Genomic DNA, 72,089 nt, shown 5'->3' on the forward strand with positions numbered 1-72,089 from the left:
GCCGCCTCACCACCGCCAGAGCTGCTGCACCTCCGACGATCTGTCTCTTCCCCATTATCCCATAGAATGTAAGTCTGCAAGGACAGAGTCCTCTCCCCTCTGTACTAGTCTGTCACTGTAAACTTGTTTACTGTAAACGATATTGATAACCCTGTATGTAACCCCTTTCTCATGTACAGCACCATGGAATTAATGGTGCTATATAAATAATAATAATAATAATAATAATAATAATAATAAAAATAATGATGATAATAATAATATCAGCATTAATTGTTTTGGTTATTTAATCTTATCCTTTGATGAATCAGACTTTTAAAGACATGGCAGTACCAAATATGCTTATTTTAATTTTTTTTATTATTAATGGATGAAAAGAAGAGTAATATGAATTTTTTTTCATATTTGTAAGAACTTTCTTTTTTACTTTAAGGCCTCCAGCAAGCCCTCGTTTACAATGACAAACCATCGTCAATAGGAGCTGGTGCACTTTTGCACTTGTGATCCTGCTATTTAAATGCAATGTCAGTGATTTACAGCAGCATTGAAATGGTTAAACAGCAGCAATCGGAAAATAGCTCAGGTTGCTGCTGATATAGCAAGATTCTGTCCATATCACAGCTTGTATCTCTTCTTTATGGAATGGGCTTAGCTCCTGAGCCCGCTCTTTAACCCCTTCATGACTAAAGGTATTTTCGTTTTTTCGTTTTTGTTTTTCGCTCCCCTCCTTCCCAGAGCCATAACTTTTTTTATTTTATTTTTTATTTTTTCATCCGTAATGCCATGTGAGGGCTTATATTTTGCGGGACAAGCTGTACATTTAAACAACATCATTGGTTTTAGCATGTCATGTACTAGAAAACGGGGAAAAAAATTCCAAGTGCGGTGAAAATGCAAAAAAAAGTGCAATCCCACACTGTTTTTTTGTTTGGCCTTTTTGCTAAGTTCACTAAATGCTAAAACTAACCTGCCATTATGATTCTCCAGGTCATTACGAGTTCATAGACACCAAACATGTCTAGGGTATTTTTTATCTAAGTGGTGAAAAAAATTCCAAACTCTGCTAAAAAAAAAAAAAAAATTGTGCCATTTTCCGATACCTGTAGCGTCTCCATTTTTCGTGATCTTGAGCCGGGTAAGGGCTTATTTTTTGCGCGCCGAGCTGTCGTTTTTAATGATACCCATTTTGTGCAGATACGTTCTTTTGATCGCCCGTTATTGCATTTTAATTCAATGTCATGGTGACCAAAAAAATGTAATTCTGGTGTTTCGAATTTTTTTCTTGCTTCGCCATTTAGTGATCAGGTTAAGGCCAGCGTCACACTCAGCGTAAGACAATACGGACCGTTTTTTACGGAAAAAAATTGGCTGCTGAAAGGAAAGCTGGGTGATCTGTACTTACATTGAGTTGCGGTGAGGCGCCCTCTGCTGGATGAACTCATATGAACTCGAGCGTGGGAACTTTTCCAAGGCTGCAGTTTATGAGGACATCCAGCAGAGGGCGCCTCACCGCAACTCAATGTAAGTACAGATCACCCCGCTTTCCTTTCAGCACCCGGGGATTACAGGCACGAGCGAGTGCTTTAGCGCAGCTCCTGCCTGTAAATTGATTTAACCCCTTCAGAAGGATTTACATCGTGGGACCTGACAGATCCTCAGATGGTATGTATATTGTGGGTTTATTATTTTGCCAAGCGAGGGTCTTCAGGTGGATTGAGAGAGCAATAAAATATTAAAACAACCGGTGTGTTTATTTCATTAAAATAATTTTTAATAATGTGTGTGTTTTTTAACCCTTTCATACAATTGGATTAATAATGGATAGGTGTCATAATTGACGCCTCTCCATTATTAACCTGGCTTAATGTCACCTTACAATAGCAAGGTGGCATTAACCCTTCATTACCCCATATCCCACCGCTACACGGGAGTGGGAAGAGAGTGGCCAAGTGCCACAATAAGCGCATCTTCCAGATGTGCCTTTTCTGGGGTGGCTGGGGGCAGATGTTTGTAGCCAGGGGGGGGGCAATAACCATGGACCCTCTCCTGGCTATTAATATCTGCCCTCAGTCACTGGCTTTACCATTCTGGCGGAGAAAATTGCACGGGAGCCCACGCCAATTTTTTCCGCCATTTAGCCCTTTATTTTAGCAGCTACAGCAACCAAATTTTGCACATACACACTACTAACATTAGTAGTGTGGAATATGCAAAAAAAAGGGGGATATGAGATGGTTTACTGTATGTAAACCATGTCTCATATCATGTCGGGTTTGGGAAGGAGAAATGAAAAGCCGGCAATTGAATTACCGGCTTTTCACTAACACTGCTACGTATTTCTCGCAAGTCACACTGCTGGTCCGTGTGGAATCCGTATTTTTCTCGCCCCCATAGACTTTCATTGGCGTATTATTTGCGCAATACGCTGACAAACGCAGCATGCTGCGATTTTGTACGGCCGTAGAAAGCCGTATAATACGGATCCGTAATATACAGCTGATAGGACCAGACCCATTGAGAATCATTGTGCCGTTTGTTTGGCGACTTTTACGGACGTAGTTTCTGCGCTCTTACGTCCATAAAACTCGCTAGTGTGACTCCAGCCTAATCCTTTTTTTATTGATAGATCGGACGATTCTGAACGTGGCGATACCAAATATGTGTAGATTTTTTTTTATTGTTTTATTTTGAATGGGGCGAAAGGGGGGTGATTTAAACTTTTATTTTTTTTTATTTTTTTCACATTTTTTAAAACATTTTATTTTACTTTTTCCATGCTTCAATAGCCTCCATGGGAGGCTAGAAGCTGGCACAACTCGATCGGCTCAGCTACATAGGAGCGAAGCTCAGATCGCTCCTATGTAGTCGAATTGTTGCATTGCTATGAGCGCCGACCACAGGGTGGTGCTCACAGCAATCCGGCATCAAAAATGATAGAGGTCTTCAATAGACCTTTGGCTGTCATGACGACGCATCACGTGACGGGGGTCAGCGATACGCACATTTCCAGCCGGATGGCCGGAAGCGCTAGGTAAATGCCGTTGTTAGCGTTTGACAAAACAGCTGACATGTCCCGGCTTTGATGCGGGCTCACCGCCGGAGCCCACATCAAAGCAGGGGATCTGACCTCGGACGTACTATCCTGTCCGAGGTCAGAAAGGCGTTACTTGGGGACGCAACATGTGACGTACCAGTACATTACATGTTGGGAAGGGGTTTGTAGCAAAGATGGGTGAATAGATTTGATACAAATCAAATTCAACTAAGTAAATTCTAAAAATTTGTGATTCAATTTGTTCAAATTACCAAAAATGCCTGCTGCTATTTTATGTAATGCAGAAGATTGCATCAGCAAGAGAAGACTCACATGAACTTGAGCACAACCGGATTTGCTTCCCAATAATGTCTTGCAGCTATCATATAGCATAACACTGCATATCTTAGGCTACTTTCACACTAGCATTAACTGCAATCCGCCACAATGCGTCGTTTTGCCGAAAAAACGCTGCCTGCAAAAGTGTTTGCAGTATGCGTTTTTTCCCCATAGACTTACATTAAGCGACGTATTGCGACGGATTGACACACGTCGCAACTGTCGTGCGACGGTTGCGCCGTGTTGTGGCAGACCGTCGGGACCAAAAAACGCTACATGTAACGTTTTTTGCTCACGACGGTCCGCTTTTTCCGACCGCGCATGCGCGGCCGGAACTCCGCCCCCACCTCCCCGCACTTTCCCACACCTCACAATGGGGCAGCGGATGCGCTGGAAAAATGCATCCGCTGCCCCCGTTGTGCGGCGGAGACAACGCTAGCGTCGGGAACCTCGGACCGACGCACCGCGACGGGCCGAGCCCGACGCTAGTATGAAAGTAGCCTTAGACTGTATAAAAGCAGAGGCAGGGAATGCAGGGCAGCAGACGTTTTGGAGTTAATCTGTTTTTTGAGAGAATGTCTCTGCTCATGGTAAAGCAATATAATTAGGGAGAAAAAGCCAGAAAAAAGCCTCTGAAAATACTGTATAGATAGAGTGTATGACAAAACAGCAGTGAAGAACGGTTACCATCCGTTTACCAATAGCCATATACACACGTGGTCACAGAAATATCTTGAATCTGACAAAAGTAACAATAAATAAAAGATCTATGAAAATGAACAAATAAAAGTCAGACATTGCTCTTCAACCATGCATCCACAGAATTAAAAAGAAAAAAATTAAAACTCATGAAATAGGCCTGGACAGAAATGATGGTACCCCTGAAAACACATCACAGGTGTCTACAATCTTGGAATCAGTGAGTGGGCCTGTATATAGGGCTACAGATACTCACTGAGCTGTTTGGTGACATGATGTGTATCACACTCAACATGGACCAGAGGGAGCGAAGGAAAGAGTTGTCTCTGGAGATTAGAAAGAAAATTATAGACAAACATGTTTAAGGTAAAAGTTATAAGACCATCTCCAAGCAACTTGATGTTCCTGTGACTACAGTTGCACATATTATACAGAAATGTAAGATTCATGGGACTGTAATCAACCTCCCTGGACATGGCCGCAGTAGGAAGATGATGACAAATCAAAGAGACGGATAAAACGAATGGTAACAAAAGAGCCCAGAAAAATTTCTAAACAGATTAAAGGTGAACTTCAAGCTCAAGGAACATCAGTGTCAGATCGCACCCTCTATTGTTGTATGAGCCAAAGTGGATTTCATGGGACACAACCAAGGAGGACACCATTGTTGAAAAAAAATCATAAAAAAGCCAGACTACAATTTGCCAAACTACATGTTGACAAGCCACAAAGCTTCTGGGAGAATGTCCTATGGACAGATGAGACAAAAATAGAACTTTTTGGCAAGGCTCTATGTTCACATATGGAAAAATGAAGCATATCAAGAAAAGAACACTGTCCTTACTGCGAAACACGGAGGAGACTCTGGTATGTTCTGAGGCTGCTTTGCTGCATCTGGGTGTCTAGGATCTGTGCAGGGTACAATGAAATCTCAAGACTATCAAGGGATTCTAGAGAGAAATGTGCTGCCCAGTGTCAGAAAGCTTGGTCTCAGTCATAGGTCATGGGTCTTGCAACAGGATAATGACCCAAAACATACAGCGAAAAACACCCAAGAATGGCTAAGAGGAAACCATTGGACTATTTTGAAGTGGCCTTCTATGAGCCCGGACCTAAATCCTATTGAGCACCCTTGGAAAGAGCTGAAACATGCCGTCTGGAAAAGGCAACCTTCAAACACTAGACAACTGGAGCAGTCTGCTCTTGAGGAGTGGGCCAAGATACCTGTCGAGAGGTGCAAAAGTCTCATTGACAGTTACAGGAATCGTTTGATTGCAGTGATTGCCTCAAAAGGTTGTGCAACAAAATATTAAGTTAAGGGTACCATCATTTCTGTCGAGGCCTATTTCATGAGTTTTATTTTTTTTTTAATTCTGTGGACACATGGTTGAAAAGCAATGTCTGACTTTCATTTGTTCATTTTCATAGTTTTTTTTATTTATTATTACTTTTGTCAGATTCAAGTTATTTCTGTGACCATTGTGGGTTTTTCTGTCATTAAATGAGGGGTACCAACAATTTTGACCACGTGTACAAGTGAAGATCACTCTGACAGTACTAAGGCTGTGTTTCAGTTAAAGTAGATAGACATAGTCCTCGGAGACCTCAAAGTATTATACACCTCTATTCAGGGAATTATAATACCTATTTGTCTTTTAAATTTCCCTGGAGCTGGCAAATTTCCATTTCAAAAGGTTCAATCATCTCTTCACATTAACATAGCAACATAGTTTTTAAGGTTGAAGGAAGACTTTAAAGGCAGCCTGTCACCTGAATTTGGCGGGACCGGTTTTGGGTCATATGGGTGGGGTTTTCGGGTGTTTGATTCACCCTTTCATTACCCGCTGGCTGCATGCTTGCCGCAATATTGGATTGAAGTTCATTTTCTGTCCTCCGTAGTACACGCCTGCGCAAGGCAATCTTAAGTCCATCTAGTTCAACCCATATCTTAACCTATCATGCCCTAACATGTTGATCCAGAGGAAAGTAAAAAACCCATGTGGCAAACAGAAAGCTCCACATTGGGGAAAAAAAATTCCTTCCTGACTCCACATACGGCAATCAGACTAGTTCCCTGGATCAATGCCCTATCAAGGAATCTAGTGCATATACCCTGTAACATTATACTTTTCCAGAAAGGTATCCAGTCCCCTCTTAAATTTTAGTAATGAATCACTCATTACAACATCATACGGCAGAGAGTTCCATAGTCTCACTGCTCTTACAGTAAAGAATCCGCGTCTGTTATTATGCTTAAACCTTCTTTCCTCCAGACGTAGAGGATGCCCCCTTGTCCCTGTCTCAGGTCTAAAAGATCACCAGAAAGGTCTCTGTACTGTCCCCTCATATATTTATACATTAACATAAGATCACCCCTTAGCCTTCATTTTTCCAAACTAAATAGCCCCAAGTGTAATAACCTATCTTGGTATTGCAGACCCCCCAGTCCTCTAATAACCTTGGTCTCTCTGCTCTGCACCCGTTCCAGTTCAGCTAGGTCTCTCTTATACACCGGAGACCAGAACTGTGCACAGTATTCTAAGTGTGGTCAAACTATTGACTTGTATACAGGTAAAATTATGTTCTCCTCATGAGCATCTATGCCTCTTTTAATGCATCCCATTATTTCTAGCTGCAGCCCAGACTTTCTTTTCATGTTCGATTTGTCTGAAGATGGAGACAGTGACGCCAACACTGAATGGCCACCGGCATCACTTTGTCACAACACCGCACTACAGCCACAGGGAGAGCGAGTGCCGACACCGTGGAAACTGCACGCCGGCACAGGAGGTGATTATAGGCTTTATTATTTTATTGGGGCCAAACATTTTGATCAACCCCCCAACAAGAAAAACTTCATCTTTTTTGTTTGTCCATTATGTCATTATATAAAAATCATCTAATATTACCATAACATTCATTCTATGCTTCTCTTTAGTTAGGTCATGTGATCTGATCACATGGTGTCTCCACCTACCCTCCCCACCCCCTTAAGAAGTTGAATGGCCTCATGTTCTCTTAAGGGAGTCACAATTTTGCTTACCAGTACTTCTTGAATGATGACATTTCATGGAATGTACCACGCAATTCCTCCAAAGGATAGATAGAAACTCATATTACGGTTAATAAATATGATTAAACAACTACTGTCACATGGATATAATGCAGAAGATCACACTTCAGCCTTCTGACTGACAGAGAACATGATAATAGCAACAGTTAGCACAGCAAATAGAGATGCCATTGGCTCTTGCTGGTCATGTGATGCTGATGATAGTAGATCATTGACGAGAGAAGCAGAGTGAAATCTAACATTCTAGGAGGAGTCTGAAGATTAGAAAACACTAGGCTAAACTACTTTGAAGTAAAAACATTATACATAAGAGAAGTGTAGATATGGAAAAATAAAAAATGCTTCTTTAAGAAACATAGTTATATTTGAAGTGGCTGTTATTTTATTAAATGCGTTGCAATCAAAGAAAAATGACACAATTCATTCAGAAATATAACACACATTACAAGCATGCACTTGTATTATGGACTATGACACATTGCTACTAACTGATGAAGCTATCCACTGATAATACAAGATTCAGGGCTTAATCCTTTAAAGGGGGTATCTGGGACTTTTTGAAAAACAAAAAATGTGCCTAAGCACTAACAGGCAGGAATTTGTTACCTACCTGCCTGTTGTGCCATTCATCTCTGGCACAGCAGTTCAGCTATCTGTGCTGACGTCACATTGACAGAGCGGAGGCTTCTTTTCCGCTCCTCTTTGTTGAAGTGGGTGGGACTTTGATGTCATTCTAATTGACTACCTGATCCCCACTGCCTAACTGAGAGAAACAACTGTCAATCAGAAGCCATACTCTGTCGGCAGATCAGGGCAGAAAAGGAGCCTCTCCTGAATCCCCAGCAGGAGCCGACTGTGTCCTCCAGCAATGAATGGTGCTGGGCACAACAGGCAGGTAAACAAAACCTACAAGAAACAAAATGAGCAAAAACCCTGCTGTAACTAAATAAGTAAAAAGCAAAAGTGCATGTAAATAACACAGGGTTCTTAGTAATAATTTTTTTGATCAAAAATAGCATAAAAGCCATCCCACTCTTGGCAAGGTGACCCAGATTGGGACAGGTCCTACGCTGTCTAATATTAAAAATCTTACCATGTGTCAGAGTTGACCTCAGTGTGTGAATAAGGGCAGACAAAATGACTGGGTCCAGATCTATGGACACCAGTCTGGGGAAACCTTTAAATGTAATTTCCAGCTCAAGAGAGGGAGGCCACTCCCCGGTTTTCACAGAATGCAAAAATACAGAGAAAAAAACCCACAAAAGTTGAGCTTGATTTAAGTTCGTATACATGCAGCACATAAACACATATTAACATTGGCCATAAAGCATACAAAACCTACAAGAAACAAAATGTGCAAAAACACTGCTGTAACGAAATAAGTGGGACGCCCGCTAGGGATGTGGGGTACTCGGTACCGGGTCCGGTACTTAAAGGGGATGTGTCACGGTGGCAGCGACCCGGTCCATGGCCCTGAGTGCCCAAGTAAAAGGGGAAGGTCTTTAAAGGGGTTTTGGGAATAAAGTATGTTTGTGACGCCACCTGTGGTTCTCGGTCAGGGATGACCAATGCTGCATAAAGGGGTCCACTGGGGTGATGTTATGGCAGCTAAGATGGTATTGCTTCTCACAGATGAAGCTGGGTCCCCAGGGCTCCTGGTGTATAGATGAAGATGGTGGGTGATTTAGCAAGAAACAGAGGACACAGGTTTGCAGTCTCTTTACCTTATTTACTGATGAATTCAGGCAGCCACAATCCAGGGCACCAGATTACGGGTACAAGTAGGGTCCGGCCGGCTTGGAAGCGAGTTGGGAGTCCTCTTTACCAGGTGGAGTTAGAAGACTTCCCTCTAGCGCTGTGGTGTAGTTCCTTGCTGTCCTAGGCCGCTCAAGGTCCTCACGTGTTCTCTCTGTCCTCCTTGTAGGTAGGACACTAACCTATATGACAGGTGGCTCGAGCCTTTTTACAGGGTGTCTATCACGACTCAGGCTCTATGCGCCACTGTGTCTCCAGGTGTCAGGGCGGACAGGTGACTTGTAATCCAGCTGTCCTGCAGGTTTCTGCTGTGAGCCATGGAGTCCCTCACAACCTCGGTCTTCTGGCTACCGGTGTCTGCGCTCTATAGGAAGGCAGACCAGTCGCAGCTATTCTCCCCAGTTCTCACTCTCCTGCGCTTCACATCTCCTACACGCTCACTACAATCCGTTCGGCTTTCTCTCTTTCTAGGAGCTGCTGCACTTCGCATGGCTGCATGGCCCATCTACTCCCTTCTCCTTTGTCTCTCTGACAGGAACACACTGAACTAACTTTCCCTCCAGACCAGAATATATATAGGGGAGCCGCCCACAAGCTGGATCAGAGCTCCCCCTTCTGGCCTGGAGTGTGAACATGTTGCATGCTTGTGTTTACCTGATAAAGAAGATCCTTCCTCACTTCCAAGTGTGACATCGCTCTCCCCGTGAGGAAAGCAATGCCACTGTGACAACCAGGCAGGGCCAGGCTGACCATCTGGCAATTCTGGCAAATGCCAGAAGGGCCTGTCAGGTCACGGGCTGCCTTGTCTGCTATATTGTTAACAGAAATGGTGTTCTCAAGACACTCACACTGTTAAGAGTTGTGATGAAGCACAAAGTTGCTGGCTCCGTCACTGACCCCAGCAGGCCACGGGTATCATTAGAAATATTGGTCTTGTAGAAAATCTTCCATTTCTCCATCCAGGGTGATATTAGTAACATATATCCCCATCTGGTTTATGGGGACGAGTACAACATGGGCCTGTGTGAATTCAAATTCCAGGACTGAATTTCAGCCCCAGTCCATACCTGCAACCAGGAACCTGGGGAGTCACATAAATAAAAAGCAAAAGTGCATTTAAATAACACGGGTCTTTTAGTAATATTGTTTTTGATAAAAAATTGCATAAAAGCCATCCCACCATCGACAAGGTGACCCAGATCGGGACAGGTCCTATGCTGCCTGTCAACAGGTAGGTAGGTAGCAACTAACTGCCTGGTAGTGCTTAGGCACAGTTTTTCACAAAGTCCTGGATATCCCCTTTATTGTACATTTAGTTGATGGGACAAGCTTTGTTGATCTATACATAGGAAATAGAAATTACAATTTAATTAAATTATACAGGTGAAAAGATAGGAGTGCCAAAAAATACCTGATTGTTCTTCTTTTCATGGTGCCAGGATTTACTACCCTGGACTAAAGGGCTAGGTATTTTTTTCTCCATTTGACCCCTTGTTTCATAACAATGCTATTTGCACAGGTTTTTGCCAATTGATAGCAAAGGCAAAAAAAATAACCACAACTGTACACTCCTTAGAAGTTACATGATCTGCCTCTATAGCTATATGTCTTTTTTGTAACAAGAAAGAGATTCAAGCGTAGATATGGTTTTTTATGGAAACCCCAGAGCAAAACTAATACGTGAATTAAGTCTAGTAAAAGGCCAGAAAGGACATTGCATGACATAAGAAATCAAAGAAAGGATTTCTGCATCCTGAAAACCCCTCAGGGCCATAAGAAGACAAATGAGTTATTGACAGATATTGATCTTAAAATTGTTAGATATTATGTACAAAATTCAACTTTAGGAACTATGCGTTAAAAGATTGATTGCATACATTTGAAAAGAGACTGTAGGACAACATATGATCTGACAGCATTAAATGGAGTTTACTTATCATAGTAAGTGACAATATGTAGCATAATTATATGGCATAATTCAGGACTTCAGTGGAAAATAATTGACCCAGTGACGTACCGCCAATGGCGCAGGCCACAGGACTGTTATGGGGTCCATGAGCCGGGGGGGTGGGTGTCAGCGACCACACCTGGCCTCCCTCCATCCATCAGCATCCACACTCTGCCTATCAGGGCCTACACTGGGACTCCCCTCCGGCTGTGCAAGCACTGATGATGGAGGTGGAAGCATCGGCTGACGCTTCTACCCCCATCATTGTGCCTTGGTGTCTGATGTGTCAAAGCAGTGGTCGCAATGACGTGATTATAGCGCGCGATGTTCTGAGATGTGCGTCGCGTCATACCACATGCTCAGGAGATTGGAGCATTTGGTAAAACAAGGAGAGGTGAGTATTGTATTTATTTGTTTTTTAACCCCTTAACGACCGCCGATACACCTTTTAATGGCGGCCGCTAAGGGTACTTAAACCACAGCGCCGTTAATTAACGGCGCTGTGGAAAAAGTGAATAGCGCCCCCCAGAGTCGGATTTTCTCTGGGGTCTCGGTTGCCGAGGGTAGCCGAGACCCCAGAGAACATGATTCAGGGGGTTTTTACTGACCCCCGAGTTGCGATCGCCGGTAATTAACCGTTTACCGGCGGTCGCAACAAAAAAAAAAACGCGATTTGCCATTTAATTTCTCTGTCCTCCGATGTGATCGCACATCAGAGGACAGAGAAATAGGGTCCCCGATGGCCCCCGATAGCCCCCCAATACTCACCTATCTCCCCCGGTGCTCCTCATGGCTCCCGATGGGCGCTGCCATCTTTTTCCGGGGAAAAAATGGCGGGCGCATGCGCAGTGCGCCCACCGCCCGGCACCCGGAAGATCTTTGGGGTCTCGGCTGCCAGGGGTAGAGACCCCAAAGAATATGATCGGGGTCGGTTTTCACCGACCCCTGTTTTGCGATCGCCGGTAATTAACTGTTTACCGGCGACCGCAAAAAAAAAAAAAAACCGATCTGTAATTCTCTGTCCTCTGATGTGATCGCACATCAGAGGACAGAGAAATAGGGGGATTCGGGGACCCTATCATACTTACCAGTGTCCCTGGGTCCTCCTGCGTCCTCTCCTGCCGGCCGGCTTCTTCCTATCGAAAGAAAATGGCGGGCGCATGCGCAGTGCGCCCGCCATCTGCTGCCATCTGCCGGCCGGCAGGAAAGACGAGTTGGGGCTAAAATTAGGGTTAGGGTTAGGGTTAGGGTTGGGGCTAAATTTAGGGTTAGGGCTAGGGTTAGGCTACTTTCACACTAGCGTTTTTTGGCTTCCGTCGCAATGCGTCGTTTTGGAGAAAAAATGCATCCTGCAAAAGTGCTTGCAGGATGCGTTTTTTCTCCATTGACTTGCATTAGCGACGGATTGCCACACGTCGCATCCGTCGTGCGACGGATGCGTCGTGCTTTGGCGGACCGTCAGCGCACAAAAAAAACGCTACATGTAACTTTTTTGTGCAACGTGTCCGCCATTTCCGACCGCGCATGCGCGGCTGGAACTCCGCCCCCACCTCCCCGCACCTCACAATGGGGCAGCGGATGCGTTGAAAAACAGCGGCGCTTACAACGATAGCGTCGGTATGTCGGCCCGACACACTGCGACGGGCCGAGTACGACGCTAGTGTGAAAGTAGCCTTTAGGTTTCATTCACACTTGCGTCGGTACAAGGCGGTCGCAATGCGTCGGCCCGACGTACCGACGCACGTTGTGAAAATTGTGCACAACGTGGGCAGCGGATGCAGTTTTTCAACGCATCTGCTGCACAGTCTATGTCCTGGGGAGGAGGGGGCAGAGTTACGGCCACGCATGCGCGGAAATGGCGGATGCGACGTACAAAAAAAAGGTTACATTGAACTTTTTTTGTGACGACGGTCCGCCAAAACACAACGGATCCAGTGCACGATGGACGCGACGTGTGGCCATCCGTCGGCAATACAAGTCTATGGGCAAAAAAGGCATCCTGTGGGCACATTTGCAGGATCCGTTTTTTGTCCAAAACGACGGATTGCGACGGATGCCACACGACGCAAGTGTGAAAGTAGCCTTAGGGCTAGGGTTAGGGTTGGGGCTAAAGTTAGGGCTAGGGTTAGGGTTAAATTTAGGGTTAGGGTTAGGGCTAAAGTTAGGGTTAGGGTTGGGGCTAAAATTAGGGTTAGGGTTAGGGTTGGGGCTTAAGTTAGGGTTAGGGTTAGGGTTGGGGCTAAAGTTAGGGTTGGGGCTAAAGTTAGGGTTAGAGTTGGGATTAGGGTTAGGGTTTGGATTAGGGTTGGTATTAGGGTTACGTTTGGGATTAGGGTTGGGATTAGGGTTACGTTTGGGATTAGGGTTGGAATTAGGGTTACGTTTGGGATTAGGGTTGGGATTAGGGTTAGGGTTGGGATTAGGGTTGGGATTAGGGTTAGGGTTGGGATTAGGGTTAAGGTTAGGGTTGGGATTAGGGTTAGGGGTGTATTGGGATTAGGGCTAGGTTTGAGGTTAGGGTTGAGATTAGGATTAGGGGTGTGTTAGATTTAGGGTTTTGATTAGGGTTATGGTTAGGGTTGAGACTAGGGTTGTTTTGGGGTTAGGGTTGTGATTATCATTACGGTTGTGATTAGGATTATGGATCGGGTTGAGATTAGGGTTAGGGGTGTGTTGGGGTTAGGGTTGGAGTTAGAATTGGGGGGTTTCCACTGTTTAGGTACATCAGGGGGTCTCCAAACACGACAGCCAATTTTGCGCTAAAAAAGTCAAATGGTGCTCCCTCCCTTCTGAGCTCTGCCGTGCGCCCAAACAGTGGTTTACCCCCACATATGGGGCATCAGCGTACTCGGGATAAATTGAACAACAACTTTTGGGGTCCAATTTCTCCTGTTACCCTTGTGAAAATAAAAACTTGGGGGCTAAAAATCTTTTTTTGTGGAAAAAAAATATATTTTTTATTTTCACTACTCTGCATTATAAACTTCTGTGAAGCACTTGCGCATTCAAAGTTCTCACGACATATCTAGATAAGTTCCTTAGGGGGTCTAGTTTCCAAAATTTGGTCACTTGTGGGGGGTTTCTACTGTTTAGGTACATCAGGGGCTCTGCAAACGCAACATAACACCCACAGACAATTCTATCAAAGTCTGCATTCCAAAATGGCACTCCTTCTCTTCCGAGCTCTGCTGTGCACCCAAACAGTGGTTTACCCCCACATATGGGGTACCAGCATACTCAGGACAAATTGGAAAACAAATATTGGCATCCAATTTCTCTTGTTACCCTTGTGAAAATAAAAACTTGGGAACTAAAAAATCTTTTTTGTGGAAAAAAAAATATTTTTTATTTTCACTACTCTGCATTATAAACTTCTGTGAAGCACTTGCGCATTCAAAGTTCTCACCACATATCTAGATAAGTTCCTTGGGGGGTCTAGTTTCCAAAACAGGGTCACTTGTGGGGGGTTTCTACTGTTTAGGTACATCAGTGGCTCTGCAAACGCAACATAACGCCCGCAGACCATTCTATCAAAGCCTGCATTCCAACATGGCACTCCTTCCCTTCCGAGCTCTGCCGTGCGCCCAAACAGTGGTTTAACCCCACATATGGGGTACCAGCATACTCAGGACAAATTGGACAACAACTTTTGGGGTCCAATTTCTGTTGTTACCCTTGTGAAAATAAAAATTTAGGGGCTAAAAATCTTTTTTGTGGGAAAAAAATATATTTTTTATTTTCACTACTCTGCATTATAAACTTCTGTGAAGCACTTGGGTATTCAAAGTTCTCACCACATATCTAGATAAGTTCTTTGGGGGGTCTATTTTCCAAAATGGGGTCACTTGTGTGGGTTTCTCCTGTTTAGGTACATTAGGGGTCTGCAAACGCAACATAACGCCCGCAGACAATTCTATCAAAGTCTGCATTCCAAAACGGCGCTCCTTCCCTTCCCAGCTCAGCCATGCGCCCAAACAGTGGTTTACCCCCACATATGGGGTACCAGCATACTCAGGACAAATTGGACAACAACTTTTGGGGTCCAATTTCTCTTGTTACCCTTGTAAAAATAAAAACTTGGGGGCTAAAAAATCTTTTTTGTGGAAAAAAAAATATTTTTTATTTTCACGACTCTGCACTATAAACTTCTGTGAAGCACTTGGGCATTCAAAGTTCTTACCACACATCTAGATATGTTCCATGGGGGTATAGTTTCCAAAATGGGGTCACTTGTGGGGGGTTTCTACTGTTTAGGCACATCAGGGGCTCTCCAAACGCAACATGGCGTCCGATCTCAATTCCAGTCAATTTTGCATTGAAAAGTCAAATGGCGCTCCTTTGCTTCCGAGCTCAGCCATGCGCCCAAACAGTGGTTTACACCCACATATGGGGTGTCGGTGTACTCAGGACAAATTGTACAACAACTTCTCGGGTCCATTTTCTCCTGTTACCCTTGGTAAAATAAAAATTTGGAGGCAAAAAGATAATTTTTGTAGAAAAAATGCGATTTTTTTATTTTCACGGCTCTACGTTATAAATTTCTGTGAAGCACCTTGGGGTTTAAAGTGCTCACCACACATCTAGATAAGTTCCTTAAGGGGTCTAGTTTCCAAAATGATGTCACTTGTGGGGGGGTCCACTGTTTAGGCACATCAGGGGCTCTCCAAACGTGACATGGCGTCCGATCTCAATTCCAGCCAATTCTGCATTGAAAAAGTCAACCGGTGCTCCTTCACTTCCAAGCTCTGCGGTGCGCCCAAACAGTGGTTTACCTCCACATATGGGGTATCGACGTACTCAGGAGAAATTGCACAACAACTTTTGTGGTCTAATTTCTCCTGTTACCCTTGTGAAAATAAGAATTTGTGGGCGAAAATATCATTTTTGTGTAAACAAATGCGATTTTTTATTTTCACGGCTCTTCGTTATAAACTTCTGTGAAGCACTTGGTGGTTCACAGTGCTCACCACACATCTAGATAAGTTCCTTAAGGGGTCTAGTTTCCAAAATGGTGTCACTTGTGGGGGGGTTCCACTGTTTAGGCACATCAGGGGCTCTCCAAATGCGACATGGCGTCCGATCTCAATTCCAGCCAATTCTGCATTGAAAAAGTCAACCGGTGCTCCTTCACTTCCAAGCTCTGCGGTGCGTCCAAACAGTGGTTTACCTCCACATATGGGGTATCAGCGTACTCAGGAGAAATTGCTCAACAATATTTGTGGTTAAATTTCTGTTATTACACTTGTGAAAATTAAAAAAAATGGTTCTGAAGTAAAATGTTTGCAAAAAAAAGTTAAATGTTCATTTTTTCTTCCACATTGTTTTAGTTCCTGTGAAGCACGTAAAGGGTTAATAAACTTCTTGAATGTGGTTTTGAGCAGCTTGAGGGGTGAAGTTTTTAGAATGGTGTCACACTTGGTTATTTTCTGTCATATAGACCCCTCAAAATGACTTCAAAGGTGATGTGGTCCCTAAAAAGAACATGGTGTTGTAAAAATGAGAAATTGCTGGTCAAATTTTAACCCTTATAACTCCCTAAAAAAAAAAAATTTTGTTTCCTAAATTGTGCTGATGTAAAGTAGACATGTGGGAAATGTTATTTATTAACTATTTTTCGTGATATATCTCTCTGATTTAAGGGCATAAAAATACAAATTTTGAAAATTGCAAAATTTTAAAAATTTTCGCCATATTTCTGTTTTTTTCATAAATAATTGCAAGTAATATCGAAGAAATGTTACCACTAACTTGAAGTACAATATGTCACGAAAAAACAATCTCAGAATCAGCAGGATCCGATAAAGCGTTCCAGAGTTATAACCTCTTAAATTGACAGTGGTCAGAATTGTAAAAATTGGCTCGGTCATTAAGTACCAAATTGGCTCTGTCACTAAGGGGTTAATCAGTAACTGGTAAGAGTATAGAAGACCATGGGGGTGCATTAGCATTATATTGTATGGAGGACCATGAGGGTGCATTGTATTGTATGGAGGACCATGGAGAGTGCATTACATTGTATGGAGGACCATGGGGGTGCATTGTATTGTATGGAGGAACATGGGTGGTGCATTATATTGTAAGGAGGACATGGGTGGTGCATTATATTGTAAGGAGGACCATGTGGAGTGCATTATATTGTATGGAAGACCATGGGGAGTACATTATATTGAATGGAGTACCATGGAGAGTGAATTATCTAATATATAATTGCCTAGAATACTACTTCCTGCAATTTGTGCCAAATTCCGTGGCTTTGTCCGGAGCTATTGTCCGGAGCTATTGTCCGGAGCTATTGTCCGGAGCTAATGTCCGGAGCTAATGTCCGGAGCTAATGTCTGGAGATAAGTGACGTCACCAGTGTCCTACACCCAGGCAGAGCACAGTGGCCCCAGGCAGAGCACAGGGGCCCCAGGCAGAACATGGGGCCCCAGGCAGAGCACAGGGGCCCCAGGCAGAGCACAGGGGCCCCAGGCAACATATGGGGCCCCAGGCAGAGCACAGGGGCCCCAGGCAGCATATGGGGCCCCAGGCAGAGCACAGTGGCCCCAGGCAGAGCACACACCAAATCGGAGGCCGAGGGGCCCCGCCAACCAAATCGGAGGCCGAGGAGCCCCGCCCACCAAAGCGGAGGCCGAGGGGCCCCGACCACCACATCGGAGGCCGAGGGTCCCCGCCCACCAAATCGGAGGCCGAGGGTCCCCGCCCACCAAATCGGAGGCCGAGGGTCCCCGCCCACCAAATCGGAGGCCAAGGGTCCCCGCCCACCAAATCGGAGGCCGAGGGGCCCCGCCCACCAAATCGGAGGCCGAGGGTCCCCGCCCACCAAATCGGAGGCCGAGGGTCCCCGCCCACCAAATCAGAGGCCGAGGGTCCCCGCCCACCAAATCGGAGGCCGAGGGGCCCCGCCCACCACATCGGAGGCCGAGGGGCCCCGCCCACCAAATCGGAGGCCGAGGGTCCCCGCCCACCAAATCGGAGCCCGAGGGTCCCCGCCCACCAAATCGGAGGCCGAGGGTCCACACCATCCAAATCGGAGGCCGAGGGGCCCCGTCCACCAAATCGGAGGCCGAGAGGCCCCGTCCACCAAATCGGAGGCCGACGGGCCCCACCCACCAAAGCGGAGGCCGAGGGTCCCCACCCACCAAATCGGAGGCCGAGGGTCCCCGCCCACCAAATCGGAGGCCGAGGGGCCCCACCAACCAAATCAGAGGCCAAGGAGCCCCGCCCACCAAATCGAAGGTCGAGGGGCCCCGCCCACGAAAGCGGAGGCCGAGGGTCCCCGCACACCAAATCGGAGGCAGAGGGACCCCGCCCACCAAATCGGAGGCCGAGGGGCCCTGCCCACCAAAGCGGAGGCCGAGGGTCCCCGACCACCAAATCGGAGGCCGAGGGTCCCTGCCCACCAAATCGGAGGCCGAGGGTCCCCGCCCACCAAATCGGAGGCCGAGGGTACCCGCCCGCCAAATCGGAGGCCGAGAGTCCCCGCCCACCAAATCGGAGGCCGAGGGGCCCCGCCAACCAAATCGGAGGCCGAGGGGCTTCGCCAACCAAATCGGAGGCCGAGGAGCCCCGCTCACCAAATCGAAGGCCGAGCGGCCCCGCCCACCAAAGCGGAGGCCGAGGGGCCTGGCCCCGCCCACCAAAGCGGAGGCCGAGGGGCCCCGCCCACCACATCGGAGGCCGAGGGGCCCCGCCCACCAAATCAGAGCCCGAGGGTCCCCGCCCACCAAATCGGAGGCCGAGGGTCCACACCATCCAAATCGGAGGCCGAGGGGCCCCATCCACCAAATCGGAGGCCGACGGGCCCCACCCACCAAAGCGGAGGCCGAGGGTCTCCGCCCACCAAATCGGAGGCCGAGGGTCCCCACCCACCAAATCGGAGGCCGAGGGTCCCCGCCCACCAAATCGGAGGCCGAGGGGCCCCACCAACCAAATCGGAGGCCAAGGAGCCCCGCCCACCAAATCGAAGGTCGAGGGGCCCCGCCCACGAAAGCGGAGGCCGAGGGTCCCCGCACACCAAATCGGAGGCAGAGGGACCCCGCCCACCAAATCGGAGGCCGAGGGGCCCCGCCCACCAAAGCGGAGGCCGAGGGTCCCCAACCACCAAATCGGAGGCCGAGGGTCCCTGCCCACCAAATCGGAGGCCGAGGGTCCCTGCCCACCAAATCGGAGGCCGAGGGTACCCGCCCACCAAATCGGAGGCCGAGAGTCCCCGCCCACCAAATCGGAGGCCGAGGGGCCCCGCCAACCAAATCGGAGGCCGAGGGGCTTCGCCAACCAAATCGGAGGCCGAGGAGCCCCGCCCACCAAATCGAAGGCCGAGCGGCCCCGCCCGCCAAAGCGGAGGCCGAGGGGCCTGGCCCCGCCCACCAAAGCGGAGGCCGAGGGGCCCCGCCCACCACATCGGAGGCCGAGGGGCCCCGACCACCAAATCGGAGGCCGAGGGGCCCGGCCCCGCCCACCAAAGCGGAGGCCGAGGGGCCCCGACCACCACATCGGAGGCCGAGGGGCCCCGCCCACCAAATCGGAGGCCGAGGGGCCCCGCCCACCAAATCGGAGGCCGAGGGTCCCCGCCCACCAAATCGGAGGCCGATGGTCCCCGCCCACCAAATTGGAGGCCGAGGGTCCCCGCCCACCAAATCGGAGGCCAAGGGTCCACACCAACCAAATCGGAGGCCGAGGGGCCCCGCCCACCAAATCGAAGGCCGAGGGGCCCCGCCCACCAAAGCGGAGGCCGAGGGTCCCCGCACACCAAATCGGAGGCAGAGGGTCCCCGCCCACCAAATCGGAGGCCAAGGGTCCACACCAACCAAATCGGAGGCCGAGGGGCCCCGCCCACCAAATCGAAGGCCGAGGGGCCCCGCCCACCAAAGCGGAGGCCGAGGGTCCCCGCACACCAAATCGGAGGCAGAGGGACCCCGCCCACCAAATCGGATGCCGAGGGGCCCCGCCCACCAAAGCGGAGGCTGAGGGTCCCCGACCACCAAATCGGAGGCCGAGGGTCCCTGCCCACCAAATCGGAGGCCGAGGGTCCCCGCCCACCAAATCGGAGGCCGAGGGTCCCCGCCCACCAAATCGGAGGCCGAGGGGCCCCGCCCACCAAATCGGAGGCCGAGGGTCCCCGCCCACCAAATCGAAGGCCGAGCGGCCCCGCCCACCAAAGCGGAGGCGGAGCGGCCCCGCCCACCAAAGCGGAGGCCGAGGGTCCCCGCCCACCAAATTGGAGGCCGAGGGTCCCCGCCCACCAAATCGGAGGCCGAGGGGCCCCACCAACCAAATCGGAGGCCGAGGAGCCCCGCCCACCAAATCGAAGGCCGAGCGGCCCCGCCCACCAAAGCGGAGGCCGAGGGGCCCGGCCCCGCCCACCAAAGCGGAGGCCGAGGGGCCCCGCCCACCACATCGGAGGCCGAGGGGCCCCACCCACCAAATCGGAGGCTGAGGGGCCCCACCCACCAAATCGGAGGCCGAGGGTCCCCGCCCACCAAATCGGAGGCCGAGGGTCCCCGCCCACCAAATCGGAGGCCGAGGGGCCCCGCCCACCAAATCGGAGGCCGAGGGGCCCCGCCAACCAAATCGGAGGCCGAGGGGCCCCGCCCACCAAATCGGAGGCCGAGGGGCCCCGCCCACCAAATTGGAGGCCGAGGGTCCCCGCCCACCAAATCGGAGGCCGAGGGGCCCCACCAACGAAATCGGAGACCGAGGGGCCCCGCCCACCAAATCAGAGGCCGAGGGTCCCCGCCCACCAAATCGGAGGCCGAGGGGCCCCACCAACCAAATCGGAGGCCGAGGGGCCCCGCCCACCAAATCGGAGGCCGAGGGGCCCCGCCAACCAAATCGGAGGCCGAGGGGCCCTGCCCACCAAATCGGAGGCCGAGGGGCCCCGCCCACCAAATTGGAGGCCGAGGGTCCCCGCCCACCAAATCGGAGGCCGAGGGGCCCCGCCAACCAAATCGGAGGCCGAGGGGCCCCGCCCACCAAATCGGAGGCCGAGGGTCCCCGCCCACCAAATCGGAGGCCAAGAGTCCCCGCCCACCAAATCGGAGGATAAGGGGCCCCGCCAACCAAATCGGAGGCCGAGGGGCCCCGCCAACCAAATCGAAGGCCGAGAGCCCCGTCCAACAAATCGAAGGCCGAGCGGCCCCGCCCACCAAAGCGGAGGCCGAGGGGCCCGGCCCCGCCCACCAAAGCGGAGGCCGAGGGGCCCCGACCACCACATCGGAGGCCGAGGGGCCCCGCCCACCAAATCGGAGGCCGAGGGGCCCCACCCACCAAATCGGAGGCCGAGGGTCCCCACCAACCAAATCGGAGGCCGAGGGTCCCCGCCCACCAAATCGGAGGCCGAGGGTCCCCGCCCACCAAATCGGAGGCCGAGGGTCCCCGCCCACCAAATTGGAGGCCGAGGGGCCCCGCCTACCAAATCGGAGGCCGAGGGTCCCCGCCCACCAAATCGGAGGCCGAGGGGCCCCGCCCACCAAATCGGAGGCTAGGGGTCCCCGCCCACCAAATCGGAGGCCGAGGGGCCCCGCCCACCACATCTGAGGCCGATGGGCCCCGCCCACCAAATCGGAGGCCGAGGGTCCCCGCCCACCAAATCGGAGGCCGAGGGTCCCCGCCCACCAAATCGGAGGCTGAGGGTTCCCGCCCACCAAATCGGAGGCCGAGGGTCCACACCAACCAAATCGGAGGCCGAGGGGCCACGCCCACCAAATCGAAGGCCGAGGGGCCCCGCCCACCAAAGCGGAGGCCGAGGGTCCCCGCACACCAAATCGGAGGCAGAGGGACCCCGCCCACCAAATCGGAGGCCAAGGGGCCCCGCCCACCAAAGCGGAGGCCGAGGGTCCCCACCAACCAAATCGGAGGCCGAGGAGCCCCGCCCACCAAATCGAAGGCCGAGTGGCCCCGCCCACCAAAGCGGAGGCAGAGGGACCCCGCCCACCAAATCGGAGGCCGTGGGGCCCCGCCAACCAAATCGGAGGCCGAGGGGCCCCGCCCACCAAAGCGGAGGCCGAGGGTCCCCGCCCACCAAATCGGAGGTCGAGGGTCCCCGCCCACCAAATCGGAGGCCGAGGGTCCCCGCCCACCAAATCAGAGGCCGGTCCCCGCCCACCAAATCAGAGGCCGAGGGTCCCCACCCACCAAATCGGAGGACGAGGGGCCCCACCAACCAAATCGGAGACCGAGGAGCCCCGCCCACCAAAAGTAAGGGCGGCCCCAAAAGTATGTGCGCCCCCGGGTGCAAAAGTAAGTGCGCCCCCGGGTGCAAAGGTAAGTGCGCCCCCAGGTGCAAAAGTAAGTGCGCCCCCGGGTGCAAAAGTAAGTGCGCCCCCGGGTGCAAAAGTAAGTGCGCCCCCGGGTGCAAAAGTATGTGCGCCCCCGGGTGCAAAAGTAAGTGCGCCTCCAGGTGCAAAAGTAAGTGCACCCCCGGGTGCAAAAGTAAGCGCGCCCCCGGCCCCGGGTGCAAAAGTAAGCGCGCCCCCCAGTCCCGTGTGTGAAAAGTGCTGCTGTAAAGCTGGTAGCGCTGTTCAAGCACCATGTATTTCCTTCAGGAAATGCCCATCTAATATATAATTGCCTAGAATACTACTTCCTGCAATTTGTGCCAACTTCCATGGCTTTGTCCGGAGCTAATGTCCGGAGATAATGTCCGGAGCTAATGTCCGGAGATAATGTCCGGAGCTAATGTCCGGAGCTAATGTCCGGAGCTAATGTCCGGAGATAAGTGACGTCACCAGTGTCCTACACCCAGGCAGAGCACAGGGGCCCCAGGCAGAGCACAGTGGCCCCAGGCAGAGCACAGGGGCCCCAGGCAGCATATGGGGCCCCAGGCAGAGCACAGTGGTCCCAGGCAGAGCACAGGGGCCCCAGGCAGCCTATGGGGCCCCAGGCAGAGCACAGTGGCCCCAGGCAGAGCACAGGGGCCCCAGGCAGCATATGGGGCCCCAGGCAGCATATGGGGCCCCAGGCAGAGCACAGTGGCCCCAGGCAGAGCACAGGGGCCCCAGGCAGCATATGGGGCCCCAGGCAGAGCACAGTGGTCCCAGCAGAGCACAGGGGCCCCAGGCAGCCTATGGGGCCCCAGGCAGAGCACAGTGGCCCCAGGCAGAACATGGGGCCCCAGGCAGAGCACAGGGGCCCAAGGCAGCATATGGGGCCCCAGGCAGAGCACAGTGGTCCCAGGTAGAGCACAGGGGCCCCAGGCAGCCTATGGGGCCCCAGGCAGAGCACAGGGGCCCCAGGCAGCATATGGGGCCCCAGGCAGAGCACAGGGGCCCCAGGCAGCATATGGGGCCCCAGGCAGAGCACAGTAGCCCCAGGCAGAGCACAGGGGCCCCAGGCAGAACATGGGGCCCCAGGCAGAGCACAGGGGCCCCAGGCAGCATATGGGGCCCCAGGCAGAGCACAGGGGCCCCAGGCAGCATATGGGGCCCCAGGCAGAGCACAGCGATATTTTGGACCACTGTGCGGTGTTTCAGACCCCCTGTGTGATGTCTGGGGCCCTGTTCTTAAGTATATTAAAGATTAAAGTAACGTATATTAAAGTATATTATAGATCAAATTTGACACGTTTATGAGCACCATTGAGTGATATACTCAAGAATGACATAATTTTTCAACATTTTATGGTTTCAAACTGTAAACACTCAGAGTTTTTTTTACTTCAACCAGAAAACCTTAACGGTTCATAAAAAACTTGACTGTTCAGGATATGATAAAAGTCATAGTATTCTGAATCTTTAACTTATAAAGATACCTTTACATGGGGTGATTATTGGTTCCAGAGAGGCTTTCGGCCGATAATCGTACACATGGCTGGTGACAGGACAATACAATATAAACGTTCAAAGGTAAACACTGATAACATTAAAATCTAATATATAATTGCCTAGAATACTACTTCCGGCAATTTGTGCCAACTTCCGTGGCTTTGTCCGGAGATAATGTCCGGAGATAAGTGACGTCACCAGCGTCCTACACCCGCTCAGGGTGGACAAAGATATATGCCTTCGTGGTGCGCGGCACTTTTCTGATTGGTTGCCGCCTGCCGCGAGCGACCAATCAGAAATGTGCCGTACTGTCAAGAATTGTCAAGAGCTGGTGAGTGCAGCCATTTTTTGTTCTTTCTTACTATTATTTATTAATTGTATTATTCTTACATTTGAATAAATAAAGTATATATGGATTCTAGACTCCCGATTCTTTAGAATCGGGCTGCCATCTTGTCTATTTATATAATTGCATTGTAATGTTTGCATTTCCTGTTCTGTCCAGATATCACCGTATCCCAGAATTCCAAGCGGCGGAAGTTCACTGACCACACACACACACTCTATACGCGATACGCACCACACACACACTCACACACACACTCACACACACACTCACACTCTCACACACACACTGTCACACACTCACATTCACACACTCACACACACACTCACATTCACACTCTCACATTCACACTCTCACACTCACACACTCACACTCTCACACTCACACACTCACACACACAATGTAATGTCAGTATTGTCTTTGAGGAGAGAACACAGCACAGGAAGGAGAGAGACAGCAGACAAGGGGGATAGCACATGGGGTAGACAGGTCAAAGAAGAGAGCAAAGAAGGGAGAAGTCAGCACATGGGGAAAGAGAGAGTGAATAGGTTTGTGAGCACATGGGGGGAGAGATTCTCAACGCTGCAAAGCCTCCCCCATTGCGACATTACAGCCCTCCCGATGCAATAGCACCGGGCTTCCATCTAGTATTGTATGAAGGACCATGGGGAGTATATTATACAATATGGAGGATTATGAGGAGCGAATGATACTATATGGACTAAACAAGGCCCATTATACTATATGAAAAGCTATGTGGGGCCACTAAAATATTTGAAGTGTTATGTGAGGGGCCTTTATACATTATGCAAGCTATTATACAGTGAAAAAGTTTTTGTGGGGTCCATCATACTCTGTGGAGGGCTGTTTGGGGGCCATTATACTGTTTGGAGGGCTAGTGCGGGCCATTATACAGTGTGGAGAGGTGTTGGGGGATCATACTGTGTTGCCTTGGAAGGTGAGGTGGGGTACAGTAGGGTTATTATGCTGTGCATGTGGAGGCTAATGTGGAGGAATTGACCATGGGGGTATCATACAGTGTTTGGGGTGCACTTTTGTTGGCATCATACTTTATGGGGACAATGAAAGAGGAATTTAGGAGGAAAATTACTATGTAAAGGCTGGAAAGTTGGGAGAAATGCTCTGTGACTCTAACATTTTTTTTTTTTTGGGGGGGGGACTAATTAGAAGTTTTGCTATGCGGCCTCAAGATGTCTATGTATGCCCTTACATTGACCTGGAAAAATATGGAATATAATAATGTAAGAATGTTTTTTTTTCAAAAATGTTATAGTCTAAAAATAATCACCCCAGTATGAAAATGCAAGTCTTTAAGCTAAAATAAACAGTAAATGCCCTTTGTTGTTGATTAGTGAAAACAATTTGCAGACTACTATTTGAAGATAAACCACTAGACCCATCAAAAATTCAAGGGGCACAAAAAACCAAACTTATATAATCAATCACAAAGAGAGAACCGGTATAAAGTGCCAGTATATACTGGAAAATATTTTATTAAATAATCCACATAAAAATAAACAAAACAAAAAAACAACAATACATGCAAGGTTGCTACTATGAAGCAGGGACAGCCACAACCAATTGAAGATGTTAATAGTACCACCACACCTATGCCTGTATATATATACCCATGCACATCAACTCCATATACTACATAATGTAGGGGTAAACCACCCTGTTAAAATACATAATGGTGATGTGCTGGGAAAAGATATAAAAGTAAATAGCGGCACTTACGTAGATCGGTGTGGATATTAAGTGGCGTCCCTGCCGCCCCAACGCACGTTTCGCTTCTTCGTCAGGAGGCGTGTCCACGCTGAAGAGCTGTTTGTATATCTGAAGCTTCTGTCACTCCAGCTCTATTCCCTGCTTAGTGCCAACTCCTTCTGCTAGATTGACAGCCTCTTTGATGTGTGATATCAGGAAAAGAGCTGTTAGTAAAACAGTAGGAGACTGCAAGGTAGGGAACAGTGCTGGAGCAACAGTGGCTTCAGATCTACAAATAGCTATTCACCCTCATTTGCATCTTAATTAAAGCAATGATTTCACAGTAAGGCAGGAACGGACTGGCCATGTAAAGGTATTGAAGGACTAATCTTTGAAAGAGCTAGATGTACATATAAATAGTTTTGGGGTGAAATCCTGCAGATAAAATCATGACTGAGTGCTGGGGGGTGTCCTCTTCTAGAATCCCACAGATAACAGCATCTTCTCAGGTGCCAAAAAAACTGCACTTTTAACACACTTTCCTAAACCACATGACAATAGTAACAACATTTTATTATTGCAAGAAGGTAAACGAGTAAGTGTGAACCGTGGGACCAAAACATTTTGTAAGAGAAACAGAAAACTGTTGTCACATTGTGAAAATGACTCCAGTTGACTGGTATAGTTCTAATAAAGTCACTTGAGCAGTCTTTAATCCAATTTCTCGGTAATTAATTGCAATTGGAAGAGTCTTCTTTTTCCATGTGGGATTAAGTCCATAGGGACATCTAAAAATAAAGTTATGTAGACCAATCCTATACGAGAAGACTAAAGCAACATCATCCCCCTCTTTCCTTAGTATCCTCAGTACGTCTTGAAGTAATATTTTTCAACCTGGGAATCTGAGAGTCAATGCACAGTTGCTGTATGCTGAATATAAGATGTGATTAACAAAATCTTCTTATGTCAGCAGATGATGATGAAGCAGAAAGGGCTAATTTCCACTTATCCTACAAACAGCTGTCTATAAACATGTTTATCCCCTACTAGGGCTACAGACAGACGACTCTGTCCTATATTTTATATGCTAACATCAAACAGCTCCAAGACTAATGCTTTTTAAGTGGTATATTTAAAGGGACAACATATGTGGAGCTTCTGTTGTTGAGATGGTTATTTCTTGTTCTGCACGATATATGAAAATGTGCTGAAACCACGCCATATTTTCACAGGGTTAGCATAAGGCTCTTGAGCCCAATGCAGATTTTGAAACAGTCATACAAAACAAATGTAATAGTATTCTACACAAATGGAACAGAGGGGTCTTTGGTTTACCTCCAAGACCTGACAATGTTTCAATAAGGCCTCACTCAAATGTGATTTTCCGCTTATAAAAACTAGATGGATGCCCGATGCTATCGCATCGGGAGGGCAGTAATGTCACGATGGGGGAAGGCTTTGCAGCTTTGAGAATCTCTCCCACCCATGTGTTCACCCACCTATCCACTCTCTCTTTCCCCATGTGTTCACTTTTCTCGTCTGTGCTCTCTTCTTTGACCTGTCTACCCCATGTGCTATCCCCCTTGTCTGCTATCTCTCTCCTTCCTGTGCTGTGTTCTCTCCTCATGTGCTTTCCCGTTTGAGCTGTCTCCCCCCGTGCTCTGTCTCTCTCATCCCGGTGCGCTTTCTCTCTCCCCCATCTGCTGTCTTCTCCTCTCATGTTATCTCTTCTTTGACCTGTGTACACCATGTGCTCTCCCCCTTGGCCTGCTCTCTCTACACCACTGTGCTGTCTTCTTCCCTCATGTCATGTCGCACATCTGCCGCCGGGATCAGCCGAATGATTCACTGCACCTGCGCAGAATTCGTGCAGGCGCAGTGAATCAGACAGCCGCCATGTTTGTGCAGACAGATAGCGGAGGTCACATTAAAACTGTGCATGCGCTCCTCCTGTACAAAGATGGCGGCGGTCAGTGAATCATTTGGCTGATCCCGGTGGTGGCATGTTCGCATCGGTGTTCGCTGGTGGTACCGTGCAAGAGGCTGCGTACAGCGGAAACAGTGTGTGTGTGTGTGGTGCGTACGGCATATACAGTGTGTGGGTGGTGCATATGGCGTATACAGTGTGTGTGTGGTGCATCAGTGTTCCGCTGGTGGTACCATGCAAGAGGCTGGTGCCACCAGCAGTTTCCATATTGAGACACCCATCACTTCGGTGTCCCAATATGGAGGTCGGTGAACTTCCGCCGCTTGGAATTCTTGGAATTCTGGGATCCGGACACATCAGGACGGAACAGGATGCGAAGACATTACAAGGTAAGTATATATTAAGATAGCTCTTTTTTCAAGCCCCAAACTTAGTTTTTACCATTAGGCCGATTGCACATGCTATTTGTAAACCAAAACCAGGAGTGGGTGATAAATACAGAAGTGGTGACATGTTTCTATTATATGTGATCTCTGGCCATGGAATGGAGTTGTGCAAATTTCCTGAGCTTCCAGGTTCCCCAGTGAGGCGATTGACTTGTCAGCATGGCGAAATGTCATCTGTGCAGCTGAGCCAAAGAGTAAGAAAATTTGCCCAGCACTTGTCCATGGTCAGACAGCAGTGACGAGGACCTTGGTCTAGGTTTACACTCATCTCTAATTGCAATGTTAATCATGGACCTCACAATGATGCCATTTGTGTGCAGTCCGTGACTCTTATGGACCCATAGACCGATCAACAACAGACATGTTGCCTTGATTTTTTGTGGACATATATAAAAAAAAGGGCATGAGAATAGCATCATAGATTTTAATGAATACTTATTCTACTGTATTTGTGAAAACCATGGAAAGAACATGTACTGTATGTGAAAAGTGGATGTCTGAATAGGGCCTTAAAGGGGTTGTCCTGTCAAAACTGATAAGTCTGCAGTCACTCTGTGTGACTGCAGACTTATGAATCACCCCAGCGCATGCACTGTGTGCTGGTTTCAGACCTGGGACCAGAGGGTATGTATGAATTATATATATGGTACCCATCAGCCAGTGGATGTGGCCTCACTCTTCATTCATTTGTATGGAGCAATACAAATGTATTGAGCAAAGCTATGCTCACTGGCGGGAGTATGTATAACTCATATATTCCCGCCAGTCTCAGGTCTGAAATCAGTGAATTCATAAGTCAGGAGTCACACAAAGTGACTGCAGACTTACCGGTTTTGACCGGAGAACCTCTTTAATTTTAGAGCAATTACATGTGTTTCAAAGAAGTAGACAATGCTAGTATTTTTTAGTAGGAAGTCTTATCAAGTAGACTATCATCTAAACCAGGGGTCCCCAACCTGTAGCTCAGGAACCACAAGTGGCTCGCGGTCCCATGAATTGTGGCTCATGGCTGTCTGTCAGCTTGGTGAATTAGCTCCAGTTCTAGCAAACAGGTGTGAAGAGCAAATCTGAAAATGGTGAATTTTGTGAGCAGCCCTGCACAGAAGAGCAGATCTGGACGCACATATACTGGTCTTAGGGGTTTTGAGATGATTTAAGTATGGTACGCTGGAGACAAGATGATAGCACCTGTCAGAGGAGATGTTTGAAGCTGGATGTGACAGTGTCTTGGGAGTGCTTTATAGGAGAATACTGAATGGGGGTATTGTGGGAACCCCTGGATCTTAGTATACTGCTATGGCGTGATTTTTGTGGAAAAGCTTTGGTTAACAATTATGCCTGTAATGGGGGCTTTGGTTGCCATTATTGTGAGGGGGCGGGAGCTGAATGTGGCTCGCGACCCTCTCTCAAGGCTGGATGTGGCTCCCGACCCTCTCTCAGAGCTGAATGTGGCTCTCAGGGTCAGAAACGTTGGGGACATCTGATGTAAACCAAGGGAAGACTAGTGTTCTCTTATGGCATACAAACTTTCTCAGTGCAAACATTGCTTTCAGAGTCATCTAGCTGTACGTAACATGGGCATCATTTTACCCCCGGCACATCACCCTGACTGGGGTGAGAGCAGGTGCATTCTCAGAACTATATTTAACCAGTAACCTGGACAGTTCAGAAAAAAAGTCATGCAGAATCGAGATGCAAATTGGATCTTCCGTATCTCTGCTCCTGGCATTTCTGTAAAAAAAATTGTTAAATTCTCTAAGGAATTGCAGACAAGGGCACAGTTGCTTTGCCAGAGCCGGCAAGCTGGGCAGTTCCAATGCGTATGAAAACTGTAGTGGAGAAGGGGTTACAGAGCAGAGCAGATGTGCAGCATTTGTAAAGTATCTGGTTGCATGCCAGGGAGGCACCGGAGGGGCCAAGAGATCGAAAATTACCACCTGCCGCTGGAACCTCAGCTTATATATTAGCAGATAATAAACAGAACATCCCTCCTGGAGAACACAGAGCCAGCTGCACAGGAATCAGATATATGGAGTGAGAATAGAGTGTATGTGAGGAAGACAGCGGTATGGGTATAAAGAGAGTGGAGATGAGATGATGGCATTATATAGAGCGGATTAAGACTTGTGGAGGCGCATTCTCAATGCTCATTTGTATACAATAAGTGCACTTAATGGGTATTTTTCCATAATTCTATACTATTAGATTGGTCAACCGGCATTTTTAGCTATTTTGAATTTCTAATGATTATTTATTACCGACAACCAGTTTTCAAGATGCAAATTCATATTCAGATTTTTAACCCCTTCCTGGCCTAACAATTTGTTTGTTTTTTGCACACTCGTTTTTTATCTCTTCTTTTCCAAGAGTCATATTTTTGTTATTTTCCTTTTACATAGATGTATGAAATCTTGTTTTTTTGTGGGAAGAGTTGTAGTTTTCAATGACAACATTCATTTTAGCATATCATATATTGAAAAATGGGAAAACAAATTAAAAGTAGGGTGAAATTGTGAAGATCAAAAAGACGCACTTCGTTCATTGCTTTTCGGGTTATGTTTTTATGGCGTTCATTGTTTGGAAACAATGAACTGGAAATATGATTTGTGTATTTGTTTTTTTGTTTCCTTTTTCTGAGCCCCAAAACATTTTTATTTTTTCATCATTAGAGCTGTGTCAAGCTTGTTTTTGTGCAATAAGATTTTATTTCTATTGGTAACGTGTTGGGTACTAATACATTTTCATAGAATTTTATTATATTTTTTTCGAGAGAAAGGGTGGTGAACGAATGTAAATCTAACATTTAATGTATGGTTAATTTTTTATTTTTATAGACTGGACTTTTTACTGACACAATAACATTTATGTTCCTCAAATTTTTTTAAAAACTTTTTTTACTTTATTTTCTAATTTAATTTTCTGTCTCTTAGGGGACTTGAACTTGCGTTCCTTGATTGCTTATATTCTGTAATGCAGTATATAGTTAAATTAATATTTTGTGCTGGGTTTCATAGAAGGGCCAACATGGCAGTAATGTAATTCAGTGGTCATCAGCTGTCATGGTAATCCATCGGTACCCAGCGATTACGTCAGTAATGGTCAATGGCATTTAAATGTTTAAATAACAGCAATCGGAACAAGCTCTGGTTGCTGCTGTTACAAGCAGATATTGACTATACACTCCCTGACAGAAGTTATGTAAATAAAAGCTTATAATCTGATGTTAAATTCATCCATTGATTGTATAAATTATTCTTTTGAAAGCTGAAACCCTCCAAAATGTGGTTTAGGTTAAGAAAATAAATTGGCATCAATGCAGAAATATTGATCAGTTAATGGACACAGAATGGTCAGATTTTGGCAAGACAAAAGTTTTGTCGCACACAGAAAGTAATGTGATATTCAAACAAATAATTAACTTAAAATACAAATAATATGTTGCATAACATTGGTGAATGAAGTTGTGGTGTTATTAGAGTCATGTTTAATATTTTGTGTGACTTCCATGAGCTTGAAGGACTGCATCCATGCGGTTCAACAATGATTCATACAATTTATTAATGAAGTGATCAGGAACAGCAAAGAATGCAGTATTACATGCCTCCCGGAGTTCATCTAGATTCTTTGGTTTTGTCTTCCAAGCTGCCTCTTTCATCCTACCCCAAACATGCTCAATGATGTTCATGTCTGGTGACTGGGCTGGCCAGTCCTTGAGCACCTTGATCTTTTTTGCCTGGAGGAACTTTGTTGTAGAGATGAATGGATGAGATGGAGCACCATCCTGCTGCAGAATTTGACCCCTTTTATGATTTGGAATATAAGAGGTAGCTAATACGTCTTGATATTTTAGGCTATTGATATTGCCTTCCATCTTGCAAATGCTTCGCACACCCCCATACTGAATGTAACCCCAGACCATGATCTTTCCACCACCAAATTTACCTGTCTTCTGGGTGTATTTTGGATCCATACGGGCTCCAGTAGGTCTCCTGCAGTATTTGCGGCAGCTGTGATGTAATTCTACTGAAGATTCATCAGAGAAATTCACCTTCTGCCACTTTTCCAGCGTCCATCTGTTTAGCAGGCTGTGGGACTTTGCAAATGCCACATGGTTTTTTATTTGCCTTTTGTTTAGTGCTGGCTTCTGGGCACTGATTCGACCATGGAGGCCATTTTGAGACAGAATCCTACAACTTGTTCTAGTTGACACAGGGACTTGAGGTGACCAGGCCTGTTGGAGCTCTGCTGCAGTGGAAGAAGGGCTTGCTTTGGATTTTCTAACCAACAAATGTTCCTCCTGAGCAGTAGTCTTGCGGGGTCTGCCGGACCTGGGCTTGTCAAACACATCTCCAGCCTCTTCAAATCTTTTTTTAATTCTTTGTACTTGACGCTGAGACACATTAAAGGTACCAGCCACCTCTGCAGTGGATCTGGTCTTCAGCCTCTTGATAATCCAGGCTTTGGTCGCAGGGTGGATTTTTGGCATGTTGTCAGAGCTAAAGTTGCAGTTCAAGTGAAGGTCTGGGGTGCTGGGTTTCTTTTTATACACATACACTAATTAACTGATCATTTACTGAGCACAGGTGAGGATGTAAACTATGATTGGTTGCATTATATGACCAGGCGACAAAACTTTTGTCTTGCCAAAATCTGACCATTCTGTGTCCATTAACTGATCAATATTTCTGCATTGATGCCAATTTATTTTCTTAACCTAAACCACATTTCGGAGGGTTTTAGCTTTCAAAAGAATAATTTATACAACCAATGGATGAATTTAACGTCAGGTTATAAGCTCTTATTTACATAACATGGATTAGCGGCATAACTTCAGTCACAGAGTGTATAACGTAAACATAAAATCAAAAATAAAGCTACAGAATGAGGAATTAAAATTCCAGCAAAAATTCAAGAATTAACACAGCAAAAAAGGGAAACAGTATTTACATGCTGAGATCACATAAACTAATACACTATCAGGATATAGCAAAGCCACTTAACAAAGATGGAGGCAACACAGGTGCAAAATACTGATGAGACAACCACTCAGTGTGACTGCCAACATAAGGCCAGATCGAGGCTCTTATAGACTTACATTGAGAGCTTGTGACTGTTAGCTCTGACTTCCGCACAGTCAAGAGCTGCTGTCGCAATATGGTGGATCAGGACTGGAGCTGCACTGGAAGGAAGAGAAGATGGCAGCTGGTAAGCATATTGCTAGGGGCAGGAAACATGCATTATCAATACCACTCCAGCAGTGAAATAAAAAAAACTGCTGGAGTGGTGCTTTAAAGGTCTGCATTGCGCTGTTTTTTACTTCTTTTGGAAAATTATAAACAAATCGATAACTTGGGCGTTGTTATTCCCCTTGTTAAAATGTTGTGTCCTTACAGAATCTGGTACTGGCAGTACCAGTTGGACTTTCATTTTCTTTATTGGTTGTTATTGAATATCATTGACTAGAGCTGAGACGGTAGATCCGCAAAGGAGTAAAATTTCCTAAAATCCACAGTTCCATGCAAATTCAAACAATCTGCAGTCTGATTTCCAAGGATTAGCAAAATGTACTATTGCATTTTAAGAATCGTAGGCACCACAATAAAACTGCTGGCTGTTACTGCAAACGACTTTACAAGTGTGTACTTACCTATTTATTTGTGGTTGTTAAGCTTTTTTTGTAAAGTGTGGGAGAATTTAAAACCAAAAATTACAGACCGTTTGTGTGACCAGGTGACCACTACAGTATGTGCTCCTTGCAGTAAACACTTCCCCGCATGTTTGGACCCTATGACATAATAGATCCGATGGTTTATGTGTCAGAGCTGAAATTGACCCACATCAGCAAACAGAGTTGCACTGCCTGAACAAACCAACTTCAGTTGTATCTAGACTGTGTCCTTTCAAAAGCAGATATCCTGAGCACCAATCCCATTAATCCTGGGTGAACAAATTAGACGAGTGGCAAGAAATGGCCCAGTTTGCTATAAGCGTACTGTCATGTCCAGCCTCCAATGTAATGTCAGAATGGGTGTTAAAGGGAACCTGTCACCAGGTTTTTCCAGTATAAAGAACTGCCAGCACCGGTAAGCCCTCTTTTAAAGCATTCTGGTATGCTGTCTGTATGTCCCCAATCACCTATGGAAAGCACAAAAAAGAACTTTTGTTATACTCACATGCACTGTGGTCCGGTCCGCTGGGCATCGTTGGTTTGGATCCAGTGTCTTCTCTCTTTCTTACAAATGCCATCTTCCTTCCCTGCTCCAAGTGGATGATGCATCCTACGTCATCCACACATTGACATCCATCGTACTCCTGCAGGCATACTTCTCTCTGCCCACCTGAGGGCAAAGCAAAGTACTGTAGTGCATATGTGCCAAGAAAGCCCAAAAACGCACCGATAACAGGAGCTAAAGCCGGCGCATGTACACTAAAGTTCTTTGCTCTGCTAAAGCTACTGCACACCTGTGTGTCATTCCACCGCACCAGGTTTTTCTGATGAGCACCAACGAATACAGTGAAAGATAACCTTGACAAAGGCTTAAATAGGCCGAAACGTTGCTCACTATATATTTTTTTTCACTGATAGCTCGAATAAATGTATCTTGAAAAGAACTTTATTCTTTCGCTTCAATATTATGCCGCCAAGGTTTTCTTCTACTAAGTCATTATACGACTTTTCTTCGGCACACCGAATTATTTTGGTTGTGCGAGCCCCTAGTCTTATACATTATACAGCCACTGCACAGCTAAACCATCTACACACCTCCTAGCCTCCAGATTCAATATTAAGTTATCCATTTCACCCAGGTCAGGCTGTCTTTAGACGTGCCTTGAACTTTAGAACAATAGGATGTAACAATAATTGTATGTAAATGCAAAAAATTGGAAAGGAAAACAAGGGAGAGTCAGCTCACCAATTGCCAGAACATCTGCTGTCAAGGCTAGGTATCATCACGCTGAAACGCTCCATAGAAATATCCAAAAGAAATAGAAGGCCTAGCAATGAAGGAAAAATAGCATTTCAACTTAACATTTATTAAAGAATGTTAAAAGACATGCTTCAATACAAAAATGTGCTAATCCACATAGGTCACCGTACCTACACGTTTCACCACATTTCAGCAACAAGCCATAATCATGGTTCAAGGTACAGATGATTAAGGGTTTATGTCGAAAAGCGTAGGTCTGATGACCTATGTGAATTAGCAGGTTTTTGTTTTGAAACATGTTTTTTAACATGCTATAATAAATGAGAAGTTTTAATACTGTTTCATTCATTGCTGGACCTTCTATTTACTTTGGATAATAATGTTTCAATAATGATAGGTTATAAATGAAATGTCAAATTGTGAATGACTGTGAAATAACCACACTATGTCCCTCTTCTTTGTACGTACTACTGTAATCTTATTATAAAAGTCTGTCTCCAGTATAATGGAGACAGTTCTGTTCTATCAATGCTCTTGTAGCTACAATATACTTTCTTTATAGAGAGAGTTGCTGTTTTCCTTGGGAGACTGAGAAGTTATTCTGTATTAACCTGCCCCGTGCTAATGTAAGGAAGTGGAGGTGCTGCGCACACACACCCCCCCCCCCTTAAGGGTATGTGTTGTAATATAATGCATTACACTGTTTTAAATGTGATTTTTTTTTCTGCTTAGTAATTTGCATGCACTTAGTTGGGTACATATAGAGTTAACAATTGGGACTAGCCCAGAATAGGAGGGGTTATGTGGAAAGACAGGGGATGACTTAGTGAGGTCCTATAAGTCAGCAAGTAGACCTCTTCTTTGAAGTTTGTAGTGTTTTACCCTTTCAATTCCATTAAATTGGGTTTGCAAATTGCCTCTTCAGAGAGAAAGAGGACTAGTACCAGTTATTGAAAGTAGTAATCCTAAAAGTCAATATTGCCAGGTAACTTAAGGTACCGTCACACTCAGCAACTTTGCAAAGAGAACGACAACGATCCGTGACGTTGCAGCGTCCTGGATAGCAATCTCATTGTGTTTGACACGCATCAGCGATCTGGATCCCGCTGTGATATCGCTGGTCGGAGCTAGAAGTCCAGAACTTTATTTCGTCGCCAGGTCGGCGTGTATCGTCATGTTTGACATCAAAAGCAACGGTGTCAGCGATGTTTTACATGGAGCTAACAACCAGCGAGAACGATAAGTGAGTCGCCGTTATGTCACTGGATCGCTCCTGCATCGTTCTGGAGCTGCTGTGTTTGACGTCTCTACAGCGACCAAAACAGCGACGCTCCAGCGATCGGCTCGTTGTCTATATCGCTGCAGCGTCGCTGAGTGTGACGGTACCTTTAGGATAAAAGCCAAACCAGAATCTTAATTTGCAGACACTGTGTTTCAGGCATTGCCCCTCATCTGTGCAAATCATGACATCTGATTTGGCTGTGTGAGAGGCTTCTGTTACCCAACATTAGGTTGAGTTGACATTCTACTTTCTTTAATTCTTAAACTGTAGAAATGCATCAATCCGGTTGAACGGATATATCACATCATATTTAGGCAGATTTGTCATTCAGGAGTCTGAGAAATTTTCAGGTTTAGATATAATCTGCGATCACGGTGATTCATAAGAATGGACGCTGTTGAAATGCAGAGGTATCTTATAAATAAGCTACAACTTAATCACACCCACGATGTGTTCTTGTTTACAAAGTGTGTTCTCTGCACACACAGACTGTAGCGGGCCAGATGTCGTAAATAATTCACCGGCCTGGCCACAGACTCCCAGGTTCAAATATTACCTCTGAGCACACATCACACTGCATCTGGCTGTGGAGCCCATCATTGCCCATATTGAACTCAATGTACTGACAACATAATCGCTCTATTTTACAGGTAGCGGGTAGTAGATACTCTCCAAGGGACATGACATGAATTCCAATGGTAGATTCACATTACTGAGATACAGCCCATTTACAAGATGGTGAGTGACATTTAAGAAAGATGAACAGAATGCAAGACTTTGACAACTACAGAGGCTAAACATAGCTTAACCGCAAGCTGAGGTCCATCCATTTTCTGGATGCCAGGTTGGTTTACTTATTTTTGGGGATAAAACCTTTTCTCATTGCAGCACATTTTATTTCTTTTTGTAGCTCAACTCAAATAAAATTTAACTATGAAGAGTTTCTAAATATGTATGTAAGAAGAGGCACCGCAACGGGGGTACCTTTATAGTGCTGGGTCCGGAACTGTCAGGACTGTCACCTTTGTTGTCTGGGGGAAAGCTTACACAACCGGACCGACCTTTGCACTGGACAGCAGGGGGCGTAGCAAGGATAAAAAGGAGAGCTTGTGAAAAGGAAGACAGACTTGGCAGGAGCACGCAGCACGCAGCAGGGGAAGTTTGGTGCTCCGTCCTCTGAGCACCATGTCAGTGCGGGCCCACGCTATATTATCTCTGTTGCCACTTACAGAGACTGTGACCAGAGAACTATATTTTGCCCATTGGCTCCCACTACTCCAGGTACCCGACGCTATGGGCCAGTAAATAACGCACGCGTGCCACCTATGAAACCCCAGGTGACTTACCGAGAACTGTTCCCTTTCTCACCCGCCTATTTCTGCCGAGCTTCTGGCAGTGTTGGAGACCGCTCTTCACTCTCAACCCACATCCTGGATCCCGGACCCCGTGCAAGACGTCAAGGACTCATCGCCAGGAACCGGATCATCAATGCCTGCAGGACGACACCGGATTCTTCACGTGCCGACCGCATGAGCACCACTATTAGAACCTAAGACTCTGCAGTCAGGAAGCTGTCCAACTGATAAGTTTACCCTTGATGAACAGTTGTTATATTTTTGCCCTCATTACCTTCCCCAGCACACCTATTGTGCTCCTATCACCTGTCATACCCCTGCCTCTACTGTCCCCTCCCTGCATGGAATATACCCCTGTATCAGTAAAGTTAACTTTAACCCTTGCTCTGCCTCCTGTCTATTACTGCATCCCACAACCTGCTCACACTTGGCGTAGTCGGCATGATATGCAGTCCAACAGCACGGAGATGGCAGATAAAGCAGTACGGGAGGCCTCAGGTCCAGCATATCACTGGGGGCAATGTTAAGTAACCTCCCAAAGTTTAATGGGAACAACACCATGATATGGAGCTGGACTGAGAAAATGACTCCTGCATTAGAGGCGGAGGTTGCCATGATGGCTTTAGATGGAGAGGCGAGGGATTCTGTTATGTTATGCCCCCCTCAAAAATGAGACATTTTTAATAAGGTTTTGCAGATATTGGAAGAAACCCATGGACATCCCACGGATGTAGGGGAGTTACGCATGTGTTTATTTTGCCAGGTGCAAAGGGAGGGGGAGATGGTGACCCAGTACATGAATGCACTACAGGAGATCCACACTGCCATAAGTAGAAAAGACGGCATGGGCATAGGGTCTACTGACATAGTATTGCAAGACCAGTTGGTGAAAGGCTTGCGAGTAGTGTTGAGCATTCCGATACCGCAAGTATCGGGTATCGGCCGATACTTAGCGGTATCGGAATTCCGATACCGAGATCCGATACTTGCCGCGTATCGGATTCCGGAATCGGAAGTTCCCAGGATTCAAACTGCACAAATTTGTACGAAATCAGCCAATGAGAATGATTCCAAGTGTGGGCACATCCTGTTCAGCATGGAGGGCCTGAAACTACTGGCAAGGCTGTGATTGGCTGCTGAAATGATGTCATGATGCAGTTAAAAGTCGCTGGCGCCATTTTGCGCTCACTCTGCTGTGAATTCAGTTAGTGACAGGACGCTGTTTGCTGACTGAGGGCCAGTTTAGAGATAGCGATTTGCTTCTTTGTGCTTTTCAAAGGCTAATTTAGCAACCGCTGTGTTCACCTACTAATCACCTTGCTTTTGCCTTGTAGCGCTGTTTTCACAGCGATCTGCAAGGTCTGTGTGTGTGTGTGTGTGAGTGCAGCCCACTCTCTAGTCTGAGTGCAGCCATAGGCCATCCATAGCTGGTTGTATCCAGTTCAGGGAGGGTGCTTCATTACCTTCTACTGTTCTTTTTTTTTTTTTTTCAAGTAGTGTAGTCTGCTGCTCATTTTTTCAAAAAAATCCTATTAGTGTCTTTCCACCTGTATCCAGCTAACTTGTGGAAAAACACTACATAGGATAACGTAGAGGAGGGTTTTTGGGCCTTGCAGCGCCGTTTACGGCTGTCTGCACGGTCTCCGTGTGACTGCAGCTCGCCCTGTAGTCTGTGAGCAGCCATAGCCTGGTTGTCTCCAGCTCAGGGTTCTTCACTGCGTCATACCGTAAAATCAATTTTCCTTTTGTTTTAAGTAGTGCAGGCTGCTGCACATTTTTTCAAAAAATTCCTATTAGTGTCTTTCCACCCGTCTCCAGCTAACTTGTGGAAAAACACTACATAGGATAACGTAGAGGAGGGTTTTTGGGCCTTGCAGTGCCGTTTACGGCTGTCTGCACGGTCTCCGTGTGACTGCAGCTCGCCCTGTAGTCTGTGAGCAGCCATAGCCTGGTTGTCTCCAGCTCAGGGTTGTTCACTGCGTCATACCGTAAAATCAATTTTCCTTTTGTTTTAAGTAGTGCAGGCTGCTACACATTTTTTCAAAAAATTCCTATTAGTGTCTTTCCACCCGTCTCCAGCTAACTTGTGGAAAAACACTACATAGGATAACCTAGAGGAGGGTTTTTGGGCCTTGCAGCGCCGTTTACGGCTGTCTGCACGGTCTCCGTGTGACTGCAGCTCTCTCTGTTGTCAGTTCAGCCCCCAAAAAATAAATAAATAATAAAGTTCACCAAACACACCAGTGACACCACTTTACATTTGTGTAGGCCACATTAGCTCATATTAAAGTCTAGTCCACACTTTAGAAAATTAGTGTTTCTTATACCTGTTAGGAGCTGTTCAGGAATAAGCACACAAAGCCGTTAGTACTTTTCTGCTTATCTTTATCAGTCAACCAAGATGAAGAAGGCAGTGAGTAAGGCACGTGGGCGTGGGCGCGGAGCAGGGAGAGGACGTGGGGATTCTATGCCTGCTGCAGGCACCGGTGACTCACCAGCACCCAGTTTCACCAGGGAACAGTCCTTCATGCGCAGCTTTGTCGTAGAGCGCTGTACATCGCTGCTGCGTGAAGAACAAATTGAAGCCATTGTCGGATGGATGGCAGCTAACGCATCGACTTCAATTAGTGCCACATCCTCTCAGACACAGAGCACTGGAGAGCAGCCATCTGTTTCTTCACCACCTGCCAAATTGCCCAGGCAGACAGAGAGCCCAGGACAGGAGCCGTCTCTACTTCTGTTCTCTGAATCTCTTGGCTTGGAAACAGGGGGCCAGCCAAGCAGCATTGGAGAAATGGAAGAAGAGGCAGGGTGCAGTGATGCCCAACAGCTTTTTCTCTCTTCCTCTGAAGAGGCGGGTGGGCCAGTGCCTCCGGTCACCACATCGCAGGCCGCATCCGCTGATGATGACAGTCAGGCGCCACTTTCTGGTGCGTGCTCTGCTGCTGAGACTACCCAGGAGGAGCAGTTGGTGGCAGAGGGTAGGGTAGATGATGAGGTCCTTGACCCATCGTGGCGTGAGGGACAGGAAGGTGGTGGGAGCAGCTCCGAGGAAGAGATTCCTAGAACGGGCCAAAGAGGTAGAGGGAGGGGGAAGACTGCGCAGCCTGTAGCCTCCACTTTGGCACCCGTTAGGAGCATGTCTGTTCCAAAAGCCAAAAAGGGCGCTCCCAAGACTTGCAGTGTCTGGCCCTTTTTTGACACAGTTGCAGATGACATTTGCTATGTCAAATGCAAGGTGTGTCATCACAAAGTCAAAAGAGGTCGAAATGTCAGCAACCTCAATACCTCCAACATGTGGAAACATGTGCGCAACAGGCACGCGGCGGAGTTAGAAAAACACACTGAAGAGCTAGGCCAACCAACAGCGGCAGCTACCACCTCTTCAGCTCGTGTTGCCTCTTCCTCCAGCTCACACGCAGCTGGTTCGGCTTCCTCCCAGGATCGCCGTGGAAGAACCTCTGGCCCTGTTGTCCAGAGACCCGCTGTAATTCCACCCGCAGCACCACTTTCCCAGTCATCCACACACTCCCAGCCCAGTCTACAGCCATCGGTAGTACAGGCATGGGAGAAAAGGCGGCCTTTCTCATCAAACCACCCACGAGCACAGGCTCTGACTGCAGGCATTGCCAAACTTCTGTCACTGGAAATGCTGTCATTCAGGCTGGTGGAGACTGACAGCTTCCGTGACTTAATGTCATTGGCAGTCCCACAGTACAATGTGCCCAGCCGCTTTTACTTCAGCAGGCAAGCTGTCCCTGCCCTGCACAAGCATGTGGAGGGACACATAAAACACGCGCTACTGAATGCCGTCAGTAGCAAGGTCCACCTCACCACCGATGCGTGGACCAGTCAACATGGACAGGGGTGATACCTTTCCCTCACTGCCCATTGGGTTAATGTTGTTGAGCCGGGTACAGATCGTGCGAGTGGCGCAGGACGTGTCCTGCCCACTCCAAGGATTGCAGGAATCCATTCTGTACGCATTGACTCCTCCTCTTACACCAGTTCCTCAGAATCATCGCTGCAGGAGCCGTCACAGTCCACCTCCACATGGACCCGTGATGAACGTTTACCTGTTACGACCGACATGAGCACAGCCGTGGCCAAACGTCAACAGGCCGTCTTGAAATTAATTTCTTTGGGGAATCGAAGCAACACAGCGCAGGAGCTCTGGAATGCCATCAAGCAGGAGAGCGATGTGTGGTTTGTGCCAGCGAATCTCCAGCCAGGCATGGTAGTGTGTGATAATGGCCGAAATCTGGTGGCAGCTCTGGGCCTCGGCAACCTCACTCACATCCCATGTCTGGCACATGTGCTCAATTTGGTCGAGTTTTTTGAGGGACTATCCGGATCTTGATGCACTGCTGCACAAGGTCCGCCTAGAGTGTGCTCACTTGCGGCGTTCCAGCACGGCAAAAGCGCGCATTGCGGATCTGCAGCGCCGACACCACCTGCCGGAACATCGCATCATATGTGACCTACCTACCAGGTGGAATTCCACGTTACATATGTTGGAGCAGTTGTGTGAGCAGCAGCAAGCTGTTATGGAGTACCAGCTGCATCAGGCGCAAAGAAGTCGCACTCCGTGGCGTTCAGACTTCACAACCACAGAGTGGGCCACTATGAAGGACGTCTGCCAGGTTTTGCGTCCCATTCGATTATTCCACGTGGATGGCGAGTGCAGATGATGCACTAGTCAGCATGACTGTCCCCCTTATCTGCCTGCTTGAAAAATCACTGCAAGCGCTAAGGGATGATGTTGTGGAAGAGGTGGAGGATGAGGATTCACCATTTCCATCATCTTCTGGACAGTCAGCGCCACGTGGTTCCTCACAAACGCGTAGGCAGGGGACACTTTGTGAGGAGGATGAGGAGGAGTCAATGGAGGAGGAAGACATCCGTCCAGAGGAGGGAGTTACACAATTGTCCAGTACTCAGTGTGTACAGCGAGGGTGGGGTGATGACGAGCGGGCAGAGATCACGCCTCCAGCAGGGGACAGCATTTCTTGGCCAGTTGGCAGTCTGCAGCACATGGTGGATTACATGCTGCAGTGCCTGAGAAACGACCGCCGCATCTCCCACATTCTCAACATGTCTGATTATTGGGTGTTCACCCTCCTCGATCCTCGCTACCGGGACAATGTAGAAAGCCTCATCACACCGTTGAACCGGGAGCGAAAAATGCGGGAGTACCAAGACACACTGGTGAATTCCATCATCTTCTCCATTCCAAGTGAGAGAAGTGCTGCTAGTGCATTGCAAAGCAGCTCAGTGCGTCCAGGCAGTGGAGGAGGCTCTGCACAAAGAGGGAGCAGAAGCAGTGCCTCTGCCCAAGGCAAGACCAGTATGGCCCAACTGTGGCACAGATTTCTGTGCCCGCCACAAAAGTCTACACCATCACAGACGGCTCCAGTCAGCAGGAGGCAACGGTTCCGTCAGATGGTGACAGACTACATGTCTTGCCCTCTTGCTGTACTCCCAGACGGCTCTTCACCTTTCAAGTTTTGGGTCTCAAAGCTGGATACATGGCCAGAGCTAAGCCAGTATGCATTGGAGGTGCTGGCTTGCCCTGCGGCTAGTGTATTATCAGAACGCGTCTTTAGTGCTGCAGGTGGTGTACTAACTGACCGTCGCATGCGACTATCCTCCGATAACGTTGACTGGCTTACTTTCCTGAAAATGAACAAGGCCTGGATCTCACAGGAATTTGCCACTCCACTTCCTGATTAAATAATTAGGTGACTGTCTACGTTATCCAGGTATCCTCTTGTGTTCATCTTTCTACCACCTGAACTTAAATTCCTGGGCTCCAACACCGCCAGTTGAGGCTCAGAAGTGCCGTCTGCACAGTCAAAACATACGACCCAGTGCTATTGGGTTTCAGTAACGTCAGCTGATCCCCAGCTGTGTAGCCGGCAATGTGTCCTGCGACCGCCACGCTGACACAACAACTGAAATGTAAGGGAACCTGTCCCCCCCCCCCAAGGCGTTTGTTACTGAAAGAGCCACCTTGTGCAGCAGTAATGATGCACAAGGAAAAGGTAGCTATTTTTGTTTAGCTCCTTGCACACGCAGAACTTAACACTTATAAAATGTGTCCACTGATACCGTAAAACCGTCCCGGAGGTGGGACTTTCCTTCGTAATGTGACGCAGCACAGCCATCATTCTTACCCCCCCGGCGCCGTGCGCCGGCTCCTCAGCATTGTTTGATTCTGTCTCGAAGCCTGTGCTGTTATGTTATCCCTTGGCCAGGCACACTTAGCGCTGCCCATCTTCTGACATCATTTGGTGTCAGGCTGGCTGCGCCTGTGCGGCCACGCTGGCCGAGAGCCCGCCTCGCAGTGTCTTCTGATTTAATCCCACTGCGGGCCTGAGATCCATGGACACTTCCCCTGACGAAGCCCTCTCCTGAAGGGCGACACGCGTTGGGCTGCATTGGCCCCTGTCCCATCCCTTCACCTGCCGTTCCACGGACTGCTCGTGCCTGGTAAAGTTCCATCTTAGCATCTTCCTGCACTTATCGGTTATTGTCCAGGGTGCTTGTTTTATGCCCTGGGGCTTGACTTTTATGTGGATGGTCTTAGACTGATTTGAGTGTCCCATGAGCCATACAGGTGTCCAGGCACCAGTCATAATAGGTTGTCTAACCCCATTTTGGGTATTTCTGTGCTTTTTGCACTTACCTTATATGGTTTTCTATTGGGTTTCGAGTGATGGCAGGTTCTATTTAATTGCTCATTATTAAATGCATTCTAGCTTATGTATTTCAGGTTATATGAGCTATTATATCTGTTATGTACATTGATGTGGACAGGGCTCTTTGCTTATGGTTTTTAAGTATGTTTTATTTTTGTGTGTCAATAAAATCCTGTGTTTTTTCCATATACCATGTTTCTATTTTTTGCGTGGTGTGCTTCTTTGGAGTGATACTTTTTCCTTTGTTGGTAGCATGAGATCCATGGACATGCGCAGTGCATATCTCAACCTCCGCCTCTCACTCATCTCCCTACGCCTTCTTCAGACTGTGCGCCGTCAGCTGATCCCTAATAGCATGCCACGGCCGTGACGCCGCACAGTCTGAAGAAGCCGTAGGGAGGGGAGTGAGAGGCGAGGATATGCACTGCGCATGGCCACGGATCCCAGGCCCGCGGTGGGATTACATTAGACGACACTGCGAGGCGGGCTCTCGGCACAGGCTTCGAGACAGAATCAAACAACGCTGAGGAATGTCCCACCTCCGGGACGGTCTCACGGTATCAGGGGACACATTTTATAAGTGTTTAGTTCTGTGTTTGCAAGGAGCATAATGAAAAGAGCCACCTTTTCCTTTTGCATCCTTTGTGCTGCACAAGCTTGCTCTTTCAGCTACAAACGCCTTGGGGGGGGTTAAAGGTTCCCTTTAGACTTTCTCCAATCAGGCTTCGGCCTACACTGTGTTCCTCTGCTCCTTCTGCTGTCCCTGGGCTCCAACACCGCTAGTTGCCGTCCAGAAGTGCTGTCCGCACAGTCCCAACAGTCCCTCCTCTGTTATTGGGGTTCAGTAACGTCAGCTGTTCCCCAGCTGTGTGTGTGGCAATCCCTCCTATCTCCTCCACCTCCTCCTCCTCCTGCTGTCCCTGGGATCCAACACCGCTAGTTGCCGTCCAGAAGTGCTGTCTGCACAGTCCCAACAGTCCCTCCTCTGTTAGTGGGGTTCAGTAACGTCAGATGTTCCCCAGCTGTGTGTGTGGCAATCCCTCCTATCTCCTCCACCTCCTCCTCCTCCTGCTGTCCCTGGGCTCCAACACCGCTAGTTGCCGTCCAGAAGTGCTGTCTGCACAGTCCCAACAGTCCCTCCTCTGTTATTGGGGTTCAGTAATGTCAGCTGTTCCCCAGCTGTGTGTGTGGCAATCCCTCCTATCTCCTCCACCTCCTCCTCCTCCTGCTGTCCCTGGGCTCCAACACCGCTAGTTGCCGTCCAGAAGTGCTGTCCGCACAGTCCCAACAGTCCCTCCTCTGTTATTGGGGTTCAGTAACGTCAGCTGTTCCCCAGCTGTGTGTGTGGCAATCCCTCCTATCTCCTCCACCTCCTCCTCCTCCTGCTGTCCCTGGGCTCCAACACCGCTAGTTGCCGTCCAGAAATGCTGTCCGCACAGTCCCAACAGTCCCTCCTCTGTTATTGGGGTTCAGTAACGTCAGCTGTTCCCCAGCTGTGTGTGTGGCAATCCCTCCTATCTCCTCCACCTCCTCCTCCTCCTGCTGTCCCTGGGCTCCAACACCGCTAGTTGCCGTCCAGAAGTGCTGTCCGCACAGTCCCAACAGTCCCTCCTCTGTTATTGGGGTTCAGTAACGTCAGATGTTCCCCAGCTGTGTGTGTGGCAATCCCTCCTATCTCCTCCACCTCCTCCTCCTCCTGCTGTCCCTGGGCTCCAACACCGCTAGTTGCCGTCCAGAAGTGCTGTCCGCACAGTCCCAACAGTCCCTCCTCTGTTATTGGGGTTCAGTAACGTCAGCTGTTCCCCAGCTGTGTGTGTGGCAATCCCTCCTATCTCCTCCACCTCCTCCTCCTCCTGCTGTCCCTGGGCTCCAACACCGCTAGTTGCCGTCCAGAAGTGCTGTCCGCACAGTCCCAACAGTCCCTCCTCTGTTATTGGGGTTCAGTAACGTCAGCTGTTCCCCAGCTGTGTGTGTGGCAATCCCTCCTATCTCCTCCACCTCCTCCTCCTCCTGTCCCTGGGCTCCAACACCGCTAGTTGCCGTCCAGAAGTGCTGTCCGCACAGAGCCAAACACCTCACCAATGTGTTAGTGGGGTTCAGTAATGCCTGCTGCTCCCCTGCTGTGTATACGGCAACGTGTCCTGCGACCGCCACGCAGGCACAACAAGTTAAATTTAAGGGAACCTGTCCCCCCCCCCAGGCGTTTGTTACTGAAGGAGCCACCTTGTGCAGCAGTAATGATGCAAAGGGAAAAAGTGCCTCTTTTCGTGGTGCTCCTTGCACATGCTGAACCTAACACTTATGAAATGTGTCCCCTCACACGGTTAAACCGTCCGGTCGGTGGAACTTTCCTTTGTCATGTGACGCAGCACAGCCGTCATTCTTACCCCCTTGGCGCCGTGCGCCTCCTCCTCAGCGTTGTTTGAATCTGTCCCGGAGTCTGCGCTGTTATGTTATCCCTTGGCCAGGAACACTTAGCGCTGCCCGTCTTCTGACATCATTTGGTGTCAGGATGGCTGCGCCTGTGCGGCCGCGCTGGACGAGATCCCGCCTCGTGGTGTCTTCTGATTTAATCCCACTGCGGACCTGTGATCCATGGACATTAGCAGTGCATATCTTAACCTCCGCCTCTCACTCATCTCCCTACGCCTTCTTCAGACTGTGCGCTGTCAGCTGATCCCTAATAGCATGCCACGGCCGTGACGCCGCACAGTCTGAAGAAGCCGTAGGGAGGGGAGTGAGAGGCGAGGATATGCACTGCTCATGCCCATGGATCACTGGTCCGCAGAGTGATTACATTAGATGACACAATGAGGCGGGATCTTGCCCAGCGCGGCCGCACAGGCGCAGCCAGCCTGACACCAAATGATGTCAGAAGACGGGCAGCGCTAAGTGAGCCTGGCCAAGGGATAACATAACAGCGCAGACTCCGGGACAGATTCAAACAACGCTGAGGAGGAGGTGCACGGCGCCAAGGGGGTAAGAATGACGGCTGTGCTGCGTCACATGACAAAGGAAAGTTCCACCGTCTGGACGGTTTAACCGTGTGAGGGGACACATTTCAAAAGTGTTAGGTTCAGCATGTGCAAGGACCATAATTAAAAGAGCTAAGTTTACCTTTTCCAGCATTAGTGCTGTACAAGATGGCTCTTATAGCTACAAACGCCTGGGGGGGGGGTTAAATGTTCCCTTTCAACTTGCTCCAGTGCAGGCTGCCGCCTACACTCTGCTCCACCTGCAGAGCCCGGGCTCCAACACCGCTAGTTGCTGTCCGGAAATGCTGGCTGCACAGAGCCAAACACCTCGCCAATGTGTCAGTGGGGTTCAGCACCGCCAGCTGTTCCCCTGCTGTGTAGCCGGCAACGTGTCCTGCAACAGCCACGCAGACACAACAGACCCAAAGCTGCCGCCAGTGCAGGCTTCGGCCTACACTCTGCTCCCCCTGCTCCTCCTGCTGACCCTGGGCTCTAACAACGCCAGTTGGGGCCCAGATGTGCTAGCTGCACAGAGCCAAACACCTCGCCAATGTGTCAGTGGGGTTCAGCACCGCCAGCTGTTCCCCTGCTGTGTAGCCGGCAACGTGTCCTGCAACAGCCACGCAGACACAACAGACCCAAAGCTGCCGCCAGTGCAGGCTTCGGCCTACACTCTGCTCTCCCTGCTCCTCCTGCTGACCCTGGGCTCTAACAACGCCAGTTGGGGCCCAGATGTGCTAGCTGCACAGAGCCAAACACCTCGCCAATGTGTCAGTGGGGTTCAGCACCGCCAGCTGTTCCCCTGCTGTGTAGCCGGCAACGTGTCCTGCAACAGCCACGCAGACACAAGAACTGAAATTGAAGGGAACCTGTCCCCCCTCCCCCAAGCGTTTGTATGTTTTACAGCCACCTTGTACAGCGGTAATGCTGCATGTGTGCAAGGTGGCTCATAAACTTATTCTCCTTGCACATGTGGAACTGAACACGTCAAAAATTTGTCCTCTGTGACCATTTAACCGGCCCGGAGGTGTGACTTTCCTTTGTAATGACACGCTGCAACCCCCTTGGTAGCGCTGCCCGTCTTCTGGCATCATTGTTTGGCTGGCTGCGCCTCTGCGGCCGCCCTGACCCACACAACGCCCCTCGGTGTCTTATTTATTTTGACTGCGAGGGTGTGATTGATGGGCATGAGCAGTGCATATGTTCGCCTGTCCCTCATCTCCTTCCACCTTCTTCAGACTGTGCGTCTTCATGGCCGTGGCATGCGATAAGGGATCAGCTGACGCCGCACAGTCTGAAGCAGGTGTAAGGACCCGAGTGTGAGAGGCGAACATATGTACTGCGCCAGGCCATGAATCCCAGCCCCGCAGTGTTTTAACTATGTAAAGACACTGCGGGGCTGAAATTCATGGTCATCGCGAACCGCAACGGCCGACATTAAATGATGTCAGAAGATGGGCAGCGCTAACAGCGCAAGGCCAAGGGATAACACGACAGTGCAGACTCCTGTACAGCAAATAACAACGCTCAGGAGGCTGCGCCCAGCACCAAGGTGGGATTCTTGACATCTGTGCTGCGTCTCATTACGAAGGGAACTCTCGCCTCCAACACTGTTTGACTGTATAAAGGGCTAAATGTTATACGTGTTTCATTCAGCATGTGCAAGGAGAAAAATTAAAAGAGCAACCTTTGACTTGTGCAGCACTACTGCTGCATAAGGTGTGGCTCTTCTAGTTTGTAACCCCTGAGGGGGGGTTAAAGGTTACCTTTAAAATTGGTTCAATTAGGCTTCGGCCTACACTCTGCTCCACCTGCAGAGCCCGGGCTCCAACACCACTGGTTGCTGTCCGGAAATGCTGGCTGCACAGAGCCAAACACCTCACCAATGTGTCAGTGGGGTTCAGCACCGCCAGCTGTTCCCCTGCTGTGTAGCCGGCAACGTGTCCTGCAACAGCCACGCAGACACAACAGACCCAAAGCTGCCGCCAGTGCAGGCTTCGGCCTACACTCTGCTCCCTCTACTCCTCCTGCTGACCCTGGGCTCTAACAACGCCAGTTGGGGCCCAGATGTGCTAGCTGCACAGAGCCAAACACCTCGCCAATGTGTCAGTGGGGTTCAGCACCGCCAGCTGTTCCCCTGCTGTGTAGCCGGCAACGTGTCCTGCAACAGCCACGCAGACACAACAGACCCAAAGCTGCCGCCAGTGCAGGCTTCGGCCTACACTCTGCTCCCCCTGCTGACCCTTTGCTCCAACAACGCTAGTTGGGGCTCTAGGAAGACAAGCTTGAATAGGTCCCCATCCTGGTTCCAGCACCGTCAGCTGGTTCCGGGTAGAGCCTTTGGCTTAGGTGCCTCCTTCTGGGTATCCGAGTTCCACCAACGTCAGGTGGTCCTTGGTAGTGCTTTCAGGCACGGGTACCTCCTGCTTAGTAACCGGGTTCCAGTAACATCAGCTGGTCCTCGGTAGTTCCATTGGCTCTTGGACCTTCGGCTACCCATCCGGGTTCCAGTACCGTCAGCTGGTTCTCGGCAGTGTCTTTTGCTCTTGTACCTTCTGCTCCCCATCCTGGTTCCAGTACCGTCAGCTGGTTCCGGGCAGAGCCTTTGGCTTAGGTGCCTCCCTCTGGGTATCCGAGTTCCACCAACGTCAGGTGGTCCTTGGTAGTGCTTTGAGGCATGGGTACCTCCTGCTTAGTAACCGGGTTTCAGTAACGTCAGCTGGTCCTCGGTAGTTCCATTGGCTCTTGGACCTTCGGCTACCCATCCGGGTTCCAGTACCGTCAGCTGGTTCTCGGCAGTGTCTTTTGCTCTTGTACCTTCTGCTCCCCATCCTGGTTCCAGTACCGTCAGCTGGTTCCGGGCAGAGCCTTTGGCTTAGGTGCCTCCCTCTGGGTATCCGAGTTCCACCAACGTCAGGTGGTCCTTGGTAGTGCTTTCAGGCACGGGTACCTCCTGCTTAGTAACCGGGTTCCAGTAACGTCAGCTGGTCCTCGGTAGTTCCATTGGCTCTTGGACCTTCGGGTAGCCATCCGAGTTCCAGTTCCATCAGCTGTTTCTCGGCATTTTCTCAGCCTTCTTGTACCTTCTGCTACATTTCCAAGTTCAAGAGACTAAAGACGATGACCCGGAAGACCACCCCTAAGATGACGACGACACCAGAGACGACAACCACCGAGATGACGACGACCCTGGAGACGATGACCCTGAAGACCACCCCGATGACGACGACCCCGGAGACGACGACCCTGGAGACTACGACGACCTGGAAGACCGAGAAGCAGAAGAACAAGAGGCTGCAGAACAAAGAGCAGAAGAACATTAAGCATAAGACTAAATATCAGAGCAAAAGATATTATCTAAATTATAAGCAGAAGAAGACTAAGCAGTGTATGGGGGTGAGTCCGTTCCTCCTCGTGGTGCCCCTGGATAAAGCCTGATGCTGCAGGCCAAACTGAACGCGGACAAATGTAACTCTTTTGTGACAGGCAGAACGGAAGGTGTAATCTTCAAACTTTTATAGATAACAACTACGGGAATGCCTGTCACAAATAAGAATATGATGAAGAAGTTGAATATGAAGAAGATAATAGTTAAATAAAAAGAATATGAACAATGTAAGAAAAAAAATAATAGGTAGAAGATGAAGAAGAAGATGAATAAGGTGAAGAAGTTGATGTCAAAGAAGCTGATGATGAGGATAATGAAGAAGAAAGTGTGGGAGAAGTAAAAAAGAAGGTGAAGGGCGTGGAAGTAGTGAAACATCAATATCTGACAAAATAAAAAAAAAAATAACATAGTCAAAATCTTTCTAACGCCGAACGTCATAAAAAAAAATAAAAATCATGCTATTCTATTTGATTGGGCTAAACCTCTGTGCCTTTAATGTCTCCGCCACCTCCCCCAATACATCCTACATTGTTCTTAGTTGTTTTCCTTCATGTAGAATTAACCTACAAGGAAAGAAAGGGTTTATTTTAATTCCGATATTTTCATCCCATTGACTTGCATTGGGATCGGGTATCGGTATCGGATTAGATCCGATACTTTGACGGTATCAGCCGATACTTTCCGATACCGATACTTTCCGATATCGGAAGGTATCGCTCAACACTACTTGCGAGACATACTGCTGAAACAGGCCTTACACGAGCGCTTATGGGTAAATCCACGCATGACCTTTTTGAATTGGGAAGCAAAGCACGTACATGCGAGCAGGAGCTGGGGGTAACAGTCCCGACAGGACAAGAAGAAACCCGCTGCATCCAACTCACCAGGGGGTAGAACTGGATCTGAACCTCGTTGCGAAGTAAGAACGTCCTGCAGAGAAGAACTCCCTACATGCTATAACTGTGGTGAGCTTGGACATTTGGCTCGGGGTTTTATACGACATAGCTGACTTCTGCAGCTCCGTCCGTTAAACTAGGAGGCTCCGAGGCTGGGGGACACTGCCCGGAGCCTGAACAGTCAAGAAGGAGAATCAGAAGTCCCACAAATCTAGCTTCCCCGTGCCCTCTTGTCTGGGCCGAGATGGATGGTCGGGCTGTCTGATGCTTGGTTGACACCGGCTCACAGGTGACCACAATGACTGAAACATTTTTCTGATGACATTTCCCTGAAGAAATGCGGTCTGAGTGGGGCCCGGTGAAAAAGTTGACAGCTGCTAATCACTTACCCATCTCGGTCGCAGGGGTGGTCTGTATGCAAATCACCGTCTGTGGTAATGATCTGGGTTGAAAAGAAAGTGGTGCTGACTGCCGAAGACGCAGGTAATGAACATCCTGTCACTCTAGGGAAGAATATGTTGAAGGAATTCAGAAGTCTTCTCATCAATGAGTCTCCTGATGTGTTCCTAAATCAGTGGAGCCCTCATACTCCCCAAAGGAGAGTATTCCAGCAGTTAATCCATATGGCCCAAACACAGGAAACCTCTAGTGATGGGAAGATTTGGGGAAAAGTGATTATTCCAACTGCAGCCAATCTTGTTCTACTGCCAGGGCAAACCGTGCTTACTCTACCCGTCCGAGCTTGTACCCCTCTGGAAGCAGTTGAGATCCAGATAGAGCCAGTTTATATAGAGCAATTACCTCTAGGGCTCCTCATTGCATGGACGTTAGCTACTGTGCACGATGGGATGGTCCCAGTGCAATGTGTTAATCTGGGAGAAGACAAAATCACGCTTCCACCCCGGAGTGAAGATCAGTAAATTCTGGGCATGCCGGAGGAGCTCATACCACCACAAGTGTTGTGAATTCCGCTCTTGGGCTCCCTCCGGTGGTTGTAAGTAGCACTTTTGTGAATTCTGCTCTTGGGCTCCCTCCTGTGGTTTTGAGTGGTATAGCTGCTTCTTGGATTTAGCATCAGCAGCTGCTTCCACTGATCGTCTTTCTGGCTCGGCTATTTTAGTCTGGCCTTATCCCTCAATCAATGCCAGTTGTCAATTGTTCCTGCTTGGAGCCACTGCTCTTTTGGATTTCCCTGACACTCTGTCCAGTTCAGCAAAGATAAGTCCTTGCTTGTCCTTTTGCAGTCCACTTGTTGTGGACTTTATTGTTCAGCACATTCTATGTTTTGCTCATTTGTAGTGTTGAGCGATACCGTCCGATACTTGAAAGTATCGGTATCGGAAAGTATCGGCCGATACTGGCAAAGTATCGGATCTGATCCGATACCCGATACCAAATACAAGTCAATGGGACTCAAGTATCGGAAGGTATCCCTGATGGTTCCCAGGGTCTGAAGGAGAGGAAACTCTCCTTCAGGCCCTGGGATCCATATGAATGTGTAAAATAAAGAATTAAAATAAAAAATATTGATATACTCACCTCTCCGACGCAGCCTGGACCTTACCGCTGTGAACTGGCAGCCTTCTTTGCTTAAAATGAGCGCATTCAGTACCTTCCATGACGTCACGGCTTCTGATTGGTCGCGTGCCGCTCATGTGACTGCCACGCGACCAATCAGAAGCCGTGACGTCATCCCTCAGGTCCTAAATTCCTAGAAGGGAATTTAGGACCTGAGGGATGACGTCGCGGCTTGTGATTGGTCGCATGGCGGTCACATGAGCGGCATGCGACCAATCAGAAGCCGTGATGTCATGGAAGGTGCTGAACGCGCTCATTTTAAGCAAAGCAGGCTGCCGGTTACTACCAGGGCGCGTCAGAGGGTGAGTATATCCCTATTTTTTATTTTAATTCTTTATTTTTTACATGGTTATGGATCCCAGGGCCTGAAGGAGAGTTTCCTTCTTTCGGCCGATACCCGATACTTGCGGTATCGGAATGCTCAACACTACTCATTTGTCCAGCTTATCAGTATGGATCTATTCAGCTAAGCTGGAAGCTCTGGGCTGCAGATTTTGCCCTCCACACCTTTAGTCAGGTGTGGAGATTTTTGCACATCTCTGCGGTGGACTTTTTCTAGTTTTTATTACTGACCGCACAGTGTTCTTTCCTGTACTATCTATCTAGCTAGAAGTGGCCTCCTTTGCTGAATCTTGTTTCATACTACGTATGTCATTTCCTTCTCCTCTCACAGTCAATATTTGTGGGGGCTGTCCTATCCTTTGGGGATCTTCTCTGAGGCAAGATAGCTTTCCTATTCCTACCTTTAGGGGTAGCTAGTTCTCCGGCTGTGACGAGGTGTCCAGAGAGTGACAGGAACATCCCACGGCTACTGCTAGTGTTGTGTTAAGATCAGGAACTGCGGTCTGTATAGTTACCACCTGCTCAGAGCTAGTCGCATGTCGCTCCTAAATTACCAGTCCATAACAGTACAACTGGCCCTAAATGAGTTGAATGCATCTCAAAAGAAGGAAAAGAAAAAGAGTTCTGAGCCATTTTTTTTTTTTTCGTTAGTCTGTTTTGTCTTTTTCCTTCCTCTTAATCTCTGGGTGGATTTGGGCGCGGACATGGATGTTCAGGGTTTGTTTTCTCGTGTGGATCAGCTTGCTGCTAGAGTTCAGAGTATCCAAGATTATGTTGTTCAGACTCCAGCCTTAGAGCCTAGAATTCCTACTCCAGATTTGTTTTAAAAGATAGATCTAAGTTTTTGAACTTGAAAAATAACTGTAAATTGTTTTTTGCTCTGAAACCCCGTTCCTCTGGTGACCCCACTCAGCAAGTTAAAATAGTTATTTCTCTGCTGCGTGGTGTGCCTCAGGACTGGGCATTCTCCCTTGAGTCAGGGGATCCGGCATTGCTTAATGTAGATGCTTTTTTTCAATCGCTCGGATTATTGTATGACGAACCTAACTCTGTGGATCATGCGGAAAAAACCTTGTTGGCCCTGTGCCAGGGTCAGGAAGCGGCAGAATTATACTGCCAGAAATTTAGAAAATGGTCTGTGCTCACTAAATGGAATGAGGACGCTCTGGCAGCAATTTTCAGAAAGGGTCTTTCTGAAGCCCTTAAAGATGTTATGGTGGGGTTCCCCACGCCTGTTGGTCTGAGCAAATCTATGTCTCTAGCCATTCAGATTGATCGGCGCCTGCGCGAGCGCAAAGTGGTGCACCATATGGCAGCATCCTCTGAACAGAGTTCTGAGCCTATGCAATGTGATAGGATTCTGACCAGAGCGGAACAGAGGGGATACAGACGTCAGAATGGGCTGTGTTTTTACTGTGGTGATTCAGCTCATACTATCTCTGATTGCCCTAAGCGTATTAAGAGGGTTGCTAGATCTGTTACCATTAGTACTGTACAGCCTAAGTTTCTCCTGTCTGTGACCCTGATTTGCTCATTGTCATCTTTCTCTGTCATGGCATTTGTGGATTCAGGCGCTGCCCTGAACTTAATGGACTTAGAATTCGCCAGGCGCTGTGGTTTTTCTTTGCAGCCTTTGCAGAGCCCTATTCCTTTGAGGGGTATTGATGCTACACCGTTGGCCAAGAATAAACCTCAGTATTGGACTCAGTTGACTATGTGCATGGCTCCAGCACATCAGGAAGATTGTCGTTTTCTGGTGTTGCATAATTTACATGATGTTGTTGTACTGGGTTTTCCATGGTTACAAGTACACAATCCAGTGTTGGATTGGAAATCGATGTCTGTGACTAGTTGGGGTTGTCAAGGGGTACATAGTGACGTTCCCTTAACCCCTTTCTGTCATTAGACGTACTATTCCGTCCATGTGGGGTGGGCCCTACTTCCCAAGGACGGAATAGTACGTCATACGCAATCGGCCGCGCTCACGGGGGGAGCGCGGCCGATCGCGGCCGGGTGTCAGCTGCATATCGCAGCTGACATCCGGCACTATGTGCCAGGAGCGGTCACGGACTGCCCCCGGCACATTAACCCCCGGCACACCGCGATCAAACATGATCGCGATGTGCCGGCGGTGCAGGGAAGCATCGCGCAGGGAGGGGGCTCCCTGCGGGCTTCCCTGAGCCCCCCGCAGCAACGCGATGTGATCGCGTTGCTGCGAGGGTCTTACCTCCCTCCCTGCCTGCTCCAGACCCGGATCCAAGATGGCCGCGGATCCGGGTCCTGCAGGGAGGGAGGTGGCTTCACAGAAGCCTGCTCAGAGCAGGCACTGTGAAGCAGCCTGCACTTCTCGCAGATCGGTGATCTGTCAGAGTGCTATGCAAACTGACAGATCACCTATCTGTATTGTCCCCCCTGGGGCAAAGTAAAAAAGTAAAAAAAAAAATTTCCAAATGTGTAAAAAAAAAAAAAAAAAAAATATTCCAAAATAATGAAAAAAAAATAAAATATTATTCCCATAAATACATTTCTTTATCTAAATAAAATAAAAAAAACAATAAAAGTACACATATTTAGTATCGCCGCGTCCGTAACGACCCGACCTATAAAACTGGCCCACTAGTTAACCCCTTCAGTAAACACCGTAAGAAAAAAAAAAAAAAAACGAGGCAAAAAACAACGCTTTATTATCATACCGCCGAACAAAAAGTGGAATAACACGCGATCAAAAAGACTGATATAAATAACCATGGTACCGCTGAAAACGTCATCTTGTCCCGCAAAAAACGAGCCGCCATAAAGCATCATCAGCAAAAAAATAAAAAAGTTATAGTCCTGAGAATAAAGCGATACCAAAATAATTATTTTTTCTATAAAATAGTTTTTATCGTATAAAAGCGCCAAAACATAAAAAAAATGATATAAATGAGATATCGCTGTAATCGTACTGACCCAACGAATAAAACTGCTTTATCAATTTTACCAAACGCGGAACGGTATAAACGCCTCCCCAAAAAGAAATTCATGAATAGCTGGTTTTTGATCACTCTGCCTCACAAAAATCGGAATAAAAAGCGATCAAAAAATGTCACGTGTCCGAAAATGTTACCAATAAAAACGTCAATGCATCCCGCAAAAAACAAGATCTCACATGACTCTGTGGACTCAAATATGGAAAAATTACAGCTCTCAAAATGTGGTAACGCAAAAAATATTTTTTGCAATGAAAAGCGTCTTTCAGTGTGTGACGGCTGCCAATCATAAAAATCCGCTAAAAAACCCGCTATAAAAGTAAATCAAACCCCCCTTCATCACCCCCTTAGTTAGGGAAAAATAAAAAAATTAAAAAATGTATTTATTTCCATTTTCCCATTAGGGTTAGGGTTAGGGCTAGAGTTAGGACTAGAGTTAGGGCTAGGGTTATTGCTAGGGTTAGGGCTAGGGTTGGGGCTAGGGTTGGGGCTACAGTTAGGGTTGGGGCTAAAGATAGGGTTAGGGTTTGGATTACATTTACGGTTGGGAATAGGGTTGGGTGTGTCTGGGTTAGAGGAGTGGTTAGGGTTACTGTTGGGATTAGGGTAAGGGGTGTGTTTGGATTAGGGTTTCAGTTATAATTGGGGGGTTTCCACTGTTCGGGCACATCAGGGGCTTTCCAAACGGGATATGGCATCCGATCTGAATTCCAGCCAATTCTGCGTTGAAAAAGGAAAACAGTGCTCCTTCCCTTCCGAGCTCTCCCGTGTGCCCAAACAGGGGTTTACCCCAACATATGGGGTATCAGCGTACTCAGGACAAATTGGACATCATCTTTTGGGGTCCAATTTCTCCTGCTACCCTTGGGAAAATACAAAACTGGGGGCCAAAAAATAAGTTTTGTGGGAAAAAAAAGATTTTTTATTTTCACGGCTCTGCGTTGTAAACTGTAGTGAAACACTTGGGGGTTCAAAGTTCTCACAACACATCTAGATAAGTTCCTTGGGGGGTCTAGTTTCCAATATGGGGTCACTTGTGGGGGGTTTGTACTGTTTGGGTACATCAGGGGCTCTGCAAATGCAACGTGACGCCTGCAGACCAATCCATTTAAGTCTGCATTCCAAATGGCGCTCCTTCCCTTCCGAGCTCTGTCATGCGCCTAAATAGTGGTTCCCCCCCACATATCGGGTATCAGCATACTCAGGACAAATTGGACAACAAATTTTGGGGTCCAATTTATCCTGTTACCCTTGTGAAAATACAAAACTGGGGGCTAAAAAATCATTTTTGTGAAAAAAAAAAGAATTTATTTTCACGGCTCTGCGTTATAAACTGTAGTGAAACACTTGGGGGTTCAAAGTTCTCACAACACATCTAGATAAGTTCCTTGGGGGGTCTAGTTTCCAATATGGGGTCACTTGTGGGGGGTTTGTACTGTTTGGGTACATCAGGGGCTCTGAAAATGCAACGTGACGCCTGCAGACCAATCCATTTAAGTCTGCATTCCAAATGGCGCTCCTTCCCTTCCGAGCTCTGTCATGCGCCTAAATAGTGGTTCCCCCCCACATATCGGGTATCGGCATACTCAGGACAAATTGGACAACAAATTTTGGGGTCCAATTTATCCTGTTACCCTTGTGAAAATACAAAACTGGGGGCTAAAAAATCATTTTTGTAAAAAAAAAAAAGAATTTATTTTCACGGCTCTGCGTTATAAACTGTAGTGAAACACTTGGGGGTTCAAAGTTCTCACAACACATCTAGATAAGTTCCTTGGGGGGTCTAGTTTCCAATATGGGGTCACTTGTGGGGGGTTTGTACTGTTTGGGTACATTAGGGGCTCTGCAAATGCAACGTGACGCCTGCAGACCAATCCATTTAAGTCTGCATTCCAAATGGCACTCCTTCCCTTCCGAGCTCTGTCATGCGCCCAAACAGTGGTTCCCCCCCACATATCGGGTATCAGCATACTCAGGACAAATTGGACAACAACTTTTGGGGTCCAATTTCTCCTGTTACCCTTGTGAAAATACAAAACTGGGGGCTAAAAAATCATTTTTGTGAAAAAAAAAAAAGAATTTATTTTCACGGCTCTGCGTTATAAACTGTAGTGAAACACTTGGGGGTTCAAAGTTCTCACAACACATCTAGATAAGTTCCTTGGGGGGTCTAGTTTCCAATATGGGGTCACTTGTGGGGGGTTTGTACTGTTTGGGTACATCAGGGGCTTTGCAAATGCAACGTGACGCCTGCAGACCAATCCATTTAAGTCTGCATTCCAAATGGCGCTCCTTCCCTTCCGAGCTCTGTCATGCGCCCAAACAGTGGTTCCCCCCCACATATCGGGTATCAGCATACTCAGGACAAATTGGACAACAAATTTTGGGGTCCAATTTATCCTGTTACCCTTGTGAAAATACAAAACTGGGGGCTAAAAAATCATTTTTGTGAAAAAAAAAAAGAATTTATTTTCACAGCTCTGCGTTATAAACTGTAGTGAAACACTTGGGGGTTCAAAGCTCTCAAAACACATCTAGATAAGTTCCTTAGGGGGTCTACTTTCCAAAATGGTGTCACTTGTGGGGGTTTTTAATGTTTAGGCACATCAGGGGCTCTGCAAACGCAACATGGCATCCCATCTTAATTCCAGTCAATTTTGCATTGAAAAGTAAAATAGCGCTCCTTCCCTTCCGAGCTCTGCTATGCGCCCAAACAGTGGTTTACCCCCACATATGGGGTATCGTCGTACTCAGGACAAATTGCACAACAACTTTTGTGCTCTAATTTCTTCTCTTACCCTTGGAGAAATAAAAAAATGGGGGCGAAAAGATCATTTTTGTGAAAAAATATGATTTTTTATTTTTACGGCTCTGCATTATAAACTTCTGTGAAGCACTTGTTGGGTCAAAGTGCTCACCACACATCTAGATAAGTTCCTTAGGGGGTCTAATTTCCAAAATGGTGTCACTTGTGGGGGGTTTCAATGTTTAGGCACATCAGGGGCTCTCCAAATGCAACATGGCGTCCCATCTCAATTCCAGTCAATTTTGCATTGAAAAGTCAAATGGCGCTCCTTCCCTTCCGAGCTCTGCCCTGCGCCCAAACAATGGTTTACACCCACATATGGGGTATCAGCGTACTCAGGACAAATTGCACAACAATTTTTGGGGTCCAATTTCTTCTCTTACCCTTGGGAAAATAAAAAATTGGGGGCGAAAAGATCATTTTTGTGAAAAAATATGATTTTTTATTTTTACCGCTCTGCATTATAAACTTCTGTGAAGCACTTGTTGGGTCAAAGTGCTCACCACACATCTAGATAAGTTCCTTAGGGGGTCTACTTTCCAAAATGGTGTCACTTGTGGGGGGTTTCAATGTTTAGGCACATCAGGGGCTCTCCAAATGCAACATGGCGTCCCATCTCAATTCCAGTCAATTTTGCATTGAAAAGTCAAATGGCGCTCCTTTCCTTCCGAGCTCTGCCATGCGCCCAAACAGTGGATTACCCCCACATATGGGGTATCAGCATACTCAGGACAAATTGTACAACAAATTTTGGGGTCTGTTTTCTCCTGTTACCCTTGGTAAAATAAAACGAATTGGATCTGAAATAAATTTTGTGGGAAAAAAAGTTAAATGTTCATTTTTATTTAAACATTCCAAAAATTCCTGTGAAACACCTGAAGGGTTAATAAACTTCTTGAAAGTGGTTTTGAGTACCTTGAGGGGTGCAGTTTTTAGAATGGTGTCACACTTGGGTATTTTCTATCATATAGACCCCTCAAAATGACTTCAAATGAGATGTGGTCCCTAAAAAAAAATGGTGTTGTAAAAATGAGAAATTGCTGGTCAACTTTTAACCCTTATAACTCCGTCACAAAAAAAAATTTTGGTTCCAAAATTGTGCTGATGTAAAGTAGACATGTGGGAAATGTTACTTATTAAGTATTTTGCGTGACATATGTCTGTGATTTAAGGGCATAAAAATTAAAAGTTGGAAAATTGCGAAATTTTCAAAATTTTCGCCAAATATTCGTTTTTTTTCACAAATAAACGCAACTTATATCGAAGAAATGTTACCACTATCATGAAGTACAATATGTCACGAGAAAACAATGTCAGAATCGCCAAGATCCGTTGAAGCGTTCCAGAGTTATAACCTCATAAAGGGACAGTGGTCAGAATTGTAAAAATTGGCCCGGTCATTAACGTGCAATCCACCCTTGGGGGTGAAGGGGTTAATGTCAATTTCCTCTTCCCCCTCTTCTGATGTTCCTGAATTTTTGTCAGATTTCCAGGATGTATTCGATGAGCCCAAGTCCAGTTCCCTTCCTCCACATAGGGACTGTGATTGTGCTATTGACTTGATTCCAGGCTCTAAGTTCCCTAAGGGCCGACTTTTCAATCTGTCTGTGCCAGAAAATACCGCTATGCGGAGCTATGTTAAGGAGTCCTTGGAGAAGGGGCATATTCGGCCGTCTTCGTCACCATTGGGAGCGGGATTCTTTTTTGTTGCCAAGAAGGATGGCTCCTTGAGACCCTGTATTGATTATCGCCTTCTTAATAAGATCACGGTCAAATTCCAATACCCTTTACCTTTGCTCTCTGATTTGTTTGCTCGGATTAAGGGGGCTAGTTGGTTTACCAAGATTGACCTTCGAGGAGCATATAATCTTGTTCGTATTAAACAGGGTGACGAATGGAAAACTGCATTTAATACGCCCGAAGGCCATTTTGAATACCTGGTGATGCCTTTCGGGCTTTCTAATGCTCCTTCTGTATTTCAGTCCTTCATGCATGACATTTTTCGCAATTATCTTGATAAATTCTTGATTGTGTATTTGGATGATATTTTGATTTTTTCCAATGATTGGGGGTCTCATGTGAAGCAGGTCAGGATGGTATTCCAGATCCTTCGTGATAATGCTCTATTTGTGAAGGGGTCTAAGTGCCTATTTGGAGTTCAGAAGGTCTCTTTTTTGGGGTTTATTTTTTCTCCTTCGTCTATAGAAATGGATCCTGTTAAGGTCCAAGCCATTCATGACTGGATTCAACCCACATCTGTGAAGAGCCTTCAGAAATTTTTGGGCTTTGCTAATTTTTATCGCCGTTTCATTGCCAACTTCTCTAGTGTGGTTAAGCCCCTGACCGATTTGACGAAGAAAGGCGCTGATGTGACAAATTGGTCCTCTGAGGCTGTTGAGGCCTTTCAGGAGCTTAAGCGCCGATTTACTTCTGCCCCTGTCTTGCGTCAGCCGGATGTGTCTCTTCCTTTTCAGGTTGAGGTTGACGCTTCTGAGATTGGGGCAGGGGCCGTTTTGTCACAGAGGAATTCTGATGGTTCCTTGATGAAACCATGTGCCTTTTTTTCCCGAAAGTTTTCCCTGCGGAACGCAATTATGATGTCGGCAATCGGGAGTTGTTGGCTATGAAGTGGGCATTTGAGGAGTGGCGACATTGACTTGAGGGAGCCAAGCACCGCGTTGTGGTCTTGACCGATCATAAGAATTTTATTTACCTCGAGTCGGCCAAGCGGCTGAACCCTAGACAGGCTCGATGGTCCCTGTTTTTCTCCCGTTTCGATTTTGTGGTTTCATATCTTCCGGGATCTAAGAATGTTAAAGCGGATGCCCTCTCTAGGAGTTTTTTGCCTGATTCTCCTGGAGTTCTTGAGCCGGTTGGCATTCTTAGGGAAGGGGTGATTCTTTCTGCCATCTCCCCTGATTTACGGCGGGTGCTTCAGGAATTTCAGGCTGATAAACCTGACCGCTGTCCTGTGGGGAAGCTGTTTGTTCCTGATAGATGGACAAGTAAGGTAATTTCTGAGGTCCATTATTCGGTGTTGGCGGGTCATCCTGGGATTTTTGGTACCAGAGATTTGGTGGCTAGGTCCTTTTGGTGGCCTTCCTTGTCGCGGGATGTGCGTTCTTTTGTGCAGTCCTGTGGGACTTGTGCCCGGGCTAAGCCTTGCTGTTCCCGCGCTAGTGGGTTGCTTTTGCCTTTGCCTGTCCCTGAGAGGCCCTGGACGCATATTTCCATGGATTTTATTTCGGATCTTCCTGTGTCCCAGAGGATGTCTGTTATCTGGGTGGTTTGTGACTGGTTCTCTAAAATGGTCCATTTGGTACCTTTGCCTAAATTGCCTTCCTCCTCTGATTTGGTTCCATTGTTTTTTCAGCATGTGGTTCGTTTGCATGGCATTCCGGAAAATATTGTGTCTGACAGAGGTTCCCAGTTTGTTTCCAGGTTTTGGAGGGCCTTTTGTGCTAGGATGGGCATTAATTTGTCTTTTTCTTTGGCGTTCCATCCTCAGACAAATGGCCAAACTGAGCGAACTAATCAAACCTTGGAAACTTATTTGAGATGCTTTGTGTCTGCTGATCAGGATGATTGGGTGGCTTTCTTGCCGTTGGCCGAGTTTGCCCTTAATAATCGGGCCATTTCGGCTACTTTGGTTTCGCCTTTTTTTTGTAATTTTGGTTTCCATCTTCGTTTTTCTTCAGGGCAGGTTGAGCCTTCTGATTGTCCTGATGTAGATTCTGTGATGGACAGGTTACAGCAGATTTGGACTCATGTGGTAGACAATTTGACGTTGTCTCAGGAAAAGGCTCAGCGTTTTGCTAACCGCCGTCGGTGTGTTGGTCCTTGGCTTCGTGTGGGGGATTTAGTCTGGTTATCTTCTCATCATGTTCCTATGAAGGTTTCTTCCCCTAAGTTCAAGCCTCGGTTTATTGGTCCTTATAAGATTTCTGAGATTATCAATCCAGTGTCTTTTCGTTTGGCCCTTCCAGCCTCTTTTGCCATCCACAATGTTTTCCATAGATCTTTGTTGCGGAGATATGTGGTACCCGTTGTTCCCTCTGTTGATCCTCCTGCCCCGGTGTTGATTGAGGGGGAGTTGGAATATGTGGTTGAGAAAATTTTGGATTCTCGTTTTTCGAGGCGGAGGCTTCAGTATCTTGTTAAGTGGAAGGGTTATGGCCAGGAGGATAATTCTTGGGTGGTTGCCTCCGATGTCCATGCTGCCGATTTGGTTCGTGCTTTTCACTTGGCTCGTCCTGATCGGCCTGGGGTCTCTGGTGAGGGTTCGGTGACCCCTCCTCAAGGGGGTGGTACTGTTGTGAATTCCGCTCTTGGGCTCCCTCCGGTGGTTGTAAGTAGCACTTTTGTGAATTCTGCTCTTGGGCTCCCTCCTGTGGTTTTGAGTGGTATAGCTGCTTCTTGGATTTAGCATCAGCAGCTGCTTCCACTGATCGTCTTTCTGGCTCGGCTATTTTAGTCTGGCCTTATCCCTCAATCAATGCCAGTTGTCAATTGTTCCTGCTTGGAGCCACTGCTCTTTTGGATTTCCCTGACACTCTGTCCAGTTCAGCAAAGATAAGTCCTTGCTTGTCCTTTTGCAGTCCACTTGTTGTGGACTTTATTGTTCAGCACATTCTATGTTTTGCTCATTTGTCCAGCTTATCAGTATGGATCTATTCAGCTAAGCTGGAAGCTCTGGGCTGCAGATTTTGCCCTCCACACCTTTAGTCAGGTGTGGAGATTTTTGCTTATATCTGCGGTGGACTTTTTCTAGTTTTTATTACTGACCGCACAGTGTTCTTTTCTGTACTATCTATCTAGCTAGAAGTGGCCTCCTTTGCTGAATCTTGTTTCATACTACGTATGTCATTTCCTTCTCTCACAGTCAATATTTGTGGGGGGCTGTCCTATCCTTTGGGGATCTTCTCTGAGGCAAGATAGCTTTCCTGTTTCTACCTTTAGGGGTAGCTAGTTCTCCGGCTGTGACGAGGTGTTCAGGGAGTGACAGGAACATCCCACGGCTACTGCTAGTGTTGTATTAAGATCAGGAACTGCGGTCTGTATAGTTACCACCTGCTCAGAGCTAGTCGCATGTCGCTCCTAAATTACCAGTCCATAACACACATGCCATACAGTTGAAGGTGAAACAGGGGGATCCTTGGACCGTGGCGGTAGACAAGTCTTTGGTGCCAGAACCTCAGCACCTGTGAGAGGGACCCCGTATTCTGGAGCAAATGCGGGCTGAATTAAAAGAACTCACACCACAGCAGGTCCAGCAGGTAGAAGCTCTATTAGGGTGATATCAGGATGTGTTCGCACGTCATGAGGATGATTTCAGCTGTACTACGTCAATCACCCATGAGATACCAACTGGAAATGACGCACCTATAAGAAAATGATAGACAAATTCCACCACAAATGTACCAAGAGGTGAAGGGGATGCTGACCCAGATGCTGCAAAATGGAGTTACTGTATATGGGAGAGTCAGAGCACATGGGCTGCTACCATTGTGCTGGTGCAAAAAAAAAGATGGAACTCTGCACTTCTGTGTGGACTACCGCAAACTGAATGCCTGCACTCTGGCGAGATTCATATCCCCTACCAAGGATTGAGGAATTGCTTTTTTTCGCTGGGAAGTGTGTAATTCTTCTCATCACTGGATCTGGCCAGTGTCTATTGGCAAGTATGTATGTCCGAGCATGACCCAGCAAAGATGGCTTTTATACTACTGATGGGCCTGTACGAATTCAACCAGATGCTGTTTGGCCTGGCTAACGCTCCTGGTACGTTTCAATGACTCATAGAGAGGTGTCTAGGTGACTTAAACTTCAAGGCCACTGTAATCTATCTGGATGATATCATTGTGTACATCGCCACGTTCGAAGAACACCTGCAAAGACTGGAACAGGTGCTGAGCCGCCTTCAGAGACACGGTATAAAAGTGAAGCCTCAGAAGTGCCATTTATTTCGCACCCAGATTGAGTTCTTATGACATTTCATCTCTGCAGAGGGGGTGAGACCGTCCCATGAGAAGATTTCCACAGTACAGGATTGGCCTACCCTGAAAACCATGAGAGATGAACGGGCCTTCCTGGGGCTCACCGGGTATTATCGGCGATTCGTAAAGAACATCACTCGCATTGTGAACCCGTTGCTGGAACTGTTGAAAGGGGTACCGTCTGGTGCAAAGAATAGGTCTATTTCATGGGGAGAATGCCAGGAGAAAGCGTTTCGAACCACCGTTAGAACATAAGACTCTGCAGTCAGGAAGCCGTCAGAATGATTTACCCTTGATGAACAGTTGTTATATTTTTGCCCTCATTACCTCCCCCAGCACACCTATTGTGCTCCTATCACCTGCCCTACCCTTGCCTCTACTGTCCTCTCCCTGTGTGGAGTATATCCCTGTATCAGTAATGTTAACTTTAACCCTTGCTCTGCCTCATGTCCGTTACTGCATCCCGCAACCTGCTCACATGTATTTTTAACAATCAATGGCTCATATGCTACAATTAAAGATTGCCGATACTCATTTAAAATATTTAAAGGCGTGTCCTATAAATAATATTTACTTGTCCTCAGAAAACATCATAAAAGGATGATCGCTGGAGATCCTGCTGGTAAGACCTCCACTGATTGGGGGCCCAAAGTCCTCAGTATAGATGAAGAGTTAGTGAGTATGTGTTAGCACTCCTATAGACAGATAGTGGAGCAGAGGCCGCACATGGTCACTTACATTTCATTCACATGCACGACTTTAGAACTCTTGTTTTCATGATCAGTGTAAGAACCAGCAGTCAGACTTCCAGCCGTGATATATTTAACACCCATCAAGTGGATAGATGATATGAATTATTTATGGGACAACTCATTTAATTGAAAACTATTAAAAACTAAACATTGATGAAAAATAAGTAAATCAGTAGTGTTATTGAAATATAACATGTATTTAGTCTGTAATGAATCTTATTATACTTGTAAGCTGATATCCCCAGGGGGGCAAGCAGCTGGCCGCATACCACAAAAGGTAACTATTATTAGTTTTACATCTAAAATTGCATGGACAACCATGTTATAAGTGGAAAAATATAGGAGGGGTCCAAGCGTGACGCCATTCCTTTACGATGTGCTTATGCCCTTAGAAAAGAAGTGTCATATTGATCATTTGAGATGGCCTCTATAGGTGTACCAAATCAATGTGATAAATAGTGAAAAGTCTCCCCACCTGCCAGAACCAGCATGATCATGGACCAATTGTATAGGGAGAAACAACAGCTGCTCGTGCACTCTTTCTTTACTGCACTCATGACCCTTGAAGAAAGTCATACACAGCTCAATTGAGCTCATTAGACCATGTATGCCTAGGAGAATATATATGTGTACAGTCCGCTTCCTTTGGGATGTCTGTCTGCTCTAATTCAAACATAAAAAGTGGCAGAGGACTGAATTATTTTTAGTTCTTGTACATTTAATATGGAGCAATGAGACTTAATCAATACTAATTTACTAACTAGCAGGGAAAACTGCCAGTAAATGCCAAAATGCCAATGAAACAGGAAACAAAGCTTTCATCATCCATGTATTTCATAGTCATCAGCTATTTTCCTATTAGCTGCCTTGATTTCACAGTTCATTTCATAATGTGGGACTGACAAGATGCTGGAATTTTGGAGAAAGTATTAGCTTTGTAAAATTGCATCTCGTCATATGTCATCACTGTAACTGTATCATTGCAATATGTACAAAAGCTGGTTGCACCTATTCAAATATGTTCCAATAAATCCCAGTGATTGTGGTTGTTACCTAGTAATGCTATCCGCATCAATCTTTATTCCTTTGTTCATCAAACTGAAAAACTTTTCCGATGGAGAGACCAGAAACTTTTTAACTTTTAGGATCTCTGCACGGGTTCAAAATAATATAAATGGATTGACAAAAGCATCTTAAAGGGTTGCCTGGTCAAAAGCGGTAGGTCTACAGTCATTCTGTGTGTGACTGCAGACTTATGAATCCCCCAGCGCACGCACTGCAAGGCCGCACCCACTGGCCGGTGGCATATATAACGCTTTTCTGGTGTGACATCAAAGTATAAACCATATGCAGGATGAAAAATTTCTACCTCAAGCTATTGGCACTGAATTTTCAAACCTTTGGGTTTTTTTGTGATTTTTTTTTTAATGAGAAAAGGGTAGAGAAAAAAATAGAAATAAGAATTACTCACCCTTTAAAGTCCCCTGATGGTCCAAAGCACCACAATTGTTGTCCCAGCTGGTATATTAAGTGATGAAGTACTGTCCGTCATTTATATGACTTCTGCAACCAGTTATTAGTCTCAGCGGTCATGTGTTGTGCATGCGTTACCTGTGAGTCTGATTGGCTATAGCAGTCACGTGACACATGCAGAATTTTATTACTTCCATTACCAGCTAGGATCATGAGTGCAGCAGCGTGGCATTGAAAGGGGAGATGTTCAACAAATTAGTATTGCCTATTTATTTTTTAACATATTCTACTCTTTGCCCACATTTAAAAAAAAAAAATTTAAAATCCCTCATCACAAAAAATAAGAATTAAAATTAAGAGCCAGGATTTTACCTGTATCTTATAGAAGCACAACATACATTTATTAGAATTAAAAGGACTCTCCGGGAATGAAACAGCATTAAAAAATAAAGAAAATGTCATTAAAAATACATGGTCATGTTCAGGTGGCTTAGGGGGTTAAAGTACCGGTTTGGTAACCATGACATCTTGAGTTCAAATCTTAGGAGTGAGTATTAGAGGGATCATCCTTACTTTCATTTGCACATGGAAACACGAGAAGTAATAGAATGAAGCTAAAAGGGAGAAGATACAGATTAGATATTAGAAAAAACTTTTTGACAGTGAGGGTGATCAATGAGTGGAACAGGCTGCCACGAGAGATGGTGAGTTCTCTTTCAATGGAAGTCTTCAAACAGAGGCTGGACAGACATCTGTCTGAGATGGTTTAGTGAAGCCGGCATTCAGCAGAGCTTTTAACACTGAATAACAATCATTTTGTCCAGGAAGGTAACCCTTATAACATTAAAATCAGCACCGACCAGTTATATTGACACAAACTACATCCAGGTCTTAGCAATCTTTCATCATTTAAAAAGACAGGGTAGATGTTATGACTGCACAGTGCACATGCATACGGGTAGCCTAAAAAACAGAGGGACAAATGTCTGAACCTGACAGATCCTTGTTCAGACTAGTAAAAGCCTTACTCTGACCCTGATCTGTTCCCACCTGACTGCAGAGGTTGGAACCCTAAGATAACACAAAGGCATCCCACTCGATGGTAGCTCACCTTAAATACTCCTAACAGCTCCTAGTATTGCTATGCCTCTGTAGCAACTCACTTGGGAAAATAGGTTATACACTAAAAACTGCAACTGTCCCTGCCTGTTCCTTTATAGACTAGTGTGAGAAGCCTTTTCTTACCTGAGCACCCTTGGTATCCACAGGACTACACATTATTAGATCAGAATGATATGGTGGACAGCAGTGTGAGCAGCCTCTTCTTACCTCAGCACTCCTGGTAGCTCTAGTATTTGATCAAACAGACAGGGTGAACAGTAGTTTGAGTAGCCTTTTCTTACCTGAACACCCTTGGGTATCTACAGTATTAGATCAGAATAACAGAGTGGACAACAGTGTGACCAGACTTTTCTTACCTGATCATCTTTGGTATCTACAGTATTGCACAGTATAAGATCAGAATGATAGGGTAGACAGCAGAGTGAGCAACATCTTCTTACCTTAACACCTCTGGTGTCTCTAGTATTTGATCAAAGAGACAGGATGAACAGCAGTGTGAGCAGCCTTTTCTTACCAGAGCACCCTTGGTATATACAGTATTAGATCAGAGTAACAGGTTGACAACCGTGTGACCAAACATTTCTTACCTGAGCACCCTTGGTATCTACAGTATTATACAGTATTAGATCACAATGATAGGGTGGACAGCAGCACAGGGGTCTTTCTGTCTGATGCTAGCCAGTACCAGTGTCAGAATGTCCGATGCTGGACTTGCTTCAGCTCTTCATTCTCCTCCATCTCAGGGATCTGGGTGAGTCCCAAGATGGAAACTTTTTTATGTATATATAGCAGCTGCACCTGCAAAATGTAAATAGACTACTGTATATACAATATATACATACATGGTCAAAATTGTTGGCATCGTTTAATGACAGAAAAACCCACAGTGGTCACAGAAATAACTTGAATCTGACAAAAGTAATCATAAATAAAATTTCTATGAAAATGAACAAATGAAAGTCAGACATTGCTTTTCAACCATGCTTCCACAGAATTTAAAAAATAATAAAACTCATGAAGTAGATCTGGACAGAAATTATGGTACCCCTGAAAATAATGTGACAAAAGGGACATGTTAAATAATGGTGTGTCCACTATTTAGCATCACCGGTGTCTACAATCTTGGAATCAGTGAGAGGGCCTGTATATAGGGCTACAGATACTCACTGTGCTGTTTGGTGACATGGTGGGTATCACACTCAACATGGACCAGAGGAAGCGAAGGAAAGAGTTGTCTCAAGAGATTAGAAAGAAAATTGTAGACAAACATGTTAAAGATAAAAGTTATAAGATCATCTCCAAGCAGCTTGATATTCCTGTGATTACAGTTGCACATATTGTTCAGAAATTTAAGATTAATGGGACTGTAGCCAACCTCCCTGAACGTGGCCGCAGGAGGAAAATTGATGACAAATCAAAGAGACGGATAATACGAATCGTAACAAAATAGCCCAGAAAAACTTCTAAACAGATTAAAGGTGAACTTCAAGCTCAAGGAACATCAGTGTCTGATCGCACCATCCGTAGTTGTCTGAGCCAAAGCGAACTTCATGGGATACAACCAAGGAGGACACCATTGTTGAAAAAAAATCATAAAAAAGCCAGACTGGAATTTGCCAAACTTAATGTTGACAAGCCACTAGTGTTGAGCGATACTTTCCGATATCGGAAAGTATCGGTATCGGAAAGTATCGGCCGATACCGTCAAAATATCGGATCCAATCCGATACCGATACCCGATCCCAATGCAAGTCAATGGGACGAAAATATCGGAATTAAAATAAACCCTTTATAAACTTGTAGGTTCATTCTACATGAAGGAAAACAACTAAGAATAATGTAGGATGTATTGGGGGACGTGGCGGAGATATTAAAGGGACAGAGGTTTAGCCCAATGTAATAGAATAGCAGGATTTTTAATTTTTTTTTATGAAGTTCGGCGTTAGAAAGAATGTGACTATGTTATTTTTTTTTTTTTTTATGTCAGATATTGATGTTTCACTACTTCCACGCCCTTCACCTTCTTTTTTACTTCTCCCACGCTTTCTTCTTAATTATCCTCATCATCAGCTTCTTTGACATCAACTTCTTCACCTTATTCATCTTCTTCTTCATCTTCTACCTATTATTTTTTGGGTTACATTGTTCATATTCTTTTTATTTTACTATTATCTTCATCATATTCAACTTCTTCATCATATTCTTATTTGTGACAGGCATTCCCGTAGTTGTTATCTATAAAAGTTTGAAGATTACACCTTCCGTTCTGCCTGTCACAAACCAGTTACATTTGTCCGCGTTCAGTTTGGCCTGCAGCATCAGGCTTTATCCAGGGGCACCACGAGGAGGAACGGACTCACCCCCATACACTGCTTAGTCTTCTTCTGCTTATAATTTACATAATATTTTTTTGCTCTGATATTTTGTGTTATGCTTAATGTCCTTCTGCTCTTTGTTCTGCAGCCTCTTGTTCTTCTGCTTCTCGGTCTTCCAGGTCGTCGTCGTCTCCAGGGTCGTCGTCTCCGGGGTCGTCGTCATCGGGGTGGTCTCCGGGGTCGTCGTCATCGGGGTGGTCTTCAGGGTCATCGTCTCCAGGGTCGTCGTCATCACGGTGGTTGTCGTCTCTGGTGTCGTCGTCATCTTAGGGGTGTTCTTCCGGGTCATCGTGTTTAGTCTCTTGAACTTGGAAATGTAGCAGAAGGTACAAGAAGGCTGAGAAAATGCCGAGAACCAGCTGATGGAACTGGAACTCGGATGGCTACCCGAAGGTCCAAGAGCCAATGGAACTACCGAGGACCAGCTGACGTTACTGGAACCCGGTTACTAAGCAGGAGGTACCCGTGCCTGAAAGCACTACCAAGGACCACCTGACGTTGGTGGAACTCGGATACCCAGAGGGAGGCACCTAAGCCAAAGGCTCTGCCCGGAACCAGCTGACGGTACTGGAACCAGGATGGGGAGCAGAAGGTACAAGAGCAAAAGACACTGCCGAGAACCAGCTGACGGTGCTGGAACCCGGATGGGTAGCCGAAGGTCCAAGAGCCAATGGAACTACCGAGGACCAGCTGACGTTACTGGAACCCGGTTACTAAGCAGGAGGTACCCGTGCCTGAAAGCACTACCAAGGACCACCTGACGTTGGTGGAACTCGGATACCCAGAGGGAGGCACCTAAGCCAAAGGCTCTGCCCGGAACCAGCTGACGGTACTGGAACCAGGATGGGGAGCAGAAGGTACAAGAGCAAGTGTCTGCGTGGCTTTTGCAGGACACGTTGCCGGCTGCACAGCAGGGGAACAGCTGGCGGTGCTGGACCCCACTGACACATTGGCTGGTGTTTTTCTCTGTGCAGCTAGCACATCTGGGCCCCAACTGGCGGTGTGTTAGAGCCCAGGGGCAGCAGGAGGAGGAGCAGGAGGAGGAGGAGCAGGGGGAGGGGAGTGTAGGCCGAAGCCTGCACTGGCGGCAG

The sequence above is a fragment of the Ranitomeya variabilis genome, chromosome 4 (genome assembly GCF_051348905.1).
Source record: "Ranitomeya variabilis isolate aRanVar5 chromosome 4, aRanVar5.hap1, whole genome shotgun sequence".
In the NCBI taxonomy this organism is placed as follows: Eukaryota; Metazoa; Chordata; class Amphibia; order Anura; family Dendrobatidae; genus Ranitomeya; species Ranitomeya variabilis.